Source organism: Phyllobates terribilis, unplaced genomic scaffold (genome assembly GCF_046119375.1).
Source record: "Phyllobates terribilis strain yellow unplaced genomic scaffold, ASM4611937v1 Scaffold_11__3_contigs__length_659146591, whole genome shotgun sequence".
Taxonomy (NCBI): Eukaryota; Metazoa; Chordata; class Amphibia; order Anura; family Dendrobatidae; genus Phyllobates; species Phyllobates terribilis.
The window spans coordinates 574,924,395-574,982,864 of NW_027362771.1; the positions used below are offsets into that span (position 1 = coordinate 574,924,395).

At 46.3% G+C, this 58,470-nt stretch overlaps 15 non-coding genes across 15 annotated transcripts; all 15 read right to left on the reverse strand.

Moving 5' to 3' along the window:
* Positions 1-6,754: 6,754 nt before the first annotated feature.
* On the reverse strand, positions 6,755-6,894 carry LOC141168321 (U4 spliceosomal RNA). The gene has a single exon (XR_012252062.1). It is a non-coding gene; the product is annotated as a U4 spliceosomal RNA (small nuclear RNA).
* A 794-nt stretch (positions 6,895-7,688) lies between these two features.
* On the reverse strand, positions 7,689-7,761 carry TRNAK-UUU (transfer RNA lysine (anticodon UUU)). Its single transcript has one exon. It is a non-coding gene; the product is annotated as a tRNA-Lys (tRNA).
* Positions 7,762-24,518: 16,757 nt separating this feature from the next.
* On the reverse strand, positions 24,519-24,658 carry LOC141168359 (U4 spliceosomal RNA). The gene has a single exon (XR_012252097.1). It is a non-coding gene; the product is annotated as a U4 spliceosomal RNA (small nuclear RNA).
* A 3,229-nt stretch (positions 24,659-27,887) lies between these two features.
* TRNAK-UUU (transfer RNA lysine (anticodon UUU)) lies at positions 27,888-27,960 on the reverse strand. Its single transcript has one exon. It is a non-coding gene; the product is annotated as a tRNA-Lys (tRNA).
* A 3,090-nt stretch (positions 27,961-31,050) lies between these two features.
* Positions 31,051-31,190, reverse strand: LOC141168218 (U4 spliceosomal RNA). The gene has a single exon (XR_012251963.1). It is a non-coding gene; the product is annotated as a U4 spliceosomal RNA (small nuclear RNA).
* A 701-nt stretch (positions 31,191-31,891) lies between these two features.
* On the reverse strand, positions 31,892-31,964 carry TRNAK-UUU (transfer RNA lysine (anticodon UUU)). The gene has a single exon. It is a non-coding gene; the product is annotated as a tRNA-Lys (tRNA).
* Positions 31,965-32,844: 880 nt separating this feature from the next.
* LOC141168339 (U4 spliceosomal RNA) lies at positions 32,845-32,984 on the reverse strand. The gene has a single exon (XR_012252078.1). It is a non-coding gene; the product is annotated as a U4 spliceosomal RNA (small nuclear RNA).
* A 3,857-nt stretch (positions 32,985-36,841) lies between these two features.
* Positions 36,842-36,981, reverse strand: LOC141168495 (U4 spliceosomal RNA). The gene has a single exon (XR_012252230.1). It is a non-coding gene; the product is annotated as a U4 spliceosomal RNA (small nuclear RNA).
* A 2,345-nt stretch (positions 36,982-39,326) lies between these two features.
* On the reverse strand, positions 39,327-39,399 carry TRNAK-UUU (transfer RNA lysine (anticodon UUU)). The gene has a single exon. It is a non-coding gene; the product is annotated as a tRNA-Lys (tRNA).
* A 3,064-nt stretch (positions 39,400-42,463) lies between these two features.
* Positions 42,464-42,603, reverse strand: LOC141167943 (U4 spliceosomal RNA). The gene has a single exon (XR_012251723.1). It is a non-coding gene; the product is annotated as a U4 spliceosomal RNA (small nuclear RNA).
* Positions 42,604-43,304: 701 nt separating this feature from the next.
* Positions 43,305-43,377, reverse strand: TRNAK-UUU (transfer RNA lysine (anticodon UUU)). The gene has a single exon. It is a non-coding gene; the product is annotated as a tRNA-Lys (tRNA).
* Positions 43,378-44,256: 879 nt separating this feature from the next.
* LOC141168515 (U4 spliceosomal RNA) lies at positions 44,257-44,396 on the reverse strand. The gene has a single exon (XR_012252249.1). It is a non-coding gene; the product is annotated as a U4 spliceosomal RNA (small nuclear RNA).
* A 3,823-nt stretch (positions 44,397-48,219) lies between these two features.
* Positions 48,220-48,359, reverse strand: LOC141168193 (U4 spliceosomal RNA). The gene has a single exon (XR_012251940.1). It is a non-coding gene; the product is annotated as a U4 spliceosomal RNA (small nuclear RNA).
* A 2,345-nt stretch (positions 48,360-50,704) lies between these two features.
* TRNAK-UUU (transfer RNA lysine (anticodon UUU)) lies at positions 50,705-50,777 on the reverse strand. Its single transcript has one exon. It is a non-coding gene; the product is annotated as a tRNA-Lys (tRNA).
* A 6,049-nt stretch (positions 50,778-56,826) lies between these two features.
* Positions 56,827-56,966, reverse strand: LOC141168499 (U4 spliceosomal RNA). Its single transcript, XR_012252233.1, has one exon. It is a non-coding gene; the product is annotated as a U4 spliceosomal RNA (small nuclear RNA).
* Positions 56,967-58,470: the final 1,504 nt, after the last annotated feature.

Genomic DNA, 58,470 nt, shown 5'->3' on the forward strand with positions numbered 1-58,470 from the left:
GTGAGAGAGGAGAAAGAGAGACCCAGAGGGGGAAACAGAAGAAAAGGACTCTAAGACCCCAAACTAAATCCCCGGGTGAAGAGTCGGCACAGGGTACCGGAACCCAAGCTGGTGGGGGCAAAAACACTCCCCAGCCAGAGACCGGAGACCGTGGGCAGCGTTTGCCACGGTCACCCACCACATCCACCACGAAGGCATACCACGTGGAGGGTCAGGGAACCCAAGGCCAAGGGTCTCCCAACAGAAGGCCCGAGGGAGCTGGACCTGGGTGGATCAATAGTGGGGACGGCCAGAGAAAGGACAGAAGGAGAGCTCAGGGTCACGCTCCGGACTTATTTGGGGGTTGGCTGGATCCAGAACCTGGTGGACGCAGCACGGCTCGGGAGGTCACTCGAAGCTGGAGTGACCGGAACATCAGCAGTGAGTAAACATCCTAAACTGCATAACCCGACTCTGTCTCTGATTGCCGTCTACACTGCATCACCACAACCCCCATCCTCTGCACCTGATCCCCCTGAGGCTATACCCCACCCGTTGGGGGTTATACCATCAATAGCTGCACCTACACCATCAGCCTCAGCGGACCCTGCTGCAGCGGCGGCCATAGTGACCGCAATACAACGGGTGGCGTAGTCGACATTAAGAACTTAGTAACATCTGTAGGACTGCCACATACAACTCAGTTTGACACCCTGGGCACGGACCGGGTCACAGCCACTCGGAAGACTACAACTCCCATCTGATCCGGCTCCGGATATTCCCCCTAAAGAATATGGCCCAGGGGGCGCGTCAACTTTGGCGTAGTCGGCAGGATTACGTGCCCGCAACACCCGGGTACTGCGTGCCTGAAGAAAAGATCGCATTTACCTCAAAAAGAAGTCTCCTGCCGGTTCCGGAGGGTCCCCGCCATCGGACCCCATCACCAGTCGATTCCCGCCGGTTGTCCGCCATTAACAGCTTTTTCCCGCCATCTGCAGAGTTTCCCGCCACTGGGAAGCGGTTCCCGCCATTTCCAAGGATTTCCCGCCTTGCCAGAGCGGACGCCATTATGGGCGTGCCAGAGGGTGGCGAGAGGCCACCTCCCATCGTGGGCCAGGACCGAAAATGGCGCCAAAAGTGGAAACCGCCCCCACCAACAGAGACTGTGATGCTAGAGGTGTCTGTCAGCGTGAAAGAACCGCCCCTGGAGCTGACAGTCACCAAGTGGCCCCGGGACCGCCCTCGAGGTGGGAGGAGACGAAAGAAAAGAACGAAGATGGGTGCCGCCTGGAGCAGTCTGGAGCGAGCGCACCCGGAGGCAGGAAGCCTGGAGAAGAGTAGCAGAGAAGCTCACCCGGAGATGGCGAGAGAGCAGAGCAGCACCGGCCCGCTGGCCAGGAGCCTGCTGGAAGAAGAGCAGAGCAGCACCGACCCGTTGGTCAGGAGCCTGCTGGAAACCACGACCCCACTAGGCCTAGTGGAGGTCCTTGCACAGCTCCCCCGAGACCGGGAGTGTGCACAGACTGCCCTGGAGGGCCTCGCACGGAGGATGGCCCGGGTACAGCGAGAGACATTGGCGGAGTGGAGCCGAGAGATGGCCCAGCAAACCAAGACCCGGAGCACGCCAGCCAAGATGAGGAGACAGACCGCCTCTGAGGATGGCGCGGGAGGACCCAAGGCCGGAGACGGCGCCGAGAAGGGAGCCGAACGCATGGAGGCAGGTAAAGGGGACGTCTATACCCCAAACCGGGAAACCGCTTACCTGCCCCAGCTCCCCGTCGCAGAGCCCGAAAGTCCCCCTGCTGTGCCCAAAAACGCCGTGTCACCGACGCAGACTAGGCCCCAACCGGAAGCCGCCGCCGCGACCCCTGTGACGCCATGCGCACCGACCCCGAGCGTGGCAAAACAGGAAGTAACACCAGCCTGGTCGCAGGGCCTAGAATTTCCGGGCGTCGCATCACCAACAGCGCCCCCTACCTCCGCGGAGCCTCCGGCCTGGCCGCAAGACCAGGTAGCCCAGGGCGCCGCCGTCCTAACGGTGCCCTTCACCTTCCAGGTGCCCCAGGCCTGGCCGCAAGGCCTGGGCAACCCGGGCGCCACCACCACCGCGCCCGCACCCGTAAAACCAAGGGTGCCGCGTCTGGGAGAGGACTTGTTTGCCCAGCACACGTGGCCGGACGGGCAGCCTTTCATCTGGCCCCAGAAATATTATGAACTGGAGCACCAGAGCAGAGTTGGGGCCATGTGTGCACCCCTGATTCCGGCTCCGAAGCCCGTGATAAGGATCTCGCCCCCGCTTGAAGAGACCCAATTTGAGTGGGACCCCACCGGAGAAGACCTAATGGGGTTCACTCAGGAAACCAGGGCAGCTGCAGCGGAGCGTGCTGAGTGCTGCCGACAGCAGCTCGAGGAGTTTGCGAGGGAGCGGAGAGAGAGGCGGGTCCGGGAACAACAGGCCCAAATAAGGAGCGCCGAGCAGAAGAGCCGAACCAGGAGGGACCCCCGTGCAGCGCACAGTCCCCGCACCACCGGGACTGTAATTAAGTTCAATATGCAGCATGGGTGGGGCTTCATCAGAGACCACAACACCCCCGGCGACGTCTTTGTCACGCGCAGAGATGTGGAGTCCCATCTGCCGGAGGGGCACAGAGGTCGTGACCTTTATATCGGGGACGAGGTCACCTTTACCCGGCACAAGTGTGCCAAAGGACCTTACGCCCTCCATGTGCATCGCCTGACAGAGGAGGAGCTGCGATGTGAGGAGGAAGAGCAAGAGGATCCGGACGGGTCTGAAGCTGAGATCCCCAAAGAAGGAGCAGGAGGAAGACGTTGTTGAGTACAGCGGAGTAGGTGCTGTAAATAGTTACCCGATCGGGGTATAAAGAAACTGTTACTGCAAATATAGTCCCCGTTGGGACCAGCTGAGTGAACTGTTCACCCGTTTACCCTTAATCCCATAGGCTGAGGACTGTGAGCAGCCATTCCCTTTCCCTCCTTAACTGGCCGAGGACTGAGAGCGGCCATACCCTTGTATATAGTTGCGCGTCCTAAAGCGCCCCCTACTGGTTTTACTGTTAAACCATTTTTCTAGAAAGACTGTCGCACTTTGCCCGGTCAACAGTTGCCCAGTGACCGAAGGAGGAACAAGAGACGACGAGAATGTTTATTATAAAAAGTTTTATTGATGCTGCTAATTTATATGATGTTTTATATGTTTTATATGTTTATGTTTATATGAAAAATTTTGTATGTTTTGTGATGTTTTTGTCTTACAGCCCGAGGACGTGCTGTGATTTACCAGGGGGGAATGTAGCACCCTGAGGATTCGGCTGCTACAGGGGTATTGCACCTCAACCCAGAGGTGTGATATTCCACTCCCGGGTAAGGAAGGAGTGTGAAACTGAGCTCGGTAGGCTGCATGCACTACACACATCCCATTTCCGAGGAGCAGACCGACGGTACTCCCACTTAGAAATGTGCAGGTACGACCGAGTCTGTTCCTGGCTGGAGTGGGAGGGGGGTGGTACATCCCAAGTAGTGTAGGGGCAGATAGGGGGAGCAGCCTGGGTAAAGATAGGAGCTCATTGGGTGCTGGTCACCTGAGCTCACACATAGAGGGTGTATATAAGGTGGGCACCAACTAAGAACAGGGTCAGTTGCAGAGAGAAAGTCAGCGAGCAGAGGAGAAGAGAGACCCAGAGTGAGAGAGGAGAAAGAGAGACCCAGAGGGGGAAACAGAAGAAAAGGACTCTAAGACCCCAAACTAAATCCCCGGGTGAAGAGTCGGCACAGGGTACCGGAACCCAAGCTGGTGGGGGCAAAAACACTCCCCAGCCAGAGACCGGAGACCGTGGGCAGCGTTTGCCACGGTCACCCACCACATCCACCACGAAGGCGTACCACGTGGAGGGTCAGGGAACCCAAGGCCAAGGGTCTCCCAACAGAAGGCCCGAGGGAGCTGGACCTGGGTGGATCAATAGTGGGGACGGCCAGAGAAAGGACAGAAGGAGAGCTCAGGGTCACGCTCCGGACTTATTTGGGGGTTGGCTGGATCCAGAACCTGGTGGACGCAGCACGGCTCGGGAGGTCACTTGAAGCTGGAGTGACCGGAACATCAGCAGTGAGTAAACATCCTAAACTGCATAACCCGACTCTGTCTCTGATTGCCGTCTACACTGCATCACCACAACCCCCATCCTCTGCACCTGATCCCCATGAGGCTATACCCCACCCGTTGGGGGTTATACCATCAATAGCTGCACCTACACCATCAGCCTCAGCGGACCCTGCTGCAGCGGCGGCCATAGTGACCGCAATACAACGGGTGGCGTAGTCGACATTAAGAACTTAGTAACATCTGTAGGACTGCCACATACAACTCAGTTTGACACCCTGGGCACGGACCGGGTCACAGCCACTCGGAAGACTACAACTCCCATCTGATCCGGCTCCGGATATTCCCCCTAAAGAATATGGCCCAGGGGGCGCGTCACATACTACTGTATGGAGTATCATGAGGGTGCATTTTACTGTATGGAGGATTATGGGGGTGCATACTACTGTATGGAGGACCATGGGAGTGCATACTACTGTATGGAGGATCATGGGGGTGCATACTACTATATGGAGAACAATGGGGGTGCATACTACTGTATGGAGGATCATGGGGGTGCATACTACTGTATGGAGGACCATGGGAGTGCATTCTACTGTATGGAGTATCATGGGGGTGCATACTACTGTTTGGAGGATCATGGGGGTATATACTACTGTATGGAGAACCATGGGGGTGCATACTACTGTATGGAGGATCATGGGGGTGCATACTACTGTACGGAGAACCATGGGGGTGCATACTACTGCATGGAGGACCATGTGGGGCGCATTATATTGTGGGAAGGACCATGGGGGTGCATTATACTGTTTGGAGGATCACGGTGGGTGTATTATATTGTGTGGAGGGCCATGGGGGGTGCATTGTACTTTATGGAGGACCATAGGGGTGCATCAGGCCTGGCGTCAGCACGTGGCGCACTTGGGCAAGTGCGGGGGCCACTCGCCATCAGGCACCCTGGCGCGCTATGAGGCCTGTGGGCGGGGAGTCTGATGCCAGCGCCTGCAACTGCCCTCCCCCCACCCACTTGCTCAGGGCCCCGGCACAATACTTACTTCTCCCCATTCCTCCGCAGATCCTGGATCTTCCGCTTCTCCTGACTGTGATGTCTCAGGTCAGATGGCGCGATGACGTCTTTCCAGCGCGCCCTCTCCTGAGCAGTCACAGCGCAGAGAGCGGGAAGAATGCAACGCTGAGGAGTCCGGAGTAGAGTAGTGGCAGCAGCAGCAGGAGAGATGAGGTGAGGTGAGTATTTTATTTTTTTCATTTAATAGGGGCATGGAGCATTGTAAGGGGTCCCAGCCGGCATGGAGCATTATGTGGGGCCCAGCCTGCATGGAGCATTAGATGGGGCCCAGCCTGCATGGAGCATTATATGGGGCCCATTCTGCATGGCGCATTATATGGGGCCCAGTATTCTGCATGGAGCATCATATGGGGCCATTTTACTGCATGGAGCATTATATGGGGCTCATAATACTGTATGGAGCATTATATGGGTCTCATAATACTGTATCGAGGACTATATGGGGCTCATATACTGTATGGAGGACTATGTGGGGCCCATAATATTGTATGGAGGACTATATAGGGCCCATAATACTGTATGGAGGACTATACTGTCCAGTCTGCACTGTGCGCTGCAAGCATTCGTTGGTTTCTGAGATATTGTAGAATTTACAATAGATATCAGTCATGTAATGTAAGAGTTGAGTGAAATCTTTGCATTGTATTATATCTACATTCCTCTACCTTATCTGTGCATCATGAATCGTGGTATGTGTTAAAGGGGCCCACTGAGACGCTTTCGAGCCGGCCCTGGGGATCATTATACTGTATGGAGGACCATGGGGGTACATTATTCTGTATGGCTGTATGGAGGACCATGGGGGTGCATTAATTTGTATGTAAGACCATGGGGGTGCATTATATTGTATGGAGGACCATGGGGAGTGCACTATATTTTATGGAGGATCATGGGGAATGCATAATACTATATGGAGAGTTATGGGGGACGCATTATACTATATGGAAGGCTATGTGGGGGTCCATTATACTGTATGCAAGCAATTATACAGTGTGAAGGTTTGTGTGGGGGCCATCTTACTGTTTGGAGGGCTAGTGCGGGCCATTATACAGTGGGGAGAAGTGTGGGGCCATTATACTGTATGTAGGGCTGTGTGGGGGTCACACTTGGGGGATCATACTGTGTTAGGGTCACCATATGTTGCCTTGGGAGTTGAAGTGGGGTACAGTAGGGTCATTTTACTGCGCATGTGGAGGCTAATGTGGAGGAATTCACCATGGGGGTATCATACTGTGTTTGGGGGGCACTTTTGTTGGCATCATACTTTATGGGGACAATGAGAGAGGAATCTGGGACTTCACCAGTAGGAAAATTGCTAAGTAAAGGCTGGAAGGTTGTGAGATCTGCTCTTCTGCACCCCCGACTACTATTATTTTTTTTTGGGGGTGGGGTGGGGTGGCAATTGTAACTTCTTCTGTGGGGCGCTATGATTTCTATGTGCGCTCTTAACCTTATGGAAGTACAACTTTACATATAATTCTCAGCCCTACACATTCAAGTCCATTACAACTGTATATAGAATTACTCCAGTAAAACCGGAATAACTCTTTTTCTACTATTAACCACCTATTCAGTCTCCTGGAAGACTGTGAAAAATTGCCATGCTGACTGTATTACGAGCCCTCATGGCGGGGTATTGGGAAAAGTTTTCAACTAGCAATAATCACGCCTCGGATAAACCTCATGGGCTATGATACTGCCACTGCGCAAAGCTGGAGGCCATCTGTGAGGAGCTGCGGCCTCCGGATCTGGGGCTCTGTCTACACTGAGGAGAGACAAAGTCATTAGGGGGCTGTGGGAGCAAAGGATTCTGGGAGTGGATATGCTAATAACGCCCCTCCCCTAAGTCTGTAATGGAAGAAAGAAAAGCCCCCCAGACTGGGGGAGGGGAAGGGGTTCATCCTCCATCTGACCATAGTGTCACCACCTCCTGCTATACAGACTGTCTGCTCCTGCGTCCTGGGGAAACCTTCACTTATGTGTTAGAGGATTGCATTACCAAGGACTTCCTGATGATGGCGCTAGAGCAGCTGAGAAGCAATACTGTCATGCTGTGACCATATAATAACAAATAGTGATTAAATACCGCCATACCAGGACCGCATAATAACACCAAATAAAGACTGTATACCGCCATACCATGAGCACATTATAATACTAAATAGTGACTCATTACCGTCATACCAGGAACACAAAATAACACCAAATAGGGACTGAATACCGCCACATAGTTCCTCTATACTGACTGTCCACAAGTTCCTACTACGTGGAATATGTAAGAAGCCCTCACTTATGTTCTAGTACATTACATTACCAGTGATCGCCTGTTGTTGGCGTCAAGAGAGCAGCGAACGAGAACAAGGTCACCACCCAAAACTAACTGAAATCAAAGAACAGTAACCGTGATATTTTCCTGAACAGTCGCCATCATTTTATAAGAGTCCTTCCCTAGGTCTCTTATATCCTTTAGAAATAGTGTTTATTGGTTTCATCTTTATTAAAAGCTTCCGCCTGAACAGGGACTTGAACCCTGGACCCTCAGATTAAAAGTCTGATGCTCTACCGACTGAGCTATCCGGGCTTCTGTACATGATCTCTGACACAATGACTTTCTCCTGTATTATCGGCCGTCTGCTCCTCCTTTCTGGTTACAGACTATCACCACTCACCACTATACGTTCTGTCCATTGGTTTCTACGTCCTGGAAGGGAACCGTCTCTTCTGTATTCCAGACCTGTCCAGCAATGCAGAGATGATCCCATAAGAGGGAACGATTGAATTGGAGGGAGGACGTCATCAGGGACTTGTAATGAACTGGGGGTAGGGGAGGATGATATCAAGGATTTATAATTAATTGGGTGATTGGGGAGGATGCTATACAGAGGCTTATAGTAAACCAGAGGGTGGGGAAGGAGTCTATAAGGGACTTATTATGAATTGGGTTGGGGGGGAAGACACTAACAGGAGGAGGACGCTATCAAGGACATATTATGAACTTGGGGTGGAAGAGAACACTATACAGGGACTTTTCAATGAATTGCCGTCAGGGAGTCTGTTATCAGGGACTTATGATGAATTGGAGGCATAGGCGGATTATAATGAGGGCAATCCGGGCGACCGCCCGGGGCACCGAGCCTGCAGGGGGCCCGCGGCTCTGGGCGGGGTGTCTAATGCCGGATTGCCCTCATTATATGTGCGGGCCGCCGCGGCACATACCGGTAGCAGTGGCGGGAGGGGGGGCCCCGGACCGCTCCCCCAGCAGCGACCGCCGCTACTTCTTCATCGGCCGGGCCAGCACTGCAAGCAGTTAACTTTCCTGTGCTGGCCCGGCCGCGTCACTGCTAGGAGACACGGCTCTGTGCGCGGCCGTGTCTCCTAGCTGTGATGTCACGCAGTGCGCGCCCGGCCTGTACTGCTACTTACCACCGGAGTGGAGAGAGAGCAGGCAGGAGGAATGGAGCCGGGGGATGGTGAGTGTGTGTGTGTGGGCAGATGTGTGTGTGGGCAAATGTGTGTGTGGGCAGGTGTGTCTGTGTGGGCAGGTGTGTGTGCGTGTGTGTGGGGGGGCAGGTGTGTCTGTGTGGGCAGGTGTGTGTGTGGCACCCCAGGGGTCTGGTTTCCACAGTAATAGCTATATTACGTCTGAGAGCAGGTGGGAGGTCTCCTGGTCAGGAATCCTATGCATGCCACACCTCCTGCCCAGTCCTGGGAGGGGAAGAACTTCCTCTATATAAACTGGGGCTGAGGCAGGGTTAGAGGAGAGAAAGAGGAGAAGAAGAGTCCCAGACAGAGACATAGTCTGGTCTGGAGAGGAGCAGCTTTAGGAAAGAAAGATCAGGAGCTCAGTGGGAGCAGTGCTAAAAGGAGTCAGGGGCTGGAAGCTGTAGAGCTCGCCCTGATTGAAGAGTTCTCACCAGACCCGGAGTCCGAGGCTGTGGGGACTAATCCTTACCCAGCAGCAGAAACCGACCGGCAGGGGATTTCAGGTCCTCTGGCCAAGAAACCCGAAGGCACGGTCACACGCAAGGGACCAGCACCGCCGTCGTGGAGCGGAAGCTACCAGAAGGCCCCGAGTCACCGGCCATACGGGTGAGCACCACACGGTACACTCAGGGACGTGGGCTACTTTTACCCGCCTCTAGCAAGGTAGCCAGAAGAGTACAATTAGTTGGGGAGGCCTACAACTCCGCCTGGCCAGGGGAGATCCCATCTGCTCAAGGACTGACCAGGCCCCGATCGCTAGCCAGTACTCCGGGAGGGTCTACCTTTGTCATCAGTAAAGACCCTGAACTACACCGCACCGTCTCTGAGTGGTTCCTGCTACCTGCATGCTATTCTGCTACCCCCTTCAAACACGTCGGCTGCCCTGAGGCCATACCCCTCCCGTTGGGGGTTATACCATCTACGCTGCACAATCGTACCACCGGCCTCAGCGGTCTGCCCTGCAGCGGCGGCCTCATAGCCGCATTCAACGGGTGGCGTAGTCGAACACCGTACCATCTTCTGCTAAACTCTGCCACTCAGCTTGACTCCCTGGGCACGGACCGGGTCACCGCCACGAGACTACTACCCCTATTAGATCCGGCTCCGGGTAGGCTCCCGCGTGCGACTCAGGCCCAGGGGTGCGTCAACTTTGGCGTAGTCGGCAGGATTCCGTGCCCGCAACCACCGGGTATGTGTGCCTGAAAGAAGACTGTTAAACTTACCTGTGGTGAAGATTCCCGCCATCCGGCGCCATCTTCTGCCTTCTTCCCGCCATCCGTGAAGTTTTCCCGCCATCCGGCGCCATCTTCTGCCTTCTTCCCGCCATCCGTGGAGTTTTCCCGCCGTTGGACGCCATCTTGAAGACGCCGCGCGGGAAGAAGAGGGGCGTGGACTCTGAAAGCGCGCGAGAACTGAAGCCCCGCCTCACGTCAGGACGTTGCGTAAGGTCCTGGAAGGAGCCCAGCAGACGCCGACGTCACAGGAGCGCGACGGAAAGTCCTCAACCCTGACGATCCACTGCGGAGCCGCGGCCTACGGAAGAGGATCATCGCAAGGTAGGCCACGGTCCACTAGGGGGGAGGAGGATGTCGGATACGGAGGAGAGCTTCACTGCCACCGCCACCGCCAGCGCCACCGCTGCAGCGGTCATGCCTTTCACCATGCCCTATATCCCGGGGGCAGCCTGGCTACCCCAGTACTCAGGGGAGTCACATACCCTAAATGACTTCAGAGAAAAGCTGGATAGCCTCTTCCAGGTGTACCCCCTCACAGAAGAGCAAAAAGTGAGCATCCTGGTGGCCCAACTAACAGGGGCAGCCCAAAGGGAGGTAAAGTCCTGGTAACCTGGGAGGAGGACTGGCGCAGGGATATTAACCCGGCTGAAGGACACCTTTGATACCCGCACCTCAGCCGAGATTAAGCTTAGATTCTACGGGTGCAAACAGCGAGCACATGAGAATATAAGGGACTATGCACTAAACCTACAAGAGGCCCTGAGAGCCATTAAGCAGACCGACCCTGACGGCGTGGGAAACGAGGACAGGCTGTTGACCGAACAATTTATAGAGGGACTATATTGCAATGCCCACCGAACCCAGTTGCGGGCAATGGCCTTACAGGATCCTCATCTGGACTTTGCACAGTTCAAGGACAGAGCCATCCGGGTGCTCCGAGAACCGGCACCGGGTGGCGTGGTGACCCACAGGCGCCCTACTACCGCTTACCACCAGGAGGCGGCGCCCTTGTCGGCAGGGCCTGTGGGAGCTGACGCGCAGGCTTTGAACAATGACCCGGCTCCAGACCTGCACCATCAGGTCCAAGAGCTAGCTAAAAGCGTTGCTGCGCTAACCCGAACTGTGCAGTCTTTACAGGTTTCTGCTCCAGGGAAGATCCAGCTGGCATCCGGACCGGAGGACATCCCGTGGCGTCGACCAAGGAGGACCCCACCGGCCAGAGGAAGACACAGCGACCGATACAACGAGGACGGACAACCCATCTGCCGCCGCTGCAATCAACCCGGACATATGGCAAGGTACTGTCCTTTAAACGGGCACAACCTGGGGTAGAGGGCCAACCCCCAGGAATAAGATCACCAGGCCCATCGAACTGGCGTGACAAATATGTGGGAGGACGTCCAGTCTTGCCTGTGGTACTGGATGGCATTCCTATGAATGCCCTACTGGACACCGGGTCACAGGTCACCACCATCCCGTACGTGCTCTTCAAGCAGTACTGGAATGACTCGGATATAACCCGCTACCCTGACGACGACTTGAGTATCATCGCCAGCAATGGTCAGCCCGTGCCACAGATCGGATTTAAAGAGATGACCATTAAAATCGGTAGAGTCGAACTGGCAGCACAGGGACTGATCATTGTAGACATTGACAAGCGCGAGAGTCACCCAAAGATAACTCTAGGAACTAATGTGATTGAAAATTGTCTTGCAGAGGTGATTTTCATTTTACAGCAGGTTGCCAAGAACGCCAGCTCCGGCCAGCAGCGAGTGCTCCAAAAATAGATCCGGGCACTGATGCGGCAGCAACAGGTGGAACTCTCCGGTGGTGAGATTGGTAGCGTGAGAATGTGTGACCCTTTCCCTATTGCCATGCCCCCGAAAAGTGAAATGATGATTTGGTGCCGGGCAGCTATTGGTCTGAGAGGTAGAGATTACCAGGCAATGGTAGAACCAGTCTACTCAGACAGTAGGCCCACCATTTTGACAGCACGGGGGGTGGTTGATGTACGCCATGGGAGGGTGCCCGTTCGCATAATAAATATCGGGAAGAGGGAAGTAAACCTGCCCCGGTATGCCACGCTAGCCAAATTGTATACCATCGACCAAAATTCTGTACAGTCAGTGGAACCCTTGCCTCCATCTCACCCAGAGGAAGGTAACGGCTCTAAGAAACCAATGGAGGACTGGTGTCAGCAACTACATTTGGGAACTGACTCCACTCCCTCACACCAGAAACAGGGAGTCTATCGGGTGGTTCAAGAGTACTAGAGAGTGTTTAGTAAACACCCGTTAGACTTCGGGCGAGTAAAGGGGGTAGAACACCACATCCCCACGGGAGACCATCCTCCCATAAAGGAGAGATACCGACCCGTACCCCCTGCACACTACCAACACGCCAAGGGGATGCTTAGAGACATGAAGGAGGCTGGAGTAATCAGGGATAGCTGTAGCCCCTGGGCAGCTCCACTAGTCTTGGTTAAAAAGAAGGACAACACCATGAGAATGTGTGTAGATTACCGGAAAATCAACCGTATCACACACAAAGATGCGTACCCCTTACCAAGGATAGAGGAGTCTTTGGCTGCTTTAAAATCTGCTAACTTCTTCTCCACTTTGGATCTCACTAGCGGGTACTGGCAGGTTCCTGTGGCAGAGGCGGACCGGGAGAAGACCGCATTCACCACCCCGATGGGACTTAGTGAGTTTACCTGCATGCCGTTCGGACTCTGCAACGCGCCAGGAACCTTCCAACGATTGATGGAATGCTGTCTGGGACACCGAAACTTCGAGACGGTCCTGTTATACCTGGACGATGTCATCGTCTACTCCAAGACCTACGAGGACCACCTGAAACACCTGGCAGAAGTGTTCGAAGCCCTGGCAAACTACGGCCTAAAGGTGAAACCCTCCAAGTGTCACCTCCTGAAACCAAAGGTGCAGTACCTGGGACACGTGGTGAGTGCTGACGGAGTGGCTACCGACCCTGATAAGATCACCGCAATTAAGGAATGGCCAAGCCCCTCCAGCGTAAAGGAAGTGCGGCAGTTCCTCGGGTTGGTAGGCTACTACCGAAGATTCATTCCCGGTTTCACCAAAAAGGCAGCTCCTATGCAGGACCTCCTGATAGGCCAGTCCAGGAAGGCCAAGAACCAGAAGCCACCCTTCAGATGGGAGAAGCCGGAAGAAGAGTCCTTCCGCCAGCTGAAGATGGCCCTCACGGGGGATGAAATCCTGGCGAACCCTGATTACAGCCAGCCCTTTATCCTCTACACCGACGCAAGTAACATCGGGCTAGGAGCCGTACTGTCCCAGATCCAGCAGGGGAAAGAACGGGTAATTGCTTACGCCAGCCGAAAACTGCGACCCACCGAAAGAAACCCTGAGAATTACAGCTCATTCAAGCTAGAGTTCCTGGCAGTGGTGTGGGCAGTCACCGAACGCTTTAGGCACTACCTTGCCTCTTCCCGGTTCACCGTGTACACGGATAACAACCCGTTGACACACCTGGATACGGCAAGACTCGGTGCCCTGGAGCAGAGATGGATGGCCCGCCTGTCCAACTATGAGTTCACGATCAAATACCGGGCAGGACGCTCCAATACCAACGCGGATGCCTTGTCCAGAATGCCAAACCTACCGGACGTAGGGGAAGATCCAGAGGAACTGGAAGAAGTTGAACTCCCCGCGTTCCACCGTCATGGGACTATCCAGTATTCCCACCGTGTAAGGGGTAAGCAATCTGCTACGTTCAACCCCTTACCTCATTACAACTGGGCGGAAACGCAAGACAGTGACCCCGCCGTCCGACTGGTGAAGGAGATGCTGACTCAGCCAGATGCCCGCCTTGACCCAGACGTTCCGGAGGAGGCCAAGCAACTGTGGGTTGAGAAGAGTCGACTGTTCCTTTACAAGGGGAAGTTGTGCCGCAGAATGGTTAACTCCCGGACGCATGAACTGATCTGGCAAGTAGTGGTGCCAAGAAGAGACGCGGCTATGGTACTGGAGGCATACCACAACGGAGCTGGGAACTTCGGATGGAAGAAGCTGGAGTTCCTGCTGCGCGGGCGGTTCCACTGGGTAGGCATGAGAGGAACCATCGAGAGGTGGTGCAGAGACTGTGGCCCATGCAACCTAAGAAGGAAGGACCGTGCTAGCCAGAAGACTCCCCTGCAGTCCATCGTCACCAAGCAGCCGTTGGAACTGGTAGCCTTGGATCATGTAAAACTGACCCCCAGCAGAAGTGGCTACGTCTATGCGTTAACCATCGTGGATCACTACTCCCGGTTCTTGGTTGTCGTCCCCGTCAAGGACTTAACGGCTCAAACAGCAGCTAGAGCCTTCCAGCAGCACTTCTGCCGTCCACACGGATACCCAGAGCAGGTGCTGACGGACCAGGGACCTGCCTTTGAAGCGGAGGTCTTCCAGGAGTTCTGCACTCTGTATGGCTGCCGGAAGATAAGAACAACACCCTATCATCCACAAACCAATGGACTCTGCGAGAAAATGAACCAGGTGGTGATAGACCTTTTGAAAACATTGCCCCTGGAAGAACGCAGTCTGTGGCCTGAGAAACTGCCTGATCTGGTGGACCTATACAACCACATCCCTGTAGGTTCTACCAACTGTACCCCGGCTTACCTAATGAGAGCAAGACCTGGTAAGCTGCCTGTTGACCTGGATATGGGAGTCCTGACACCCGAGGACACTTCACCAGAAGCAGACTGGGACACAGAGAGGCAGCAGCAGTACCGGAAAGTACAGGAGAGCGTGGAGCGAAGTCTATGTGAAGCTAGAGAAAGACAGGAGAAGACTTACAACCAGTATGCTCCCGCTGTTCCCCTGGTACCTGGAGAGCAGGTCTTGAAGAGGAAGAGACGGCTCCACAAGTTGGACGACCAGTGGGAGAAGGACCCGTACACCGTACTGCCCTCAAGCCATGAGAACCCGAAAGTCTGCACAATTAGTAAGGATGGAGGAGAAACCACAGCCATTGTATCCCGAGATCACCTGAAGAAGTGTCCCGAACAGCTACGGAACCCTGAAGAAGAACAGGAAGACCCTCGACCCGCAGAGGAAAGGGAAGATATGGTCAGTACTGTGCTCGGAGACTTCCCTCGGTCTTGGACTCAAGTCAATGGCGCTGTTGTGGTACCCGTCCTCACCTTCCTCCAACCAGCATCTCAAGTACCTACGGAGAAACAGGTAGAGCTGGAAGAGCAGCCGGTCCAGGAGGCAGAAGACCCCACACAAGCAGACCAGGAGGATCAACCCTCTGCTTATAGTGAGCCTGCCGTGCCCCTAGTGAGCCAAAGAGCTCGTAGACAGCTGCCCAGTTTACCTTTGACAGCTCCTACACCCTGTAACTCAGGACCAGTCAGTCAGCTCCGTAGGTCTACTAGGGTCACTAGAGGCCAGTTGCCCGTACGTTGGAGGATTTAAAGTGCTCAAACTGTTTTATTTGTATTTACTTGTTTATTGTTGCTTGTGAATAATTGTGTATTTCTAGTTATTTTATAGGTGTCGTTCATGGATTATCCGGAATCCTTTGTACATATGTTTGGAGCGTAACCCAGGAACGGACTAAAGACTGTTAAAGACTCGGGGCAGGACAGACCCCTACCTGGTTACGGCTCCCTGTTCTTTGGTGAAATGGACACCCTTGTTTTCTTCAAAAACTGCACCCGGTTGCGGACACGCCGTGACCATCCTAATGTGTTTTTCTTTATTGTACTGTTTCTGTGTATAACTTGTTATGTTTACAAAAGTATGTTTAGTCCCGGAGTACTAAATTTCACTAGGGGGGAATGTGGCACCCCAGGGGTCTGGTTTCCACAGTAATAGCTATATTACGTCTGAGAGCAGGTGGGAGGTCTCCTGGTCAGGAATCCTATGCATGCCACACCTCCTGCCCAGTCCTGGGAGGGGAAGAACTTCCCCTATATAAACTGGGGCTGAGGCAGGGTTAGAGGAGAGAAAGAGGAGAAGAAGAGTCCCAGACAGAGACATAGTCTGGTCTGGAGAGGAGCAGCTTTAGGAAAGAAAGATCAGGAGCTCAGTGGGAGCAGTGCTAAAAGGAGTCAGGGGCTGGAAGCTGTAGAGCTCGCCCTGATTGAAGAGTTCTCACCGGACCCGGAGTCCGAGGCTGTGGGGACTAATCCTTACCCAGCAGCAGAAACCGACCGGCAGGGGATTTCAGGTCCTCTGGCCAAGAAACCCGAAGGCACGGTCACACGCAAGGGACCAGCACCGCCGTCGTGGAGCGGAAGCTACCAGGAGTCACCGGCCATACGGGTGAGCACCACACGGTACACTCAGGGACGTGGGCTACTTTTACCCGCCTCTAGCAAGGTAGCCAGAAGAGTACAATTAGTTGGGGAGGCCTACAACTCCGCCTGGCCAGGGGAGATCCCATCTGCTCATGGACTGACCAGGCCCCGATCGCTAGCCAGTACTCCGGGAGGGTCTACCTTTGTCATCAGTAAAGACCCTGAACTACACCGCACCGTCTCTGAGTGGTTCCTGCTACCTGCATGCTATTCTGCTACCTCCTTCAAACACGTCGGCTGCCCTGAGGCCATACCCCTCCCGTTGGGGGTTATACCATCTACGCTGCACAATCGTACCACCGGCCTCAGCGGTCTGCCCTGCAGCGGCGGCCTCATAGCCGCATTCAACGGGTGGCGTAGTCGAACACCGTACCATCTTCTGCTAAACTCTGCCACTCAGCTTGACTCCCTGGGCACGGACCGGGTCACCGCCACGAGACTACTACCCCTATTAGATCTGGCTCCGGGTAGGCTCCCGCGTGCGCAACGCTGCGCGACTCAGGCCCAGGGGCGCGTCATGTGTGTGGGCAGGTGTGTGTGTGTGTCTGTGTGGGCAGGTGTGTGTGTGTGTGTGTGGGCAGGTGTGTGTGTGTGTGTGGGGGCAGGTGTGTGTGTGGGCAGGTGTGTGTGTGTGTGGGCAGGTGTGTGTGTGTGTGGGCAGGTGTGTGTGTGGGCAGGTGTGTGTGTGGGCAGGTGTGTGTGTGTGTGTGTGTGTGGGCAGGTGTGTGTGTGTGTGGGCAGGTGTGTGTGGGGGCAGGTGTGTGTGTGGGCAGGTGTGTGTGTGGGCAGGTGTGTGTGTGTGTGTGGGCAGGTGTGTGTGTGTGTGTAGGCAGGTGTGTGTGTGTGTGGTCAGGTGTGTGTGTGTGTGTGGACAGGTGTGTAGGTGTGTGTGTGTGTCTGTGTGGGCAGGTGTGTGTGTGTCTGTGTGGGCAGGTGTGTGTGTGTGGGCAGGTGTGTAGGTGTGTGGGCAGGTGTGTGTGTCTGTGTGGGGGCAGGTGTGTGTGTGGGCAGATGTGTGTGTGTGTGGGGGGGGCAGGTGTGTGTGTAGGCAGATGTTTGTGTGTGTGTGGGCAGGTGTGTGTGTGTGGGCAGGTGTGTGTGTCTGTGTGGGCAGGTGTGTGTGTGTGTCTGTGTGGGCAGGTGTGTGTGTGGGCAGGTGTGTGGGCAGGTGTGTGTGTGTGTGTGGGCAGGTTAGAAAGTCTTGCCCTGTTGAACACTACACCTGACTTGAGGCCACCACCTCTTGGTTGTCCAATGTTCTTGCTTCTCTAGGGCTCTTCTCAGATATTCATTATAGATGGCTACGTGCGCCCCCCGCTGTGTATAGATGGCTACGTGCGGCCCCCCGCTGAGTATAGATGTCGCCGTGCGGCCTCCTGCTGTGTATAGATGGCTACGTGCGGCCTCCCACTGAGTATAGATGGCGCTGTGCGGCCTCCTGCTGTCTCTGGGGGGAACGCCGTGCGGCATCTATACTCAGCAGGAGGCCGCACGTAGCCATCTATACACGTATACTCAGCAGGAGGCCGCACGTAGCCATCTATACGGTGCCATCTATACACAACGGGAGGCCACACGGCGCCATCTATACACAGCGGGAGGCCGCACGGTGCCATCTATACACAGCAGGAGGCCGCACGGCGCCATCTATACACAGCGGGAGGCCGCACGTAGCCATCTATACACAGCGGGAGGCCGCACGGCACCATCCATACACAGCAGGAGGCTGCACGTAGCCATCTATACACGTATACTCAGCAGGAGGCCGCACATAGCCATCTATACGGTGCCATCTATACACAGCAGGAGGCCGCACGTAGCCATCTATACACGTATACTCAGCAGGAGGCCGCACATAGCCATCTATACGGTGCCATCTATACGCAGCGGGAGGCCGCACGGCGCTATCTATATACAGCGGGAGGCCGCACGGCACCATCCATACACAGCAGGAGGCTGCACGTAGCCATCTATACACGTATACTCAGCAGGAGACCGCACATAGCCATCTATACGGTGCCATCTATACACAGCGGGAGGCCGCACGGCGCCATCTATACACAGCGGGAGGCCGCAGGGCACCATCTATACACAGCGGGAGTCTCAGTGCTTTGCAAGAGCAGTCAATAAATTCTACTTGACTAATTCTGAGCACCATAAAGTCTGGTTCGCTTCTAACCTGCTGTCTTCATTTTCAGCTTGCTGAATTCTAACTCATTTACTGTCATTCGAGACGATGCCTTTGCTGGTCTCTTTCACCTTGAATACCTGTAAGTGCTCCACTTAATGTCATATTTTTGATTCTGTTCTTCTTCATCTTTTGGCATGTGCAATTGTATGAGCAAGTATTCATATGAATTTATGACCTACTTAAACCTTCGAGGACCTTAAATTTTATTCAATCAAATTTTTTTCCAGTTTAAAACTATGGGACATATATGTGCCTTGGTCCTCAAAGGGTTTTTAAAGGGGCTGCAAACATAAATACGAAAAAAATAATTCAATTAGTGCTTTTTGTGTTCATTTAATTTTTATTTGAAGTCCATTTTTTTATATACCTTGAAATTAAGCCCTACCCCATGGAATGAAGCCCTACCTACATGACATCTGAGAGCTACATGGATCCCGCTTGTGAGGTGCCTGTCCGTCACTACTATTCAGTTTTAGGGTCCACTCACTAAGCCATATATTCTCTCATGCAAGAGAATAGGGCCAATTATGCTAATGACACTCGGCTCAAACTCTGTCAGAGCTTCAACTGAGTGTGATCCGATTCTCTCGCAGCACAGATATGGATAACTTAATTTCTCCATCTTCTCCATAGTCTCTGTGAGTGTTCATCGGACTGCACTTGGATGACATCCGAGTGCAGTCCAATGTTTTACGTGCGCCCATAGACTTGTATGGGTGCACATGGTCCGAATATCGAATGAGATTATTTTCTCATGCCAATAATAGCAGATCTGCACTTTCCCATAGTATAACATAGGGCCGAGTCCTATCCGATAAAACATCACATAGCATTCGGCCATGTTATACGACAGTGTGAGCGAGCCCTTAGAGTCAAGGAATATTTACATGCAGATGATGATATTACTCTCCAAGTGTATATTTTTTTAAGCGAGTTCATAGTAAATGCTTTGCCTTTTTGACATGTGATCAACTAAAGAACAAGAAAGATTTAGGACCTCCCCTATAGAGAAATGGAAAATAGTTTGGAGGACTTGCATGTCCTTTTTTATTTATTTATTTATTTATTATGAGAAAATCATAAAAGATCCCGTTTTTTAACCATGCTGTGACTTTCTGCTGAGGGAGAGGGAGAGAGCTGCCCTATTCAGAGTCTGTAATAAGACCTGCTGACAAAAGTGTTGAAGATACAGTCTAATGTGAATTAACAATGAAAAAAAGTTAATTTCACAAATGGCTTGTATTTTCTTAATACAAACTTTTTTTGTGTTTACAGCTCCTTTAAAGGGAATCTGTCATCAGGTTTTTGCCACCTAATCTGAGAGCAGCATAATGTAGGGTTAGAGGCACTGATTCCAGTAATGTGTCACTTACTGGGCTGCTTAGTGTTGTTTTGATAAAATCAATGATTTGGCAGAATGTAATTATCACTAGATGACTAGTAAGTTCTGTAGGACCCCACCCCCATCACTGATCAGTAGATTTCTGTGTACACTGAGCATGGGCAGAAAGCTGCCAATCAGTGGTGTGGGCGGGGCTATACAGAGCGCAGCATTCAGAGAGCTGCTAGATCTGCAGCAGATAAAACGGTGATTTTCTCAAAATGACAACAAGCAGCTGAAAAAGTGACACATCGCTGGAATCAGGGTATCTGCCCCTATATTGTTCTGCTCTCAGATGAGGCAGCACAATTAATATTGTGCCAAATTAATTTCCCGTGAACTATCACGTGATCTATCACAGGGGATCATGTGACATGTCACGTGATAAATCAGGTGGGGGGGGCCCGCGCCTTCTAATCTGCCCGGGGCCCTTGCTACTCTTAATCCACCCCTGATTGGAGGGGTTGAGTGGAGAATGCCATAAGGGACTTTTAACCCTCCGTCAGGGGCAATATGTTTCATAACGAGTTTAGGGGCACAGGCTAGAAAATTGGCTATATTTTCCTTTTTTTTAAATTTCAATGCTCTAAAAGTGATCAGTTACCTTAATAGGAATGTAATAAATGAGAATCCACATAATCAGGTGGAAAAAAAAATGTTTACTAACCAGAAAAGTAATATGTTTCAAAGTGCACACATTTTGCTACTTGCAAAACAAACCCGACAGTTTTCTTCAAAAACTATTAGTAAACATAAAATTTAGATAAGCAAAATAAATTATAAGGTTGCTGAAATAGTACTGTACTCAAAATCAGTTACTATCAGATGTTAGCGGTTCACCTGTAAAAGTACACTTGCAGAGCAATGAGCATGATTTGCAGATCATTTCTGCATGAGACAGGCAAATAGCATTTTTGCAATTTTTCCATGCATAATTTGAGAGTCTCCTGAGTCCTGTGCAGGTGTTGCATCTCTGCCTTTTGGGTGGTGGGGGAGCTGGTGATTCTTCGCGTTCATGTTCTGTGCGAAATTTTCTCAGCCGCATTTGCATGCTAGAGGGTATTCCAATTGTTTTCACACTTCTTCTGCGAAGCTCTGCAATGACCAGTTCATGAGCCAGTGATTTAGATAGAGTCTTCTACGCTGTGATCCCAGCTGGTTTCCTATGTAAATAACGAGAGAATTTATTCCTGCCTCATTTAGCATAGTGAAAAAAATTACCATTGGCCAGCGCCTGGCATTTCTACACACGCTGAGAGTAGCACACATCTGATCTGCAGGGTCTACACCACCCTTGGTTTCGTTGTAAAACGTTATAATTTCCGGCTTATTTTGTGCTTCAGACCGAGGATCGATCACATCATCATCATCATGAAGAGAGGATACAAGAATAACATTTTAGTTCTTGCGTGGGACATAGGACACTAAAACTTTCCCATCACTAAATCCAAACATACTGTGGTATTGTTCTCTCCCTTTCACATTGATAAACTGTGGCGGCAATTGTGTTTTATTTTTTCGCACAGCACCCACATATGATATGTTTTTGTATTTCAAAAAATCAATCAAACCCACATCAGTAAACCAGTTATCTGCAGTTATATTCCTCCCCGAACCATACAAAGGCTCAGCCATTCGCTTTCCCACCTCACTCAGTGTGTTGCTTACACAATATGGACCTGCTGGCTGTTTCCCCGCATAAACTTCCATATTGTAGGTAGAAGTAATCCTGGAGTCAGCAAGGGAAACATTTTTTAGCCCATATTTGTTTGGTTTAGATGGGATATATTGCCGAAAGCCACATCTACCACGAAATCCCGGGAGCATTTCATCAATAGTGACATTTTGACCTAGACAATAGCTTTTTTGACAGGTTTGGACAAATTTTTCAAATATCTCCCGAATTTTTTTCGCTCAGTTCTGGTACTTCTGTCGTCAAAACGAGGACACCGCATTATAATTTTGAATCTCTTTCTATTCATTACCAAGGAAAATTTCTCAATGCCGTCCCCATCTCTACCCCAGAGCTCCTCCAAACTCTGTCGGTTTGCCCTATAGGCGCCTGCAAGATATAGCAAACCAATAAACGCCCTCAGTTCAATTACATCAATAGGGTTGACATCTCGCTTTCTAATGAAACTGTCCCTTATGGTGTCCATGTACTGATTTGTATATGTCACAATTGTGACCAGAATGTCATCAGTGAATAAACAGTTCCAGCATTCCATTTCATTTTTAGCATTCCATTCCTTGCAGTTCCTATGACACCTGGAAGGTGGCTCAAAATGTTATGCGAGCGTGTGTGAGAACGTTTAGGGGGTGGCTTTTTTATCCATTTTGTTGTTTTATCTTTGCCCAAATAATTTGTTTCTATGTCTTGAGCATCCTCCGCACTCTCTCCATCTTGATCTGTATCAGACACATCTGGACATTCTTCCACATCATCTTCTGAATCAATGTCACTTTCTTCCCCTAAATCTTCTAGCTGTAAGGGGTCTGTCTCATCATCATCAAGCAGTATATTTTGCACTTGCTCAACATGAAGGGCATTTGACAAGTCAAATATTCTCCTCGCCATTTCAGAAGAAAAGCTGAAGCAAGAGAGAGAATATGTGTTAGGGCGCCATGTGCCTGAGAAGCACACTCTTATTTCTAACAAAACCTTCTATGACAAATCCACAAATTTAGCACTAGCTATTCATAAAACAAGCTAAAAAAACAATTGGGATGAATAAAAACAGCAAATACTAACCGTCAAAGGTGTGACGCATTCAGGGGCTGATATCTGATCTCCTGAAGCTCTGCAGCACAAGAGGCTTCTCAGGTTTCACACAGCCTTTAAAGTTAGGAAGGTACTGGGAGGAGGGTGTTTCCCAGACAAACCACTGAAAATAGAGAAATGAAACTGAGTGAGCTGCGCCTGTCAGATCAGATGCCCCTGACGGAGGGTTAATTAATTGGTGGTGGTGGGAGGATGCTATCAGGTTAGCAAAGCCCACTAGGGGTACAAGAATCCAATGAATTTAAGTAGGTGTAAGCCGGATCAGATTTCGTAAATAAAATCTCACTTTTAATATTCAAGACTAAAATATGGGTACCAATATCTCACAATGACATATACAGATATTAAAGTGACAAAGTGAACTTGTCCTCAATTATAAAATAGTTGGATCTTACCATTAGAAGTTTTCAATCAGCAAAAACATCACACAGGAGGGAGAAAAGGGAAATAAAGTCAGACAGGTAAAGCTACGTTCCCTGTCGTGCCCAATGCAATATCTCCCCGTCCTGACAAGGACAGTGCCCGAGTGCGACCTATCCCTCTAATAATGTCCTTGTACAAACCCTCCATACGCATTTCATCAACCTGTAACGGGAGACTCCTCAGGGGAGAAGAATGTATATAAAGGCAATAGATTATGTAACAGTATCACAGCCCCTTTATGTGGCAGAGTGCTGACAATAGTGCTGACAATAGTGCTGACAGAGTGCTGACAGAGTGCTGACAAGAGTGCTGACAGCGCTGACAGAGTGCTGACAAGAGTGCTGACAGCGCTGACAGAGTGCTGACAAGAGTGCTGACAGAGTGCTGACAATAGTGCTGACAGAGTGCTGACAGAGTGCTGACAAGAGTGCTGACAGAGTGCTGACAGCGCTGACAGAGTGCTGACAGAGTGCTGACAAGAGTGCTGACAGAGTGCTGACAGCGCTGACAGAGTGCTGACAAGAGTGCTGACAGAGTGCTGACAGAGTGCTGACAGCGCTGACAGAGTGCTGACAGAGTGCTGACAGAATGCTGACAAGAGTGCTGACAGAATGCTGACAAGAGTGCTGACAGAATGCTGACAGAGTGCTGACAGAATGCTGACAAGAGTGCTGACAGAATGCTGACAGAGTGCTGACAGAATGCTGACAAGAGTGCTGACAGAGTGCTGACAAGAGTGCTGAAAGAGTGCTGACAAGAGTGCTGACAAGAGTGCTGACAGAATGCTGACAAGAGTGCTGACCGAGTGCTGACAGAGAGCTGACAGAATGCTGACAGAGTGCTGACAAGTGTGCTGACAGAGTGCTGACAGAATGCTGACAGAATGCTGACAAGAGTGCTGACAGAGTGCTGACAAGAGTGCTGACAAGAGTGCTGATAGAGTGCTGACAGAGTGCTGACAGAATGCTGACAGAGTGCTGACAAGAGTGCTGTGCAGCACATGGAGCAAATGCTTCATAATCTATTCCCTTTATATACATTCATCTCCCCTGAGGAGCCCCCATTACAGGACACCATCAGGGACTTATAATGATAACAACTAATAATAGTGAATGAATGGCACTGTATCATAGACACATAATAGTATCACATAGTGACTGAATATCGCTATACCATGAACATAATATAACAGCAAAAAGTTTTTGAATACCGCCAAACCATGAAAATATAGAAACACCAAACAATGACTTTATTACCGCCATACCATGAACACATAATAACAAAAACAACTAAAACATGACTCCATATGGAGAAATCTCCGGGGAAGCAGCTGACTAGATAGTAATCCTGTAATTGATCCCGCACGTTTCTTTGCTGATTCTCTTGTCCTCAGGGAAGTGAAATGTTACTTATAATTCTCAGCCCGACACATGTAACATACGGCTCCAATACAACTGTATACACGTAACTATCTCCAATAAACACCTCTTCTAACATTAACCACCTATTCAGTCTCCTGGGAGACTGTCAAAAATTGTCATGCTGACTGTACTACGAGCCCTCATGGCGAGGTATTGGGAAAAGTTTTCAACTAGCAATAATCACGCCTCGGATAAACCTCATGGGCTATGATACTGCCACTGCGCAAAGCTGGAGGCCATCTGTGAGGAGCTGCGGCCTCCGGATCTGGGGCTCTGTCTACACTGAGGAGAGACAAAGTCATTAGGGGGCTGTGCGAGCAAAGGATTCTGGGAGTGGATATGCTAATAACACCCCTCTCCTAAGTCTGTAATGGCAGAAAGAAAAGCTCCCCAGGCTGGGGAAGGGGAGGGGGTTTATGCACTGATATAATACCGTTATACCATGAGCGCAGAATAACACAAAGTAGTGACTAAATACCAACTTACCATGATCTCATAATAATGCCAGACAGTGAGAGAATACTATCTCTGGGCTCGGCCTCTCCGATCATTTACAGACACCCGCATCCTGTGTAATACCAGGTCCATCAGGTGGTCGAAAAGGGATGTTGTAATCTGTGGCCCTATAGAGGCCACAATGTAAGGAACTGTACAGGTGACCTAGTTGTGGCACCATCAGAGGAGATCACCGCTAGTCCTCCATGCTGAGCCTCCTCCCATAATATTAGGCCTGTTGTGCTGTATATTATATTATATCACCTATATATCATGGAGTCATTTCAACATTTTTTATTCAATTTTATTAAAAGTTTCAGCCTGAAAAGGTACTCGAACCCTGAACTAAAGATTTAGGACTATTTCAGGCTGGACCTAACTCGCTTCCATTAGCCTCTGAGCACTTCCAAAGAGTGAATGCAACCACGGTCTCTTATAAGAAGGTGCATAGACAGGTTTTTTTAAGCCCTTTTACAATGTAACCACTGCAGCCAATCACTAGCCACAGCAGTAACCAATGTGACTGGAGACTGACAGTAGTGATCACACTTCTGTACGGCCAAAATAGGATGTACAGAGATGGGCTGTTTCCTATTTATGGAGGCGAATATTAAGCAATTGCAGGTTTAAGTCCCCTAAGGGGACTGATAAAAATAAGATCATGCCCATCTGTGCGTCCAGAATAGGATGTACAGAGGCTGCCTGTATAGAGGTGAGTATTAAGCAATCGCAGGTCCAAGTCCCCAAAGGGGACTGATAAAAATAAAATCACTCCCCTTTTACAAATATGTAAAAAAATTAGCACATTGGGTATTGCTGGGTTTCTAAATATCTGAACTAATAAAATATTTTTATCCCAAATGCTACAAGCCGAAACCGAAGAAAAAAAAATCTAAATGGCAGAATTGCAGGGGAGGTTGGGGGAGGGGTCATGTCACCTCCCAAAATAAAGTGGAATTAAAACAGATACGAAAGTGTTGGAGGCCAACAGGTACAATATATATATATATATCATAGGAATGACTGAACTTTGAGTGCTGGATATTTCCAGGACTCTATCAAGAGACACTAGGTACAAGGTTGTGAACCTGCTAGGCGAAAAGGCCGGTGTTCTTTGTGTGATGTCCTTTGTTTTAGTGATAAAGTAAAGGTTGCATCTACATATGGAATGAGTATAGGCCCTCCAGCCTCCTGGATGATACAGGTACACACACCTTCTGTGGTGAACTTGAATACAGATCCTGTTTTTGTGTCCTAGTGTAATCTACATATGTACACTGCCCCTGTGGATTTGAATTGTATACCATTGCTCCTGAGGTAGACATCCTGTCTTCAGCCTATGGATATGTATATTGGTGCACAATGCTTTTGATGAACATCTTGGAGCCAGCCCAAATGGAGTTGAACCTACACAAGGACTTTCTTCCAGAAGTACAAGAGTGCCATCTGCAGGAAGGTGTTGACCAATGCAGCCAATGACAATGCTCATACTACCCTGAAGATGATTGGATATTTGCCACAGAAGATACCGGAGAAGAAGGGCGGAGTCGTGGGTTGTATGTGGGTGTGGATGTGAAATTTTTAGTATAAATGAAGTAGAGTCAAGACTATCTCTCTCTCTCTCTCTCTGCCATGAAGGATCATTGCTAAGTATACTTATAATTGTATTTGTATTTTCTCTAATTAGAGGACATTGAAGAAAGGTTCTATTGTGAAATTGTTGATTGAATTGCCTTATTATTATCTTATTTTTCTTGTCATTAAACATCTGTATTATTTTCCCAAAACTTGAGTTATTGATTATATAGGAAAGGTTCAGGACAGGATATAGAACGGGAAATCACCACCTACAGAAAGTCATATGGACCCCAAAATGGTACAATATAGACTACACCTCGCCCCGAAAAAAACAAGACCTCGCACAACTCTAACAACCCAAAAAATAAAAGTTATGGCTTTCAGAATATGATGGCTGAAACAAGATATTTTTATTTAAAGCAGTTTGATTTTTTTTTTTTTACAGTAAAACAACTATATAAAATGTGACATCACGATGATCGCACTGACAAGTAGAAGAAAGTTATCAGGTCATTTTTACAGCAACTTGAACGCCAAAAAATCAAAACTCAAATAACAATGGCGGAATCAAAACTTTTTCATTACTTGGAATTTTTCCCACTATTCAGTATATTTTATGGCAAAATGAATGCTATCATACAACACTAAATCTCGTCCCGCAAGAGATGAGCTCTCATACAGCAACGCGGATGGAGAAATAAAAATGTTGTGGCTTTTAGAAAACAGAGAGAAAAAAAAATAGATTGGCCATTTCTTTCATCGTCAGCCTGCAGACAAGTCAGATCTCCCACCTCCACAAAATAGGAAAGCACATCTATTATAACCACATGATTCAGTCTCAAAAATGCAACTACTAGTTTATAGCAATTTTTCGGAGTTACAAAAAACAGCGCCACCCCTGTGAACAGGTTGTTTGTGGTATTGCAGCTAGGCCCTATTCTCTTCAATAGAGCTGAGCAGTAATACCAGACTTAATCGGGTTTTTGCACCATCCAGAAATTTCTAGACAGTTCTTTATGGGTTTTCAATGTGTCCATAAACCATGTTCTCTGTTTGTGACTTTCGAAAAGTTGTTCAGAAAAAAAATAAAAATCAGGCTGGCGGCTCCGGACACAACTCTGGACTAGTGTGGAACAGACATTTTTTTCTAATCCTTGACAAAAACTGACCAATGTGACTTCTGACTAATTAACGAATCAGCCTCGGGTTATTTATACTTACCCGAAATCTGTATAAAGCCGGGTCTTCCCCAAGGTGATCCAAAAAGGGACGGTGTAATCTGTGGCCTATGGATGCCACAATATGGGAAACTGTGCAGGTGACCTTACATACATATCATGCAGTTGTTTGAAAAAAAATGTCATGAAATTTTATTAAATAACAATTCTGCCCAAATGGGGACTTGAACCCTGGACCCTCAGATTAAAAGTCTGATGCTCTACTGACTGAGCTATCCAGGCCCTGTGGAAAACATAGGAGTGGTAAGATTTCAGTGTGGAACTAACAACAACTAACACCTTGTATTATATAAATACATTATTTCTTGCACCTGGGAAGTATGAAGGGATCTATACTGATACCATATATTACATGCACGCTCACTGAAGCCCATAGGATGAATGCCTCCTTGGACCTGCCAGGGTCAGTCACAGAGGTTATGTTCCCTCTGTAAGTGACCTAAGGCTGCACACCATAACTACTGATGTGCACAGCTCCCGCCTGCTTTGTGTGCCCCCTATGACTGATCCTGAGTAGCAGGAAACATCCGATGTTCAAGGGGTCACCTACGCAGTCACACAGTAATACCATTTGGAGCCACAAGGCCGAGCGCCATCTCTGCACAGTTCCCCGTCACTTCCGCTCGGACCATACACATAACATGAGAGCAACAAGAGCCTGTACTATGTGCAAGAAGAGCCTGTACTATGTGCAACAAGAGCCTGTACTATGTGCAACAAGACCAACATAATGGAACGCCAACATGGCAGCAACATAAAGAAAATGCATAATATTTAGTCTGTCTCTTATAAGAAGGTGTGTAGACAGTTTTGTTTAACCATTTTACAATGTAACCGCTGCAGCCAATCACTAGCCATAGCAGTGACCAATGTGATCATAGACTGGCTGCAGTGATCCCACATCTGTACGGCCTAATAGGATGTTCAGTGACTGGCTGTTTATGAAGTATGGAGGCGAGTATTTTTTCAACTTTTTAAAGGGTTTTTCTATTATTAAGTTTTCTATCTCCGTAGGCTCGCCCAGTGAAAATAATAATAAACTGTGTTTTCCTCACCCCCCGATACTTCCGAGCTGCCTGTCTGTCATTGCTTCCCGTCCTGTCAAGAGGCTGCAGCAGTGATGCCACAAATTGTGACCACTACAGCCAATCACTGAGGTCGGCATCAGTCTGGTGATTGGCTGCAGTGGTCACGTTCTGTAGTTGTGATGTCTCGCCAGCAACTTGTCAACAAAGACCAGAGGAAGCGACAGGAAGGCAGCGCTGGATATTAGGAAGTCTGGTGACATAGAGACGTTTATCCTCGGAAACACTTTGAAGATTTCTGTCCTGGACAACCCCTTTAAGGTGATTAGACCGGATCATAGTCAGCTGAAAGGCTCCATGTACATCGAAAGAGACCACGCCTCTCTCCCTGTGGGGTCTGTCCTCTAACTTAGGTTGGGTCTGTGATTCCCCTTCTCCCATCACTTGCGGTTTTGTTTTTTTATCACACACTTTTAGTGTTTTTCTTAATTTATTTATTTTTTCTGTAGAAAAGTCTGTGTGACCCCAGAAAGAAACAGTTGCTATGAAAGTCTTTGGTGTCCATAGCAACCAATCACAGAGCAGCTTTCATTTTACCAGAGCTGTGTAAGAAATGAAATCCGGACCGTGATTGGTTGCTATGGGAAACAAAGACAACCACCGGAGCAAGCTCTGATCGCTGCTGTTCAACCCTCTGACAATGTCTGACAGCGGCATGTAAATGGTCGTGATTTGTCTGCACCCATCTCGACCCCCCAAATTCCCACCCACTCCTGCAATGTGATTGCATGGTGCCGATGGGTTACCATGACAGCCGGGGGTCTAGTGAAGGCCCCTGTCACCGCTATGTTTGTACATACAAGTACAGAAAACTTCACCTAATAAATACTATTCATTGTCCAAAAAAACCAAAGTGCTTTACAAACATGTACTGTATTAGAAATCATGGCTGCTTTCTTCCAAAAACAGCACCACTCCGGTTCACAGGTTGTGTGTGGTATTGCAACTGAGCTCCATTTACTAAAATAAAGCTGAGCAGTAATTCCAGACACGACCCGTCCATAACGGCGGAGCTCCGTCCAGAGGAAAGGTTTATCTAAGACCGGTTTCACAAATCTGCGGTCCACAGTCTGGGTGCGATCCATGATGTACGGAGCGGCTGCGGGTCTCTTATATCAGGCAATCGCAGGGTTAAACCCCGAAGGGACTGAAAAAAAATCAAAGACATTTAAAGAAAAAAATTAAAATTATATATATATTGAATAAATATATTTAAATAAATCGTATTTTCTCAGTTTAAGAAGAAAAAAATAGATATACATATCATATCTATATTTAAATACATATTATATATATATCATTTTATATACATATATTTAAATATATATTATAATATTTAAAGAAAAAATAAAAATTATGTGCATATATATATATAATCTTTAACATTTTTTAGATTTTTCAAAAAATGTTCATATCTAATATTTATAATATTTAAAGAAGAAATAAAAATATATTTATATATACATATATATCCAAAAAAGACAAAGGCAGCAGCACTCCATTGTTCAATATAGGGTGAACTTTTTCAAGCTGGAAAAAGTTTCACATTTTGAACGAAACGTTGCCCTGACGTGATGGGTCAATAAATCCCCCTCTATTGGACTATGGAGCGCTGCCTTTGTCTTTGCTGGACGTCTTGAGGTTTGGTTTTGCCTGTAAGGCGTATTTAGCACCCAACTGTTTTTGTAATAACTTTGCTAGTGCTGCACCTGTATTTTTCTAATTATATATTCATATAAATAAATATAAATATATATATATATATATATATATCTATATATATACACACACATATGTACAGTATATATAGAATTTTTTCATGTATTGTTTTACATTTTCTGATATGTATATATATACACATATACTATCAGTACTATTTTGGGGTCTATATGACTTTCTGATCTCTTATTATTCCATCATATTTTGGGAGGTGACCAAAAAAATCCCAGAGAATTTGCCATTTACACTTTCTTCTGTTTTGGTGTACACCGTATATAATAAATAGTATTTTATATATGTACCAAGCGATAACAAATGTGTTAATTTTTTATTTATTTTTGGAAAAGTGGGTGTTTGATCTTAATACACACAGATATATATATATATAATTCTTACTGCATGGAACAAGTTCTCATTGGCATAGAAATATACCTGAAATGTTGTAATTTCTAGAATATTGATCCTACAGCACATGGCCGATTTAGATCTAGCTCAACCACCTATTCAGTCTCCTGGGAGACTGTCAAAAATTGCCATGCTGACTGTATTACGAGCCCTCACGGCGGGGTATTGGGAAAAGTTTTCAACTAGCAATAATCACGCCTCAGATTAACCTCATGGGCTATGATACTGCCACTGCGCAAAGCTGGAGGCCATCTGTGAGGAGCTGCGGCCTCCGGATCTGGGGCTCTGTCTACACTGAGGAGAGACAAAGTCATTAGGGGGCTGTGGGAGCAAAGGATTCTGGGAGTGGATATGCTAATAACACCCCTCTCCTAAGTCTGTAATGGCAGAAAGAAAAGCTCCCCAGGCTGGGGGAGGGGAGGGGGTTCATCCTCCATCTGATCATAGTGTCACCACCTCCTGCTATACAGACTGTCTGCTCCTGCGTCCTGGGGGAACCTTCACTTATGTGTTACAGGATTGCATTACCAGGGACTTCCTGATGATGGCGCAAGAAGAGAAGCAATACTGTCATGCAGTGACCATATAATAACAAATAGTGACTTATAACCGCCAAACCATCAGCACATAATAACAGAAAATAGTGATTAAATACCGCCATACCATCACCACATTATAATACTAAATAGTGACTGAATACCGCCATATAGTGCCCTCTATACAGACTGTTCACAAGTTTCTATATTACATTACCAGTGATCGCCTGTTGTTGGCGCCAAAAGTGCAGCTATGGAGAACAAGGTCACCACCCAAAACTAACTGGAATCAAAGATATTACAGTAACCGTGATATTTTCCTGAACAGTCGCCATCATTTGTCCTTCCCTAGGTCTCTTATATTCTTTAGAAATAGCGTTTATTGGTTTCATCTTTATTAAAAGCTTCTGCCCGAAAAGGGACTTGAACCCTGGACCCTCAGATTAAAAGTCTGATGCTCTACCGACTGAGCTATCCGGGCTTCTGTACATGATCACTGACACAATGACTTTCTCCTGTATTATCGGCCGTCTGCTCCTCCTTTCTGGTTACAGACTATCACCACTCATCACTATACGTTCTGTCCATTGGTTTCTACGTCCTGGAAAGGAACCGTCTCTTCTGTATTCCAGACCTGTCCAGCAATGCAGAGATGATCCCATAAGAGGCAACGATTGAATTGGAGGGAGGACGTCATCAGGGATTTGTAATGACTTGTGGATGGGACAGGATGATATCAGGGACTTATAATGAATTGGGGAGAATGCTATACAGAGGCTTATAATAAACAGGAGAGTGCGGGAGGACACCACAAGGGACTTATTATGAATTGGGAGTGGTGTAGGATGCCATAAGGGACTTAGAATAAATTGAGTTGTGGGAGGAAGATACTTAGAGGGTCTCATAATGAATTGGGGTTGGTGGAGGACGCTATAAAGGACATATTATGAACTAGGGGTGGAAGAGAACACTATACAGGGACTTATGATGAATTGGGGGGGGGGGGGGTGGCAAATGCCATATGGGACTTTTAATCAATTGGTGGCTGAGGGATGCTGTTATCAGACACTTATAGATAATAACTAATAGTGACTGTAATACCGCAATACCATGCCCACATAACAAGAAAAAAACAACAACATGACTACATGGAGAAATCTCCGGGGAAGCAGCTGACTAGATAGTAATCCTGTAATTGATCCCGCACGTTTCTTTGCTGATTCTCTTGTCCTCGGGGAAGTGAAATGTTACTTATAATTCTCAGCCCGACACATGTAACATACGGCTCCAATACAACTGTACATAAAATTACTCCAGTTAAACAGCAATAGCTCTTTTTCTACTATTAACCACCTATTCAGTCTCCTGGGAGACTGTCAAAAATTGCTATGCTGACTGTATTATGAGCCCTCATGGCAGGGTATTGGGAAAAGTTTTCAACTAGCAATAATCACGCCTCGGATAAACCTCATGGGCTATGATACTGCCACTGCGCAAAGCTGGAGGCCATCTGTGAGGAGCTGCGGCCTCCGGATCTGGGGCTCTGTCTACACTGAGGAGAGACAAAGTCATTAGGGGGCTGTGGGAGCAAAGGATTCTGGGAGTGGATATGCTAATAAACCCCTCCCTTAAGAAGAATTGGTAGCAGGGAGGATGGAGAACATTTTTCCAGCGATGTTGCTGTGTGGGGCCACATTTCGTTATTATTTGTGCCGAGCTGTAGGAGCTTTTAACGGTACCTTTTTAGGGTACGTATGATGTTACAGTCGCTTTTTATATGCAGGAACCAAAAATTCTATTTTATTATTTTTTTGTTACTGTTTCTTTACATTTTACACTATTTGGTGTAAAATAATTGCGTATTTCCATAGATCTAAGGTTTATGGGCCCAGAAAAATAGTAGTTTTATTTCTAGGTAGTGGAGGGAGATAATGCAACAGATGTCTTAGAGAGAAATTGTAAAATCCATAAAGATATCTCCAGACATGGGACATATCACCCTCACATTGAACATATGGGATTAATTATAACTGGGGAAGTGAGAAAGAGCTGAACATTGAAGTAGGGACTTCCTGCTGTGAGCAGGTAATTACATTAAGGCCACGTCCCCACTATCAGTATTTGGTCAGTATTCGGTCAGTATTTTTTCTCAGGAGTGGGAGACAAAACCAGGAGTGGGTGATAAATGCAGAATTTATGCACTTATTTCTATTATACCTTTTCTCTGATTGTTCCTCACCTGGTTTTGGCTCCTACTCCTGAGAAAAAATACTGACCAAATACTGACTAAATACTGATAGTGGGATCGTGGCCTTAGGGATCTGATGGGAACCAGCCAACAAACTTAGGATTCTTATGCTCAGAGGCAGAGAAGTATAGGGGCTTCCTCTGTTCATGGAATTATCTCAGACACTCAGGAGCCAGTGGTCAGTGATGAATATTGGGGTTGCATCAATCCGATATTTATGGGAGAAATATTTTCAGCGCTGTAGCGAAAGGACAACCATAATGCATTCACTCACATCATGGTAAGGCCATCCGAACCCCTCCATGTTAATATCATTCCGATGGATGATGCTATCTGTGCCATGTTTCATCTCTATAGAAAGGTAAAATCGTGATAGAAAACACAATAATATCTCCCACCTGGGACCTCCAGGGGCAAAGATATGCTGAAAGTTGGAAATCTCATAAACTTCTAAAAGACCTAGCACATCCCATGACAGGCCCCCATATAAGCTCACTGAGGGGAGACATGTGCGGGTAACCTTGATCTAATAAAAAGCAAAGTTTGGGTTTTTGGTATTTGTCAGTTCTGGAAGACACAGTACTCTGTGTTTCTGTCTATTGCTCTAAGGAATACTTTCTTCCACTAAGCTCTGATTCATTTCCATGATTAGGTTTAGTACTTTTCTCTTATTATCCCTTTTATTTTATGTAATTGAATATATACCATATTGTTTTGTTCCCCTTTTGTATCATCTTTGTATATTTTTATAAACACTGCCTACCTTTCTGGATTTATATATTTTATTAACTATATAAAATTTAATATCGCTGTTCCTCTTGCTCTGTAAACCGCAACCCTGAAGCCATACGCTATCTGTAAAGGGTGTCCAATCAGAGGTGGTGGCAGCGAGCAGTGGTTCCCTTTTATTATTGTGGAGCTGGCAGTGACCATACGGGGGGTATATATATATATATGTATATATACATATACATATATTCCATGCGTTGGAATTGGAGGTGCATATACCGTACACTCACTGTGAGTTCCTCAATAACCGGCCTTGTAGTAGAAGCAGCTGTGGCCTCGTCCATCACTCGTCAGTCTATTGTGTAATTGTCCTGACCATAAGAGGCAGCTGAGTTGCATCCCCTGACATCTGGTGGCAGTGATCGAATCTGTATGGTCTCCCAGAGAAATAACAACATGTGTGGTGATAATCACAACTTGAGAATGGGATCGCTAGGAGCACACATATGGCGACAACACAGAATCATGAGCACAAATATGGCGGCATCAGACACAAGAGTACAAAGATGGAGGCCACACAGTATTATCAGGAGTACAAACATGGCGGCACCAGAGCCACCACAAGAGTACAAAGATGGCAGCTGCACTGTATTATCAGGAGTACAAAGATGGCGGCACCAGACACACCACAAGAGTACAAAGATGGCGGCAGCACAGTATTATCAGGAGTACAAACATTGCGGCACCAGAGCTACCACAAGAGTGCAAAGATGGTGGCACCAGAGCTACCACAAGAGTGCAAATATGGCGGCCGCACAGTATTATCAGGAGTACAACGATGTTGGCACCAGACACACCACAAGAGTACAAAGATGACGGCCGCACAGTATTTTCAGGAGTACAAAGATGGCGGCACCAGACACACCACAAGAGTACAAAGATAGCGGCCGCACAGTATTATCAGGAGTACAAAGATGGCGGCACCAGACACACCCCAAGAGTACAAAGATAGCGGCCGCACAGTATTATCAGGAGTACAAAGATGGCGGCACCAGACACTCCACAAGAGTGCAAAGATGGCGGCCGCACAGTAATATCAGGAGTACAAACATGGCGGCACCAGAGCCACCACAAGAGTACAAAGATGGCGGCAGCACAGTATTATCAGGAGTACAAACATTGCGGCACCAGAGCTACTACAAGAGTACAAAGATGGCGGCACCAGAGCTACCACAAGAGTGCAAAGATGGCGGCACCAGAGCTACCACAAGAGTGCAAAGATGGCGGTCGCACAGTATTATCAGGAGTACAAAGATGGCGGCACCAGACACACCACAAGAGTACAAAGATAGCGGCCGCACAGTATTATCAGGAGTACAAAGATGGCGGCATCAGAGCCACCACAAGAGTACAAAGATGGTGGCACCAGAGCTACCACAAGAGTACAAAGATGGCGGCACCAGAGCTACCACAAGAGTGCAAAGATGGCGGCACCAGAGCTACCACAAGAGTGCAAAGATGGCGGCCGCACAGTATTATCAGGAGTACAAAGATGGCAGCACCAGAGCTACCACAAGAGTGCAAAGATGGCGGCCGCACAGTATTATCAGGAGTACAAAGATGGCGGCACCAGAGCTACCACAAGAGTGCAAAGATGGCGGCCGCACAGTATTATCAGGAGTACAAAGATGGCGGCACCAGAGCTACCACAAGAGTGCAAAGATGACGGCACCAGAGCTACCACAAGAGTACAAAGATGGCGGCCACACAGTATTATCAGGAGTACAAAGATGGCGGCCGCACAGTATTATCAGGAGTACAAAGATGGCAGCATCAGAGCCACCACAAGAGTACAAAGATGGCGGCCACACAGTATTATCAGGAGTACAAAGATGGCGGCACCAGACACACCACAAGAGTACAAAGATAGCGGCCGCACAGTATTATCAGGAGTACAAAGATGGCGGCATCAGAGCCACCACAAGAGTACAAAGATGGCGGCACCAGAGCTACCACAAGAGTACAAAGATGGCGGCACCAGAGCTACCACAAGAGTGCAAAGATGGCGGCACCAGAGCTACCACAAGAGTACAAAGATGACGGCCGCACAGTATTATCAGGAGTACAAAGATGGCGGCACCAGACACACCACAAGAGTACAAAGATGGCAGCCGCACAGTATTATCAGGAGTACAAAGATGGCGGCCGCACAGTATTATAAGGAGTACAAAGACGGCAGCATCAGAGCTACCACAAGAGTACAAAGATGGCCACCACATTGCACAACTGAAAGCACTAACATGACAAACTCCAACCACAAAGCTCACAGATTGCTATTTGCACACCACCCATCCTTAGTCTGCTCTTTACCACCTATTCAGTCTCCTGGGAGACTATCAAAAATTGCCATGCTGACTGTATTTCAAGTCATCATGGCGGGGTACTGGGAAAAGTTTTCAACTAGCAATAATAACGCCTCGGATAAACCTCATGGTCTATGATACTGCCACTGCGCAAAGCTGGAGGCCATCTGTGAGGAGCTGCGGCCTCCGGATCTGGGGCTCTGTCTACACTGAGGAGAGACAAAGTCATTAGGGGGCTGTGGGAGCAAAGGATTCTGGGAGTGGATATGCTAATAACACCCCTCCCCTAAGTCTGTAATGGCAGAAAGAAAAGCTCCCCAGGCTGGGGGAGGGGAGGGGGTTTATGCACTGATATAATACCGTTATACCATGAGCGCAGAATAACACAAAGTAGTGACGAAATACCAACTTACCATGATCTCATAATAATGCCAGATAGTGAGAGAATACTATCTCTGGGCTCGGCCTCTCCGATCATTTATAGACACCCGCATCCTGTGTAATACCAGGTCCATCAGGTGGTCGAAAAGGGATGTTGTAATCTGTGGCCCTATAGAGGCCACAATGTAAGGAACTGTACAGGTGACCTAGTTGTGGCGCCATCAGAGGAGATCACCGCTAGTCCTCCATGCTGAGCCTCCTCCCATAATATTAGGCCTGTTGTGCTGTATATTATATTATATCACCTATATATCATGGAGTCATTTCAACATTTTTTATTCAATTTTATTAAAAGTTTCTGCCTGAAAAGGTACTCGAACCCTGAACTAAAGATTTAGGACTATTTCAGGCTGGACCTAACTCGCTTCCATTAGCCTCTGAGCACTTCCGAAGAGTGAATGCAACCACGGTCTCTTATAAGAAGGTGCATAGACAGGTTTTTTTAAGCCCTTTTACAATGTAACCACTGCAGCCAATCACTAGCCACAGCAGTAACCAATGTGACTGGAGACTGACAGTAGTGATCACACTTCTGTACGGCCAAAATAGGATGTACAGAGATGGGCTGTTTCCTATTTATGGAGGCGAATATTAAGCAATTGCAGGTTTAAGTCCCCTAAGGGGACTGATAAAAATAAGATCATGCCCATCTGTGCGTCCAGAATAGGATGTACAGAGGCTGCCTGTATAGAGGTGAGTATTAAGCAATCGCAGGTCCAAGTCCCCAAAGGGGACTGATAAAAATAAAATCACTCCCCTTTTACAAATATGTAAAAAAATTAGCACATTGGGTATTGCTGGGTTTCTAAATATCTGAACTAATAAAATATTTTTATCCCAAATGCTACAAGCCGAAACCGAAGAAAAAAAAATCTAAATGGCAGAATTGCAGGGGAGGTTGGGGGAGGGGTCATGTCACCTCCCAAAATAAAGTGGAATTAAAACAGATACGAAAGTCATATGGACCCCAAAATGGTACAATATAGACTACACCTCGCCCCGAAAAAAACAAGACCTCGTACAACTCTAACAACCCAAAAAATAAAAGTTATGGCTTTCAGAATATGATGGCTGAAACAAGATATTTTTATTTAAAGCAGTTTGATTTTTTTTTTTACAGTAAAACAACTATATAAAATGTGACATCACGATGATCGCACTGACAAGTAGAAGAAAGTTATCAGGTCATTTTTACAGCAACTTGAACGCCAAAAAATCAAAACTCAAATAACAATGGCGGAATCAAAACTTTTTCATTACTTGGAATTTTTCCCACTATTCAGTATATGTTATGGCAAAATGAATGCTATCATACAACACTAAATCTCGTTCCGCAAGAGATGAGCTCTCATACAGCAACGCGGATGGAGAAATAAAAATGTTGTGGCTTTTAGAAAACAGAGAGAAAAAAAAATAGATTGGCCACTTCTTTCATCGTCAGCCTGCAGACAAGTCAGATCTCCCACCTCCACAAAATAGGAAAGCACATCTATTATAACCACATGATTCAGTCTCAAAAATGCAACTACTAGTTTATAGCAATTTTTCGGAGTTACAAAAAACAGCGCCACCCCTGTGAACAGGTTGTTTGTGGTATTGCAGCTAGGCCCTATTCTCTTCAATAGAGCTGAGCAGTAATACCAGACTTAATCGGGTTTTTGCACCATCCAGAAATTTCTAGACAGTTCTTTATGGGTTTTCAATGTGTCCATAAACCATGTTCTCTGTTTGTGACTTTCGAAAAGTTGTTCAGAAAAAAAATAAAAATCAGGCTGGCGGCTCCGGACACAACTCTGGACTAGTGTGGAACAGACATTTTTTTCTAATCCTTGACAAAAACTGACCAATGTGACTTCTGACTAATTAACGAATCAGCCTCGGGTTATTTATACTTACCCGAAATCTGTATAAAGCCGGGTCTTCCCCAAGGTGATCCAAAAAGGGACGGTGTAATCTGTGGCCTATGGATGCCACAATATGGGAAACTGTGCAGGTGACCTTACATACATATCATGCAGTTGTTTGAAAAAAAATGTCATGAAATTTTATTAAATAACAATTCTGCCCAAACAGGGACTTGAACCCAGGACCCTCAGATTAAAAGTCTGATGCTCTACTGACTGAGCTATCCAGGCTCTGTGGAAAACATAGGAGTGGTATGATTTCAGTGTGGAACTAACAACAACTAACACCTTGTATTATATAAATACATCATTTCTTGCACCTGGGAAGTATGAAGGGATCTATACTGATACCATATATTACATGCACGCTCACTGAAGCCCATAGGATGAATGCCTCCTTGGACCTGCCAGGGTCAGTCACAGAGGTTATGTTCCCTCTGTAAGTGACCTAAGGCTGCACACCATAACTACTGATGTGCACAGCTCCCGCCTGCTTTGTGTGCCCCCTATGACTGATCCTGAGTAGCAGGAAACATCCGATGTTCAAGGGGTCACCTACGCAGTCACACAGTAATACCATTTGGAGCCACAAGGCCGAGCGCCATCTCTGCACAGTTCCCCGTCACTTCCGCTCGGACCATACACATAACATGAGAGCAACAAGAGCCTGTATTATGTGCAAAAAGAGTCTGTACTATGTGCAACAAGACCAACATAATGGAACGCCAACATGGCAGCAACATAAAGAAAATGAATAATATTTAGTCTGTCTCTTATAAGAAGGTGTGTAGACAGTTTTGTTTAACCATTTTACAATGTAACCGCTGCAGCCAATCACTAGCCATAGCAGTGACCAATGTGATCATAGACTGGCTGCAGTGATCCCACATCTGTACGGCCTAATAGGATGTACAGTGACTGGCTGTTTATGAAGTATGGAGGCGAGTATTTTTTCAACTTTTTAAAGGGTTTTTCTATTATTAAGTTTTCTATCTCCGTAGGCTCGCCCAGTGAAAATAATAATAAACTGTGTTTTCCTCACCCCCCGATACTTCCGAGCTGCCTGTCTGTCATTGCTTCCCGTCCTGTCAAGAGGCTGCAGCAGTGATGCCACAACTTGTGACCACTACAGCCAATCAGTGAGGTCGGCATCAGTCTGGTGATTGGCTGCAGTGGTCACGTTCTGTAGTTGTGATGTCTCGCCAGCAACTTGTCAACAAAGACCAGAGGAAGCGACAGGAAGGCAGCGCTGGATATTAGGAAGTCTGGTGACATAGAGACGTTTATCCTCGGAAACACTTTGAAGATTTCTGTCCTGGACAACCCCTTTAAGGTGATTAGACCGGATCATAGTCAGCTGAAAGGCTCCATGTACATCGAAAGAGACCACGCCTCTCTCCCTGTGGGGTCTGTCCTCTAACTTAGGTTGGGTCTGTGATTCCCCTTCCCCCATCACTTGCGGTTTTGTTTTTTTATCACACACTTTTAGTGTTTTTCTTAATTTATTTATTTTTTCTGTAGAAAAGTCTGTGTGACCCCAGAAAGAAACAGTTGCTATGAAAGTCTTTGGTGTCCATAGCAACCAATCACAGAGCAGCTTTCATTTTACCAGAGCTGTGTAAGAAATGAAATCCGGACCGTGATTGGTTGCTATGGGAAACAAAGACAACCACCGGTGCAAGCTCTGATCGCTGCTGTTCAACCCTCTAACAATGTCTGACAGCGGCATGTAAATGGTCGTGATTTGTCTGCACCCATCTCGACCCCCCAAATTCCCACCCACTCCTGCAATGTGATTGCATGGTGCCGATGGGTTACCATGACAGCCGGGGGTCTAGTGAAGGCCCCTGTCACCGCTATGTTTGTACATACAAGTACAGAAAACTTCACCTAATAAATACTATTCATTGTCCAAAAAAACCAAAGTGCTTTACAAACATGTACTGTATTAGAAATCATGGCTGCTTTCTTCCAAAAACAGCACCACTCCGGTTCACAGGTTGTGTGTGGTATTGCAACTGAGCTCCATTTACTAAAATAAAGCTGAGCAGTAATTCCAGACACGACCCGTCCATAACGGCGGAGCTCCGTCCAGAGGAAAGGTTTATCTAAGACCGGTTTCACAAATCTGCGGTCCACAGTCTGGGTGCGATCCATGATGTACGGAGCGGCTGCGGGTCTCTTATATCAGGCAATCGCAGGGTTAAACCCTGAAGGGACTGAAAAAAAATCAAAGACATTTAAAGAAAAAAATTAAAATTATATATATATTGAATAAATATATTTAAATAAATCGTATTTTCTCAGTTTAAGAAGAAAAAAATAGATATACATATCATATCTATATTTAAATACATATTATATATATATCATTTTATATACATATATTTAAATATATATTATAATATTTAAAGAAAAAATAAAAATTATGTGCATATATATATATAATCTTTAACATTTTTTAGATTTTTCAAAAAATGTTCATATCTAATATTTATAATATTTAAAGAAGAAATAAAAATATATTTATATATACATATATATCCAAAAAAGACAAAGGCAGCAGCACTCCATTGTTCAATATAGGGTGAACATTTTCAAGCTGGAAAAAGTTTCACATTTTGAACGAAACGTTGCCCTGACGTGATGGGTCAATAAATCCCCCTATATTGGACTATGGAGCGCTGCCTTTGTCTTTGCTGGACGTCTTGAGGTTTGGTTTTGCCTGTAAGGCGTATTTAGCACCCAACTGTTTTTGTAATAACTTTGCTAGTGCTGCACCTGTATTTTTCTAATTATATATTCATATAAATAAATATAAATATATATATATATATATATCTATATATATACACACACATATGTACAGTATATATAGAATTTTTTCATGTATTGTTTTACATTTTCTGATATGTATATATATACACATATACTATCAGTACTATTTTGGGGTCTATATGACTTTCTGATCTCTTATTATTCCATCATATTTTGGGAGGTGACCAAAAAAATCCCAGAGAATTTGCCATTTACACTTTCTTCTGTTTTGGTGTACACCGTATATAATAAATAGTATTTTATATATGTACCAAGCGATAACAAATGTGTTAATTTTTTATTTATTTTTGGAAAAGTGGGTGTTTGATCTTAATACACACAGATATATATATATATAATTCTTCCTGCATGGAACAAGTTCTCATTGGCATAGAAATATACCTGAAATGTTGTAATTTCTAGAATATTGATCCTACAGCACATGGCCGATTTAGATCTAGCTCAACCACCTACTCAGTCTCCTGGGAGACTGTCAAAAATTGCCATGCTGACTGTATTACGAGCCCTCATGGCGGGGTATTGGGAAAAGTTTTCAACTAGCAATAATCACGCCTCGGATAAACCTCATGGGCTATGATACTGCCACTGCGCAAAGCTGGAGGCCATCTGTGAGGAGCTGCGGCCTCCGGATCTGGGGCTCTGTCTACACTGAGGAGAGACAAAGTCATTAGGGGGCTGTGGGAGCAAAGGATTCTGGGAGTGGATATGCTAATAACACCCCTCTCCTAAGTCTGTAATGGCAGAAAGAAAAGCTCCCCAGGCTGGGGGAGGGGAGGGGGTTCATCCTCCATCTGATCATAGTGTCACCACCTCCTGCTATACAGACTGTCTGCTCCTGCGTCCTGGGGGAACCTTCACTTATGTATTACAGGATTGCATTACCAGGGACTTCCTGATGATGGCGCAAGAAGAGAAGCAATACTGTCATGCAGTGACCATATAATAACAAATAGTGACTTATAACCGCCAAACCATCAGCACATAATAACAGAAAATAGTGATTAAATACCGCCATACCATCACCACATTATAATACTAAATAGTGACTGAATACCGCCATATAGTGCCCTCTATACAGACTGTTCACAAGTTTCTATATTACATTACCAGTGATCGCCTGTTGTTGGCGCCAAAAGTGCAGCTATGGAGAACAAGGTCACCACCCAAAACTAACTGGAATCAAAGATATTACAGTAACCGTGATATTTTCCTGAACAGTCGCCATCATTTGTCCTTCTCTAGGTCTCTTATATTCTTTAGAAATAGCGTTTATTGGTTTCATCTTTATTAAAAGCTTCTGCCCGAACAGGGACTTGAACCCTGGACCCTCAGATTAAAAGTCTGATGCTCTACCGACTGAGCTATCCGGGCTTCTGTATATGATCACTGACACAATGACTTTCTCCTGTATTATCGGCCGTCTGCTCCTCCTTTCTGGTTACAGACTATCACCACTCACCACTATACGTTCTGTCCATTGGTTTCTACGTCCTGGAAAGGAACCGTCTCTTCTGTATTCCAGACCTGTCCAGCAATGCAGAGATGATCCCATAAGAGGCAACGATTGAATTGGAGGGAGGACGTCATCAGGGATTTGTAATGACTTGTGGATGGGACAGGATGATATCAGGGACTTATAATGAATTGGGGAGAATGCTATACAGAGGCTTATAATAAACAGGAGAGTGCGGGAGGACACCACAAGGGACTTATTATGAATTGGGAGTGGTGTAGGATGCCATAAGGGACTTAGAATAAATTGAGTTGTGGGAGGAAGATACTTAGAGGGTCTCATAATGAATTGGGGTTGGTGGAGGACGCTATAAAGGACATATTATGAACTAGGGGTGGAAGAGAACACTATACAGGGACTTATGATGAATTGGGGGGGGGGGGGTGGCAAATGCCATATGGGACTTTTAATCAATTGGTGGCTGAGGGATGCTGTTATCAGACACTTATAGATAATAACTAATAGTGACTGTAATACCGCAATACCATGCCCACATAACAAGAAAAAAACAACAACATGACTACATGGAGAAATCTCCGGGGAAGCAGCTGACTAGATAGTAATCCTGTAATTGATCCCGCACGTTTCTTTGCTGATTCTCTTGTCCTCGGGGAAGTGAAATGTTACTTATAATTCTCAGCCCGACACATGTAACATACGGCTCCAATACAACTGTACATAAAATTACTCCAGTTAAACAGCAATAGCTCTTTTTCTACTATTAACCACCTATTCAGTCTCCTGGGAGACTGTCAAAAATTGCTATGCTGACTGTATTATGAGCCCTCATGGCAGGGTATTGGGAAAAGTTTCCAACTAGCAATAATCACGCCTCGGATAAACCTCATGGGCTATGATACTGCCACTGCGCAAAGCTGGAGGCCATCTGTGAGGAGCTGCGGCCTCCGGATCTGGGGCTCTGTCTACACTGAGGAGAGACAAAGTCATTAGGGGGCTGTGGGAGCAAAGGATTCTGGGAGTGGATATGCTAATAAACCCCTCCCTTAAGAAGAATTGGTAGCAGGGAGGATGGAGAACATTTTTCCAGCGATGTTGCTGTGTGGGGCCACATTTCGTTATTATTTGTGCCGAGCTGTAGGAGCTTTTAACGGTACCTTTTTAGGGTACGTATGATGTTACAGTCGCTTTTTATATGCAGGAACCAAAAATTCTATTTTATTATTTTTTTGTTACTGTTTCTTTACATTTTACACTATTTGGTGTAAAATAATTGCGTATTTCCATAGATCTAAGGTTTATGGGCCCAGAAAAATAGTAGTTTTATTTCTAGGTAGTGGAGGGAGATAATGCAACAGATGTCTTAGAGAGAAATTGTAAAATCCATAAAGATATCTCCAGACATGGGACATATCACCCTCACATTGAACATATGGGATTAATTATAACTGGGGAAGTGAGAAAGAGCTGAACATTGAAGTAGGGACTTCCTGCTGTGAGCAGGTAATTACATTAAGGCCACGTCCCCACTATCAGTATTTGGTCAGTATTCGGTCAGTATTTTTTCTCAGGAGTGGGAGACAAAACCAGGAGTGGGTGATAAATGCAGAATTTATGCACTTATTTCTATTATACCTTTTCTCTGATTGTTCCTCACCTGGTTTTGGCTCCTACTCCTGAGAAAAAATACTGACCAAATACTGACTAAATACTGATAGTGGGATCGTGGCCTTAGGGATCTGATGGGAACCAGCCAACAAACTTAGGATTCTTATGCTCAGAGGCAGAGAAGTATAGGGGCTTCCTCTGTTCATGGAATTATCTCAGACACTCAGGAGCCAGTGGTCAGTGATGAATATTGGGGTTGCATCAATCCGATATTTATGGGAGAAATATTTTCAGCGCTGTAGCGAAAGGACAACCATAATGCATTCACTCACATCATGGTAAGGCCATCCGAACCCCTCCATGTTAATATCATTCCGATGGATGATGCTATCTGTGCCATGTTTCATCTCTATAGAAAGGTAAAATCGTGATAGAAAACACAATAATATCTCCCACCTGGGACCTCCAGGGGCAAAGATATGCTGAAAGTTGGAAATCTCATAAACTTCTAAAAGACCTAGCACATCCCATGACAGGCCCCCATATAAGCTCACTGAGGGGAGACATGTGCGGGTAACCTTGATCTAATAAAAAGCAAAGTTTGGGTTTTTGGTATTTGTCAGTTCTGGAAGACACAGTACTCTGTGTTTCTGTCTATTGCTCTAAGGAATACTTTCTTCCACTAAGCTCTGATTCATTTCCATGATTAGGTTTAGTACTTTTCTCTTATTATCCCTTTTATTTTATGTAATTGAATATATACCATATTGTTTTGTTCCCCTTTTGTATCATCTTTGTATATTTTTATAAACACTGCCTACCTTTCTGGATTTATATATTTTATTAACTATATAAAATTTAATATCGCTGTTCCTCTTGCTCTGTAAACCGCAACCCTGAAGCCATACGCTATCTGTAAAGGGTGTCCAATCAGAGGTGGTGGCAGCGAGCAGTGGTTCCCTTTTATTATTGTGGAGCTGGCAGTGACCATACGGGGGGTATATATATATATATGTATATATACATATACATATATTCCATGCGTTGGAATTGGAGGTGCATATACCGTACACTCACTGTGAGTTCCTCAATAACCGGCCTTGTAGTAGAAGCAGCTGTGGCCTCGTCCATCACTCGTCAGTCTATTGTGTAATTGTCCTGACCATAAGAGGCAGCTGAGTTGCATCCCCTGACATCTGGTGGCAGTGATCGAATCTGTATGGTCTCCCAGAGAAATAACAACATGTGTGGTGATAATCACAACTTGAGAATGGGATCGCTAGGAGCACACATATGGCGACAACACAGAATCATGAGCACAAATATGGCGGCATCAGACACAAGAGTACAAAGATGGAGGCCACACAGTATTATCAGGAGTACAAACATGGCGGCACCAGAGCCACCACAAGAGTACAAAGATGGCAGCTGCACTGTATTATCAGGAGTACAAAGATGGCGGCACCAGACACACCACAAGAGTACAAAGATGGCGGCAGCACAGTATTATCAGGAGTACAAACATTGCGGCACCAGAGCTACCACAAGAGTGCAAATATGGCGGCCGCACAGTATTATCAGGAGTACAACGATGTTGGCACCAGACACACCACAAGAGTACAAAGATGACGGCCGCACAGTATTTTCAGGAGTACAAAGATGGCGGCACCAGACACACCACAAGAGTACAAAGATAGCGGCCGCACAGTATTATCAGGAGTACAAAGATGGCGGCACCAGACACACCCCAAGAGTACAAAGATAGCGGCCGCACAGTATTATCAGGAGTACAAAGATGGCGGCACCAGACACTCCACAAGAGTGCAAAGATGGCGGCCGCACAGTAATATCAGGAGTACAAACATGGCGGCACCAGAGCCACCACAAGAGTACAAAGATGGCGGCAGCACAGTATTATCAGGAGTAGAAACATTGCGGCACCAGAGCTACTACAAGAGTACAAAGATGGCGGCACCAGAGCTACCACAAGAGTGCAAAGATGGCGGCACCAGAGCTACCACAAGAGTGCAAAGATGGCGGTCGCACAGTATTATCAGGAGTACAAAGATGGCGGCACCAGACACACCACAAGAGTACAAAGATAGCGGCCGCACAGTATTATCAGGAGTACAAAGATGGCGGCATCAGAGCCACCACAAGAGTACAAAGATGGTGGCACCAGAGCTACCACAAGAGTACAAAGATGGCGGCACCAGAGCTACCACAAGAGTGCAAAGATGGCGGCACCAGAGCTACCACAAGAGTGCAAAGATGGCGGCCGCACAGTATTATCAGGAGTACAAAGATGGCAGCACCAGAGCTACCACAAGAGTGCAAAGATGGCGGCCGCACAGTATTATCAGGAGTACAAAGATGGCGGCACCAGAGCTACCACAAGAGTGCAAAGATGGCGGCCGCACAGTATTATCAGGAGTACAAAGATGGCGGCACCAGAGCTACCACAAGAGTGCAAAGATGACGGCACCAGAGCTACCACAAGAGTACAAAGATGGCGGCCACACAGTATTATCAGGAGTACAAAGATGGCGGCCGCACAGTATTATCAGGAGTACAAAGATGGCAGCATCAGAGCCACCACAAGAGTACAAAGATGGCGGCCGCACAGTATTATCAGGAGTACAAAGATGGCGGCACCAGACACACCACAAGAGTACAAAGATAGCGGCCGCACAGTATTATCAGGAGTACAAAGATGGCGGCATCAGAGCCACCACAAGAGTACAAAGATGGCGGCACCAGAGCTACCACAAGAGTACAAAGATGGCGGCACCAGAGCTACCACAAGAGTGCAAAGATGGCGGCACCAGAGCTACCACAAGAGTACAAAGATGACGGCCGCACAGTATTATCAGGAGTACAAAGATGGCGGCACCAGACACACCACAAGAGTACAAAGATGGCAGCCGCACAGTATTATCAGGAGTACAAAGATGGCGGCCGCACAGTATTATAAGGAGTACAAAGACGGCAGCATCAGAGCTACCACAAGAGTACAAAGATGGCCACCACATTGCACAACTGAAAGCACTAACATGACAAACTCCAACCACAAAGCTCACAGATTGCTATTTGCACACCACCCATCCTTAGTCTGCTCTTTACCACCTATTCAGTCTCCTGGGAGACTATCAAAAATTGCCATGCTGACTGTATTTCAAGTCATCATGGCGGGGTATTGGGAAAAGTTTTCAACTAGCAATAATCACGCCTCGGATAAACCTCATGGGCTATGATACTGCCACTGCGCAAAGCTGGAGGCCATCTGTGAGGAGCTGCGGCCTCCGGATCTGGGGCTCTGTCTACACTGAGGAGAGACAAAGCCATTAGGGGGCTGTGGGAGCAAAGGATTCTGGGAGTGGATATGCTAATAACACCCCTCTCCTAAGTCTGTAATGGCAGAAAGAAAAGCTCCCCAGGCTGGGGGAGGGGAGGGGGTTTATGCACTGATATAATACCGTTATACCATGAGCGCAGAATAACACAAAGTAGTGACGAAATACCAACTTACCATGATCTCATAATAATGCCAGATAGTGAGAGAATACTATCTCTGGGCTCGGCCTCTCCGATCATTTATAGACACCCGCATCCTGTATAATACCAGGTCCATCAGGTGGTCGAAAAGGGATGTTGTAATCTGTGGCCCTATAGAGGCCACAATGTAAGGAACTGTACAGGTGACCTAGTTGTGGCGCCATCAGAGGAGATCACCGCTAGTCCTCCATGCTGAGCCTCCTCCCATAATATTAGGCCTGTTGTGCTGTATATTATATTATATCACCTATATATCATGGAGTCATTTCAACATTTTTTATTCAATTTTATTAAAAGTTTCTGCCTGAAAAGGTACTCGAACCCTGAACTAAAGATTTAGGACTATTTCAGGCTGGACCTAACTCGCTTCCATTAGCCTCTGAGCACTTCCGAAGAGTGAATGCAACCACGGTCTCTTATAAGAAGGTGCATAGACAGGTTTTTTTAAGCCCTTTTACAATGTAACCACTGCAGCCAATCACTAGCCACAGCAGTAACCAATGTGACTGGAGACTGACAGTAGTGATCACACTTCTGTACGGCCAAAATAGGATGTACAGAGATGGGCTGTTTCCTATTTATGGAGGCGAATATTAAGCAATTGCAGGTTTAAGTCCCCTAAGGGGACTGATAAAAATAAGATCATGCCCATCTGTGCGTCCAGAATAGGATGTACAGAGGCTGCCTGTATAGAGGTGAGTATTAAGCAATCGCAGGTCCAAGTCCCCAAAGGGGACTGATAAAAATAAAATCACTCCCCTTTTACAAATATGTAAAAAAATTAGCACATTGGGTATTGCTGGGTTTCTAAATATCTGAACTAATAAAATATTTTTATCCCAAATGCTACAAGCCGAAACCGAAGAAAAAAAAATCTAAATGGCAGAATTGCAGGGGAGGTTGGGGGAGGGGTCATGTCACCTCCCAAAATAAAGTGGAATTAAAACAGATACGAAAGTCATATGGACCCCAAAATGGTACAATATAGACTACACCTCGCCCCGAAAAAAACAAGACCTCGTACAACTCTAACAACCCAAAAAATAAAAGTTATGGCTCTCAGAATATGATGGCTGAAACAAGATATTTTTATTTAAAGCAGTTTGATTTTTTTTTTTACAGTAAAACAACTATATAAAATGTGACATCACGATGATCGCACTGACAAGTAGAAGAAAGTTATCAGGTCATTTTTACAGCAACTTGAACGCCAAAAAATCAAAACTCAAATAACAATGGCGGAATCAAAACTTTTTCATTACTTGGAATTTTTCCCACTATTCAGTATATGTTATGGCAAAATGAATGCTATCATACAACACTAAATCTCGTCCCGCAAGAGATGAGCTCTCATACAGCAACGCGGATGGAGAAATAAAAATGTTGTGGCTTTTAGAAAACAGAGAGAAAAAAAAATAGATTGGCCACTTCTTTCATCGTCAGCCTGCAGATAAGTCAGATCTCCCACCTCCACAAAATAGGAAAGCACATCTATTATAACCACATGATTCAGTCTCAAAAATGCAACTACTAGTTTATAGCAATTTTTCGGAGTTACAAAAAACAGCGCCACCCCTGTGAACAGGTTGTTTGTGGTATTGCAGCTAGGCCCTATTCTCTTCAATAGAGCTGAGCAGTAATACCAGACTTAATCGGGTTTTTGCACCATCCAGAAATTTCTAGACAGTTCTTTATGGGTTTTCAATGTGTCCATAAACCATGTTCTCTGTTTGTGACTTTCGAAAAGTTGTTCAGAAAAAAAATAAAAATCAGGCTGGCGGCTCCGGACACAACTCTGGACTAGTGTGGAACAGACATTTTTTTCTAATCCTTGACAAAAACAGACCAATGTGACTTCTGACTAATTAACGAATCAGCCTCGGGTTATTTATACTTACCCGAAATCTGTATAAAGCCGGGTCTTCCCCAAGGTGATCCAAAAAGGGACGGTGTAATCTGTGGCCTATGGATGCCACAATATGGGAAACTGTGCAGGTGACCTTACATACATATCATGCAGTTGTTTGAAAAAAAATGTCATGAAATTTTATTAAATAACAATCCTGCCCAAATGGGGACTTGAACCCTGGACCCTCAGATTAAAAGTCTGATGCTCTACTGACTGAGCTATCCAGGCTCTGTGGAAAACATAGGAGTGGTAAGATTTCAGTGTGGAACTAACAACAACTAACACCTTGTATTATATAAATACATTATTTCTTGCACCTGGGAAGTATGAAGGGATCTATACTGATACCATATATTACATGCACGCTCACTGAAGCCCATAGGATGAATGCCTCCTTGGACCTGCCAGGGTCAGTCACAGAGGTTATGTTCCCTCTGTAAGTGACCTAAGGCTGCACACCATAACTACTGATGTGCACAGCTCCCGCCTGCTTTGTGTGCCCCCTATGACTGATCCTGAGTAGCAGGAAACATCCGATGTTCAAGGGGTCACCTACGCAGTCACACAGTAATACCATTTGGAGCCACAAGGCCGAGCGCCATCTCTGCACAGTTCCCCGTCACTTCCGCTCGGACCATACACATAACATGAGAGCAACAAGAGCCTGTATTATGTGCAAAAAGAGTCTGTACTATGTGCAACAAGAGTCTGTACTATGTGCAACAAGACCAACATAATGGAACGCCAACATGGCAGCAACATAAAGAAAATGAATAATATTTAGTCTGTCTCTTATAAGAAGGTGTGTAGACAGTTTTGTTTAACCATTTTACAATGTAACCGCTGCAGCCAATCACTAGCCATAGCAGTGACCAATGTGATCATAGACTGGCTGCAGTGATCCCACATCTGTACGGCCTAATAGGATGTACAGTGACTGGCTGTTTATGAAGTATGGAGGCGAGTATTTTTTCAACTTTTTAAAGGGTTTTTCTATTATTAAGTTTTCTATCTCCGTAGGCTCGCCCAGTGAAAATAATAATAAACTGTGTTTTCCTCACCCCCCGATACTTCCGAGCTGCCTGTCTGTCATTGCTTCCCGTCCTGTCAAGAGGCTGCAGCAGTGATGCCACAACTTGTGACCACTACAGCCAATCACTGAGGTCGGCATCAGTCTGGTGATTGGCTGCAGTGGTCACGTTCTGTAGTTGTGATGTCTCGCCAGCAACTTGTCAACAAAGACCAGAGGAAGCGACAGGAAGGCAGCGCTGGATATTAGGAAGTCTGGTGACATAGAGACGTTTATCCTCGGAAACACTTTGAAGATTTCTGTCCTGGACAACCCCTTTAAGGTGATTAGACCGGATCATAGTCAGCTGAAAGGCTCCATGTACATCGAAAGAGACCACGCCTCTCTCCCTGTGGGGTCTGTCCTCTAACTTAGGTTGGGTCTGTGATTCCCCTTCCCCCATCACTTGCGGTTTTGTTTTTTTATCACACACTTTTAGTGTTTTTCTTAATTTATTTATTTTTTCTGTAGAAAAGTCTGTGTGACCCCAGAAAGAAACAGTTGCTATGAAAGTCTTTGGTGTCCATAGCAACCAATCACAGAGCAGCTTTCATTTTACCAGAGCTGTGTAAGAAATGAAATCCGGACCGTGATTGGTTGCTATGGGAAACAAAGACAACCACCGGTGCAAGCTCTGATCGCTGCTGTTCAACCCTCTAACAATGTCTGACAGCGGCATGTAAATGGTCGTGATTTGTCTGCACCCATCTCGACCCCCCAAATTCTCACCCACTCCTGCAATGTGATTGCATGGTGCCGATGGGTTACCATGACAGCCGGGGGTCTAGTGAAGGCCCCTGTCACCGCTATGTTTGTACATACAAGTACAGAAAACTTCACCTAATAAATACTATTCATTGTCCAAAAAAAACCAAAGTGCTTTACAAACATGTACTGTATTAGAAATCATGGCTGCTTTCTTCCAAAAACAGCACCGCTCCGGTTCACAGGTTGTGTGTGGTATTGCAACTGAGCTCCATTTACTAAAATAAAGCTGAGCAGTAATTCCAGACACGACCCGTCCATAACGGCGGAGCTCCGTCCAGAGGAAAGGTTTATCTAAGACCGGTTTCACAAATCTGCGGTCCACAGTCTGGGTGCGATCCATGATGTACGGAGCGGCTGCGGGTCTCTTATATCAGGCAATCGCAGGGTTAAACCCCGAAGGGACTGAAAAAAAATCAAAGACATTTAAAGAAAAAAATTAAAATTATATACCGTATATTCCGGCGTATAAGACGACCCCCCCTACTTTCCTGTTAAAATATAGAGTTTAGGATATATTCACCGTATAGGACTACCCCTTTTCCAACGCATACCAAACACCGGTAAAAATGAAAAAAAAAACAGATTTGAATTTAACATGGTCCTTTTTTAATTTAAATTCTTATGACATGCAGGTATATAGCAGGAAAACTGTCACTCATAAACATAAGGCATACAACAACAACATTACTATCATCCATTTTCATCAGCGGCATACACCGGTACCCGACAATTTACAACAGAAAGAATAGAGCTTCACACATAGATTAGATAGATAGAAATATGTCAGTCACATATATATGAAGTACAGTGACAGTGTTGCTTACTGTACTTGTCATTTAGTGTAAAGGATTTATTTAAAAAAATAATAGTGTTTTCATGCACCGTCTCTTTAAAAAAGCCGGCCGGCAATTCAGCATCTGTACCCGACAATTTAGAATAGAAGGAATAGAGAATCATACATAGATTAGATAGATAGAAACATGTCAGTCACATATATATGAAGTACAGTGACAGTGTTGATTACTGTACTTGTCATTTAGTGTTAAAATAAAGGATTTATTTTAAAAAAAATTGGCGTGGGGTTCCCCTTAATTTTAGTCTCTAGCGGAGGTTAAGCAGATGGCTGGGGCAGATGTTTGAAGCCTGGGAAGGGGGTAATACCCACGGAGCTTCCCAGTCTACTAATATCAGCCCCCAGATGAATACCTAGCCTTTACTAGCTATTAAAATGGGGGACCCCCCCAAAAAAAATGACGTGGGGTCCCCCCTATTTTAATAGCTAGCAAAGGCTAGGCAGACAGCTGGGGGCTGATATTAATAGCCCAGGAAGGGTGCCATGAATATTGGCCCCCTCCCAGGCTAGAAACACCAGCCGTCAGCCGCCCCAGAAATGGCGCATCCATAGGATGCGCCAATTCTGGCACTTAGCCTCGCTCTTCCCACTGCCCTGTAGCGGTGGCAGGGGGTAATAGGGCTGGGGTTCATGTCAGCGCCAGCTGCCATGAAGCCCAGGTTAGTAATGATGGGCGTCTATAAGACACCCCCATTGCTAACCTACAAAGTGTTAAAAAGAAAAAACACACACTACACCAAGAAAAAAATAATTTATTTGAAATAAACCACACCATTTTATTTAATTCTTAGTTTACTAAAAAAAAAATAGTTACCTGTCCACGTTCCTGCGCTGATCTCCCATGCACAGCTGTCACATCTGGAGATGGTGACAGCTGTGCATGGCTGCTGTAAGCTCACGCTGCCGGGAACACGTCCGCTCCCGGCAGCGGGAGCCACTGACTGAGGTCACCGGAGTGCATTCAGTCAGCGCAGCTCCGGAGACCTCCTTTACGGCACTGCTGTACCGTGGGAATTTCTCACGATACAGCAGGGCCGTAAAGCAGCTAACTGGAGCAGCGCTGCCTGAACTCCGGCGAACCCGCTTATGCAATGACGGGGCTGCTTTACGGCCCCGTCATTCTAGCGGCGGCGGTTCAGAGCGGTCACATTCTATGTGGCTGCTCTAAACTGGAGATCATCGTGGGACACTCGTGAACTACTACGGAGGGGTAAGGATAAGGTTGTGGTTTATTATTTTATATTTTATTACAGGAGATCGATGGCTTCGGGGAATTAGGTGTCTAGGTGAGTATAGGTGTAGTTTTTTATTTTTTACTTTATTTTAGGTGGCGATCGGCGGGGACAGGTAATGTATGAACTAATTTATTGTAGGTAACCACTGGCCACCAATGACATGTATTTAACATTTATTGGGGACACAGTAGGGCAATTTATATAGCAGGATCAGGCTGATGGGAACAACTGCTCCCATCGAGCTGATCCTGCTGGCAGGAATGGACGGGGGACAGACATAGGCCGATGGGAGTAGTAGTGTCACATCGGCCTATGTCTGCCTGCACGCACACACCCGCACACATCGCACAGACACCGCGCACACCCGCAGACATCGCACAGACACCGCACACATCGCACAGACACCGCACACACCCCCAGACATCGCACAGACACCGCGCACACCCGCACACACTCGCAGACATCTCACAGACACCGCACACACCCGCAGACATCGCACAGACACCCCACACACACTCGCAGACACACGCACAGACACCCGCACACACCAATCATGACGGGTCTGGGAGGTGAGGCTGACCTGTGAGACCGTGGGAAAGTTCATGTGAGTTCATGCAATGCAGTGAAGCATGAACTCACATGAACCCTCTGAGGGCACCGCGGCGACTTCAAATGAACAGCTGATCGGCATCACCTGATACCTCAGCTGTTCATTTGAAATAACCGGCGGGAAAGCGCAGCACAGAACGGGAAAGCCGGCGGTGAAGTCTTTTCACTGCCGGCTTCCCCGCCCGGGTCCTTCGCTCCCCGCTCCTTGGTGCTGCGCTCCCCGCCCGGTCCTAACTTACGATCGGGATGGGAGGTGGCGAGGGGAGCGGAGGATCGGGGTGGGAGGCTGCGGGGAAGCAGTATGGGGCTGTGTGATTGTTTAAAACTTCCCAGCTCCGGACACAGCGCAGCGCTTCTGTGACAAGTGAAAGCTGTCGGCACAGAAGCCCTACGCTGTGTCCGGAGCTGGGAAGACACTGCGATGTGTCAGAAAAGTTCGCTAGGTTCTGTCTGTCTCCGCTGCTGGGAATACGCTGCGCTGTGTCAGTTTCAGCACAGAAGCGCTGACTGTCTGGACCTACCGCCGCCGTATTTTAACTCCCTCCACCTTATATTAACTCCCACATGGCAGAGATACGGCCACGGCAGCTTATTAACACCCCCAGAGTATCCCCGCATGTCAATTTCTGAAAGTTCAAAAACATTACCGGCGTATAAGACGACCCCAGACTAGACAGAAGATTTTTCAGTCTTCAAAAGTCGTCTTATACGCCGGAATATACGGTATATATTGAATAAATATATTTAAATAAATCGTATTTTCTCAGTTTAAGAAGAAAAAAATAGATATACATATCATATCTATATTTAAATACATATTATATATATCATTTTATATACATATATTTAAATATATATTATAATATTTAAAGAAAAAATAAAAATTATGTGCATATATATATATAATCTTTAACAGTTTTTAGATTTTTCAAAAAATGTTCATATCTAATATTTATAATATTTAAAGAAGAAATAAAAATATATTTATATATACATATATATCCAAAAAAGACAAAGGCAGCAGCACTCCATTGTTCAATATAGGGTGAACTTTTTCAAGCTGGAAAAAGTTTCACATTTTGAACGAAACGTTGCCCTGACGTGATGGGTCAATAAATCCCCCTATATTGGACTATGGAGCGCTGCCTTTGTCTTTGCTGGACGTCTTGAGGTTTGGTTTTGCCTGTAAGGCGTATTTAGCACCCAACTGTTTTTGTAATAACTTTGCTAGTGCTGCACCTGTATTTTTCTAATTATATATTCATATAAATAAATATAAATATATATATATATATATAAACACATATGTACAGTATATATAGAATTTTTTCATGTATTGTTTTACATTTTCTGATATGTATATATATATACACATATACTATCAGTACTATTTTGGGGTCTATATGACTTTTTTATCTCTTATTATTCCATCATATTTTGGGAGGTGACCAAAAAAATCCCAGAGAATTTGCCATTTACACTTTCTTCTGTTTTGGTGCACGCCGTATATAATAAATAGTATTTTATATATGTACCAAGCGATACCAAATGTGTTAATTTTTTATTTATTTTTGGAAAAGTGGGTGTTTGATCTTTATACACACAGATATATATATATATATAATTCTTCCTGCATGGAACAAGTTCTCATTGGCATAGAAATATACCTGAAATGTTATAATTTCTAGAATATTGATCCTACAGCACATGGCCGATTCAGATCTATCTCAACCACCTATTCAGTCTCCTGGGAGACAGTCAAAAATTGCCATGCTGACTGTATTACGAGCCATCATGGCGGGGTATTGGGAAAAGTTTTCAACTAGCAATAATCACGCCTCGGATAAACCTCATGGGCTATGATACTGCCACTGCGCAAAGCTGGAGGCCATCTGTGAGGAGCTGCGGCCTCCGGATCTGGGGCTCTGTCTACACTGAGGAGAGACAAAGTCATTAGGGGGCTGTGGGAGCAAAGGATTCTGGGAGTGGATATGCTAATAACACCCCTCCCCTAAGACTGTAATGGAAGAAAGAAAAGCCTCCCAGGCTGGGGGAGGGGAGAGGGTTCATCCTCCATCTGATCATAGTGTCACCACCTCCTGCTATACAGACTGTCTGCTCCTGCGTCCTGGGGGAACCTTCACTTATGTATTACAGGATTGCATTACCAGGAACTTCCTGATGATGGCGCAAGAAGAGAAGCAATACTGTCATGCTGTGACCATTAGTAGTGTTGAGCGATACCTTCCGATATCAGGAAATATCGTATCGGATTGGATCGGGCCGATACCCAAAAAGTATCGGATATCGCCGATTCCGATACCGGAAACCAATGCAAGTCAATGGGACACAAATATCGGAATGAAAATAAACCCTTTCTTTCCTTGTAGGTTAATTCTACATGAAGTAAAACAACTAAGAATAATGTAGAATGACATGAAAAGCCGGCAATTCATCAGCGGCATACACCGGTACCCGACAATTTACAACAGAAAGAATAGAGCTTCACACATAGATTAGATAGATAGAAACATGTCAGTCACATATATATGAAGTACAGTGACAGTGTTGCTTACTGTACTTGTCATTTAGTGTAAAGGATTTATTAAAAAAAATATTAGTGTTTTCGTGCACCGTCTCTTTAAAAAAGCCGGCCGGCAATTCAGCATCTGTACCCGACAATTTATAACAGACAGAATAGAGCTTCACACATAGATTAGATAGATAGAAACATGTCAGTCACATATATAAGAAGTACAGTGACAGTGTTGCTTACAGAACTTGTCATTTAGTGTAAAGGATTTATTTAAAAAAATAATAGTGTTTTCATGCACCGTCTCTTTAAGAAAGCCGGCCGGCAATTCAGCATCTGTACCCGACAATTTAGAACAGAAAGAATAGAGAATCACACATAGATTAGATAGATAGAAACATGTCAGTCACATATATATGAAGTACAGTGACAGTGTTGATTACTGTACTTGTCATTTAGTGTTAAAATAAAGGATTTATTTAAAAAAAAATTGGCGTGGGGTTCCCCTTAATTTTAGGCTCTAGCGGAGGTTAAGCAGACAGCTGGGGCAAATGTTTGAAGCCTGGGAAGGGGGTAATACCCACGGAGCTTCCCAGGCTACTAATATCAGCCCCCAGCTGAATACCTAGCCTTTACTAGCTATTAAAATGGGGGACCCCCCCAAAAAAATGACGTGGGGTCCCCCCTAATTTAATAGCTAGCACAGGCTAGGCAGACAGCTGGGGGCTGATATTAATAGCCCAGGAAGGGTGCCATGAATATTGGCCCCCTCCCAGGCTAGAAACACCAGCCGTCAGCCGCCCCAGAAATGGCGCATCCATAGGATGCGCCAATTCTGGCACTTAGCCTCGCTC